The sequence below is a fragment of the Pinus tabuliformis genome, chromosome 1_1 (genome assembly GCF_031772625.1).
Source record: "Pinus tabuliformis cultivar Carrire ecotype Pingquan chromosome 1_1, CPIR1, whole genome shotgun sequence".
Classification (NCBI taxonomy): domain Eukaryota; kingdom Viridiplantae; phylum Streptophyta; class Pinopsida; order Pinales; family Pinaceae; genus Pinus; species Pinus tabuliformis.
Genome location: NC_142297.1, coordinates 10,803,476 through 10,875,564, shown reverse-complemented (window position 1 = coordinate 10,875,564; position 72,089 = coordinate 10,803,476).

The window sequence follows — 72,089 nt, the reverse complement described above, 5'->3', positions numbered from 1 at the left end:
TCCTTTTATTATTAAACGAGTTTTAGAAAAAGGATCGTATGAGTTAATTGATTTCGAGGGAAACAAGCTGGCAGAGCCCCGAAATGGGCTCTACCTAAAGAGGTACTTTGCTTAGTTTTGGCCAAGCAATAGCTTCTTTGTATTTTATGTATATTTGTACATATATCATCAAGAGTTTTCTGATATCAACACTTTTTGGTCTACTTTGGCAGGTGTTGATGGATGATTTGGTTTATTTTGGGTTCGTCGATGGTGCTAGTCGGCACACTCGGAATCTTGCTTCCGCAGCTTGGGTACTCTATTATCCAACTGGTCAATTGATGGCATCAAGAGGCGTGTGCATCGGTCCTGCTTCAAACAATATGGCCGAGTATACTACTGTTATTAATTTATTATCCGAGGCAATCTCTCATGGGATTGACTCGTTGGTAGTTTATCTTGATTCTCAATTGATAGTGTCTCAATTAAATAAGATTTATCAGGTACGGGATCCATCTTTATATCGCCAGTATTTAAGGGTGAGGTTGTTGCAAAGATAATTTACTTATATTAATTATTTGCATATTCCAAGATCTCATAATTGGTTAGCTGATTCTATCGCTAATCAAGCATTAGACTGGCATATTAATCATTCGTCACAATAAAATCAAGCATCAAAAAGTCAAACTGTATATATATATATATATATATATATATATATATATATATATATATATATATATATATATATATATATATATATATATATAGATATAGATATGTCGTAAAGCGTCTCGAGTGTACATATGTGTGTCCAAAAAATATACAAAATTGGGACTCAAATGCCCATAATCATGTCCGGCATATCTAATGCCTCGGCTCGGGATGAGCGTCTAAGTATGTCACTATAGCATTGGCCACGCGCCGAAAGATACGAACCCAGTCACATGGCATGCCAACCACATGACGCTGCATATCCTCAGGAAGGTCCTCTATGATGGCCATTGGTACTTGGCAGCTCAGTCTCGCCAAGTGTCGCTGGACGTTGTTTAGAGTCCGTTCTGTATCAGCAGCCGCCTCTTCGGCTCCTCGACCACGCCGTCCATGCCGCGGGAATCCATCTGGTCGTACAGGCCCAATGTCTGGAACATGATCATCATATCAGTCATTTGAATCTCATCAAAAAATATTTTTCAAAATTCATCATTATATTTGAAAAATCCAAAAAATCAAAAAATCAAAAAATCTCACCAATCTCGCCCCATGCTGCATTCGGTGGTAATACTAAATCAGGATCTCCTCGGAAATCCAGTCCAGCATAGGGGTAATCATCCACGGCGATGATCTGCTGATCCCACCAAGTGAAGAAGTCATTGTCGAAGGCAGTCCTTGGGACCTCTCCAACCCCCAGACATTTCATTAGATCAGCTCACCGGCCCATGCGTGGATCGCGTGGGGTGCTGATGGAAACTGCTACCCTGGGGCGGAGTGTGGGAACCTTCTCGAAAAAGAAATTACACAAGATGCTTCCATATCCAAAGTTTTTAGTCTGACCCCTCCTGATAGAAGTGAGTTGGCTATTCATGTTGCCCAGAAGAGGAGTACACCAGTCAAACACAGTAGTGAGACAGTCAACTGCCACGCTCATGTTTTGCCGTGACGCCTGATGCAGAGAGGATAATCCATTCACCCGAGCCATGGTGAACATGATTATCCTAAGTGACAAACTCGCCACATGTGTGATGGAAATCTGGTTCCCAACCTTCCTGGGATATCCAGGGCAGTATATCTATACATAGTCCTCTATCGAGAGGGCACTCCGTGACCTGCCCCGAGACTGTACTACCTCTCCCCTTCGGGAAAGGCCTATGATAAAATAGATGTCCTCCACTTCTACCCTGAGCGGCATCTGATCTATCATAAAAGCTTCCTCATCGACATCCCAATAATCAATGAGCATCTCAAGCAATCGCGTGTTCGCTTTCATATTTGGCAATTTGAAAAATTTAAGCAAACCACATCCCCGGAGTGCATCTAATGCTTTTGGACTGTTCATAACTTCATTTTCTACCGCTGCATGTTCTCTTTCACGCCATGTGATAGGCATCCTGAGAAAAAATCAAGTTTTAACCGTTAGTTTTTGTTTAAAAATGATCTGCGGCGTATACGCGGGTCCCTATGCACACAGTCGCGTGTAGGGCTCGCGTATACGCGGGTTCAATATTACCAACCCGCGTATACGCCGCGAGCGAATTTTTTGACAAAAGTTTAACGGTGAAACATCAATCATAAATTTTAAAACTGTCACAATCAATTGCAAGCTAAGTGTAAGGGTTACCTGGAGGTATTCGACGAGTTTGAACGGTTGAATCTGGCTGTGGGAAGTTTGCTCCTTTTGCTCCAAATCTTTTGCTCTCAAACTCAAATGGTAAAAATGGTGAGTCCAAAATGCTTTTTATAAGTTTTGAAAATGCAAAATTTTTTCAAAATTTTATTTTGTTTGGCCTCATGTGACTTTTAACTTGGGAGCTTGGAATGTCGAGATTGGTTTGTTTTTTAGGACATTTTGGGCGTTTTTCAACATTTCGAGACGGTTCCATGACTGTTGACCCGTCATGGCAGGTATCGTGTTCTCACTGGCATATAGGTTTGATGCAAGAGCATCTAGACCCAGCCAGCAATGTGATAGAATGGTCACATGTTGTGGCTTCACAGGGTGAATTTCATTACTGTGTGTTAAAATCCAGTTTACTGAGGAAGTCGATTTCACAAATAATTAGTTATTATTGTAATAAGTGTGTCTATCTTATTGATAAGATTTGTTATAACAGGTGTGTGTGGGCACTAATAAATAGGAGAGTTTACTTGTTAGAATCTTTAAAATTAGAAGATTATGTACCGATTTGATTAGAGAGTTAGGGAGAGAAAGTTGTAATAAACAAAGAGATTGTGCTTCGTGGAAGGGGGAGAATTAGTTAGGATAGGTGTGAGTTTTTGGTTTTAGAGCGAAAGCTCAAATGGATGTGTGGATTTTTTTTATGGAGCGAGAGCTCAGAAAACATGTAAAAACTGTATGTTATGTATAATGGAAGTAGTTGGTTAAAAAGGCAGAGATTTTATTTATGAATAAATTTCATATTGTGTGAAGTCAACGTATGAGAATTCGGGAAGAATATGTGTCAATTTTTCTTAGTTATGATAGAAGCGATGGTGATCAGTGTTTTAATTTAGTTGTAAAGATCAATGTGGAGAAAATCTGAAGTAAGAGGCGTTGATTATAATTTTGTCTAACATGATTGCTTCGAAGTCAATATTGTCATAATCGCCTGCGTATGTTTCTGGCTTCAAGCTGTTTTGTATCGGTGCGCTTTCCGCTATTGCGTTAGTAAATAATTTGCCGATGTCTGGTTCGGTATCTCTAACTAAAGACGAAATTAACGCCGATCAGGATCTTTTGGGCCGAAGAAAGGCGCAGAGGATTTCTTGATTCTGCCCCAGTTCGAATCTCAGCATTTACTTTGCGTGGAGAAGAATTTGTGATTCGTTCTGAGTTGCGATAATTGTTTCGACTGGAGATATCATAAATATTTTGAAATTGAATTATAGCAATATCCTATTGCCATTAAATCGCATCGGCGCTGCATAATAGTTAACAGTCGTGGTTTCCAATGAATCAAATCGAAGTTTATCAGTTGACAATCAGTTGGGCAATTGCTGGATGCGATTAAATCGCGTTGGAGCGATTTGGAGCTGTGAAAAGTGAAAACCGGATGACCGGATGACGTGCTCTTGTTCCAGAGCAGGGAATTGATCAGCGAAACGCTGGTAGGGGGTTCTTGACAGAGAGGAGAAAGGAGATCGTAGGTTCTAGCCGGCGAAATCCTAAAGAATAGGAGAAGAGAAGGTCGCAGGTTCAAAGCCGGAGAAATCCCAAAGGAAGTAATCGAAGTCACTAGATTGCAGGAACCAGAGTGCTAGATTTGGATGTTGGACCATTGCACAATTGGATGTGGAGAAAAACCATGTAATTTTTGAGAAATTCTTCTCCTGTCCAACAAATGCAAAAAATACTGCAAGAGTGGTTTAGGTCTTGACTGCTTTGGATTTGCTACACACTGCCATGAATATGCCAAAGTGCTGTATCTTTTTAGTTGGATGTTTCCATTTACGAACGTGGAGCTAATTTCTGTGGCATTCCCTGCATGAAACTAAGGTAGAGGCTAATGTTTTATTCATCACTAATTGTGATGGAACAGGGACTCCCTGCTAGAAGATAAATATTAGCAGGATCAATACTGGAAGGAGATTTTCACACTAATGTGTGGAGGTATACAGTAAGAGACAGGGGCGCAGATCTTATTGAGATTTCTGAGTTGAGCTTTGGGAAAGACTTTTGATGAGTTTTATTTGAATCGATACTAAAATAAAAGTTTGAGGTTGGATCTAAAAGCTTGTAAATATGGATTGATTTGAATGAGTGAGAATTGGGAACTTTTAGAGGTAAAGTTTTGTTTTTAATGAGATGTATGCTTATGTGCATAACCGTTTGTGAAGATTCTGGGCTGCAGGTTTAAGCCTGCATCATTTTTGGTATCAGAGCTTGGCTCTGGTAAATTGAAGAATGTTTGTTTTCTGAATGAAGATAGAAGGTTTTGTTGAAGAGCTGGAATTGCTCTGGGAAAGGATTCAAGTTTTTTTTTATTTAGTTAATTGCATGTGATGAATGAATGTCGAATTGTGAAACTGATAAAGATGGCAGCACAGGTATGCAAATGTAGTTAAGGAAAGAAGCAAGATCTACAGGATCTTGAACGTGAGTTTGTAGTCGATATTTAATTCTAGTTTGAAGAACTATTTGTGGGATTTGGTTGCAGGCATAGTGAAGAAAGTCTCAACAGAAAGAACCAGATGCGTTCTTAAAAGCAGAAGTGGCAGTGAACCTGAAGATTCCAACCAGAGATTGGACAGAGAGGACAATCGAAGTGTCTTCGAAAGAGAGGGTGAGAGATTGCAGAAGCATAGAGAGAGAAAAGGTGTTGCTTAGGAGAAGATTCTAGATAGGGAATCGTGCTTACCAAAAGACTGAGTGAGGAGAGCTTAGTGAGGTAAGATTGCAGTAAGGAGGACTTACTGTTGCAGAGGTGCGAGGATCTCATCGAAAGAGAGGAGCAGGAAATGACTACAGATAGTCATAGCAGAAGTTCACAAGGGAGCCACAGCAAAAAGGAAGATGCCAAAGCAAATGGCATGAGGATGAGTCAAGAAGAGTTTGACCGAGAGAAAGCTGAGATAGATTTCCAGATTGGAGTATTGATGAAGATGCTGCGGAAAAGTGTTTGGACCATGAGGAAAAGAGTAAAGTGGCCAAGGCTACGAGAAAGGAGAAATCAACAAGTGAAGTCAGAGATAGTAGAAGAATTGAGAAAGATTGAGCAGATATTGAGTGCTCAAGAGGAATCAGAGAAACTCAGAGAAGCAGAGGTAGAATTGGAAGTTTCCATTTGTAGACCAGAACAAGGTGAAATGTTGGGAGAAGAGGATAATGAGAAGTCAGCTAGAGATCTCATGGACTACTGGCAGAATTCAGAACAATTCGAAGATATGTTGACAAAGGAAGCAGATGAGGCAATGAAGCCTTGTGATTTTGATGCTTATAGTTTGTGTATGTTTGCAGGATATGCAGAGGATGGTGGACAGCCTGATGAAATTGTCACAACCAGAAATGAAACTCTTGAGGTAAAGTATGATGAAGAATCCTTTTTAGAAGAAGAAGGTGTTGATCATTTGCAACAGAAGGAGTTCATAGATGAAATCCTGTTTGGTATGAAACAGTCAGATGAGGTTGATATAGATCAGCAGTCTAAAGACAATTCCATAGTGGGACTACAAAAAGGTAAACCGATGAATTTGTTTAATGGAATTAATGAAAGATGCTTGCAATATGATGATGTAGAAAACAGGTCAACTCAGGAGGATTGCCAAGAAAAGAATGAAGCTGAGAAGGAAAATTGTGATGATCTACTGGAGAGATTTCACAAGGAGATAGAATTCTTGGAAAGATTACTCGAGGAACCCAAAGGAGAAACAAAGCTTACAGAACCTGATGGAGGAAAAGATGCCGAAGACAGCATTAATAAATATGATGCTGAAATCAGAGAAATTGAGCAGCGATTATATGAAGGTGAGATGAAAGATCAGAAGCGGCAAGGAGGTTATGTCCTCAAAGGCATGAAGGAGACAAAAATCTTAACTCAGCAAGATGGAAGTAATCAGAAATTTGGAAGGAATGATCAGCTACATGAGGATGAATTTGAGGAAAGCATTAAATTGCAGAAGTATGGAAGCTGGCAGCAGAATGAAGAACTAGAAATTGGTCTGGTAGTACAAAGAAAGATAAATGAAGATCGAAGATACAGATGGAGACTGAAGAAAAGGGTGAAGTGGAAGCTATTGCAACGGAGGTGGAATAGCAAGCTGATGAATGAGTTAAGGAAACTAGAACAGATTCATATTGATTTGAAGTCACCGCAAGAAGGATCAGCTGAAATCCGAAAGATCTATGATGAAGGAATGGTGCTTGAAGCATCAAAAGAAAATGGAAGGTATTGTATTTTGAAAACTAAAGGTTGTTGTGTGTTTGCAGGTCCTATCGATTTGAGGAAAGACAAACAATTGTTGAAGACTGTTGAAGAAATGGCTACTCATAGTCATATGCAGAATAAGGAGGATGGCCAAATAATTTTTGAATACACTGAGTCATTGAAGATCATTGATCTTGAAGAAAGCCAGAGTGAAGGAGAATTAAAGACAGCTATTGCGAACAATGCAGTGAGTAAAGATGGTGCAGAACTTTTGAGAAAACTTCCAGATGAGATAGCAGATTTGTATAAGTCGAATCTTTTGATGAGGAAGCCAGCAAGGAATGAAGGATTGCAAATTAAAGTGAGCAAAACAACAACAAGGTATGTGAAAAGGACAGCAACAGATAGTGATGCATTACCACATAATGGACAGAGACTTGAGGGACAAACAACAACAACAATAATCAAGAACAGACTATCAAATCAAGTATGGGATCCAGGAGGACGCAAACCAGAAACGCATGATCAGGAGATCATGGTTAATTTAAACTTTGGGAGTCTGATGCAGGAGCATCTAGACCCAGCCAGCAATGTGATGGAATGGTCACATGTTGTGGCTTCACAGGGTGAATTTCATTACTGTGTGTTAAAATCCAGTTTACTGAGGAAGTCGATTTCACAAATAATTAGTTATTATTGTAATAAGTGTGTCTATCTTATTGATAAGATTTTTTATAACAGGTGTGTGTGAGCACCAATAAATAAGAGAGTTTATTTGTTAGAATCTTTAAAATTAGAAGATTATGTACCGATTTGATTAGAGAGTTAAGAAGAGAAAGTTGTAATAAACAAAGAGATTGTGCTTCGTGGAAGGGGGAGAATTAGTTAGGTTAGATGTGAGTTTTTGGGCGAAAGCTCAAATGGATGTGTGGATTTTTTTTTATGGAGCGAGAGCTCAGAAAACATGAAAAAAACTGTATGTTATGTATAATGGAAGTAGTTGGTTAAAAAGGTAGAGATTTTATTTATGAATAAATTTCATATTGTGTGAAGTCAACCTATGAGAATTCGGGAAGAATATGTGTCAATTTTTCTTAGTTATGATAGAAGCGATGGTGATCAGTGTTTTAATTTAGTTGTAAAGATCAATGTGGAGAAAATCTGAAGTAAGAGGCGTTGATTATAATTTTGTCTAACATGATTGCTTCGAAGTCAATATTGTCATAATCGCCTGCGTGTGTTTCTGGCTTCAAGCTGTTCTGTATTGGTGCGCTTTCCGCTATTGCGTTAGTAGATAAAATAATTTGCCGATGTCTGGTTCGGTATCTCTAACTAAAGACGAAATTAACGTCGATCAGGATCTTTTGGGCCGAAGAAAGGCACAGAGGATTTCTTGATTCTGCCCCGGTTCGAATCTCAGCATTTACTTTGCGTGGAGAAGAATTTGTGATTCGTTCTGAGTTGCGATAATTGTTTCGACTGGAGATATCATAAAGATTTTGAAATTGAATTATAGCAATCTCCTATTGCCATTAAATCGCATCGGCACTGCATAATAGTTAATAGTCGTGGTTTCCAATGAATCAAATCGAAGTTTATCAGTTGACAATCAGTTGGGCGATTGTTGGATGCGATTAAATCGCGTTGGAGCGATTTGGAGCTGTGAAAAGTGAAAACCGGATGACCAGATGACGTGCTCTTGTTCCAAAGCAGGGAATTGATCAGCGAAACGCTGGTATGGGGTTCTTGACAGAGAGGAGAAAGGAGATCGTAGGTTCTAGCCCGCGAAATCCTAAAGAATAGGAGAAGAGAAGGTCGTAGGTTCAAAGCCGGAGAAATCCCAAAGGAAGTAATCGAAGTCGCTAGATTGCAGGAACCAGAGTGCTAGATTTGGATGTTGGACCATTGCACAATTGGATGTGGAAAAAAACCCTGTAATTTTTGAGAAATTCTTCTCCTGTCCAACAGATGCAAAAAATACTGCAAGAGTGGTTTGAGTCTTGACTGCTTTGGATTTGCTACACACTGCCATGAATATGCCAAAGTGCTGTATCTTTTTAGTTGGATGTTTCCATTTACGAAGGTGGTGCTAATTTCTGTGGCATTCCCTGCATGAAACTAAGGCAGAGGCTAATGTTTTATTCATCACTAATTGTGATGGAACAGGGACTCCCTGCTAGAAGATAAATATTAGCAGGATCAATACTGGAAGGAGATTTGTTACACTAAAAAATGTCACCTTGACTACTTACAGTTAGTATGGCTCCAATCAACAAGTCATGCTACCCTCTTAGGCAAGTCTCATGCCTCTGTTATCCATCTCAAACTCAAAGAAGAGAGAAAGTCTTGTAAAAATCATGTTTATCTCTGGGGTCGCAGGTTCTCTCTAGCCTTACCTGCGGGGACGCTAATCATGTTCACAAAATATGCGTCCATGGACGCTCTGTATGTTAAGGGACAGGTGCGTCCCTCTGTAAAAGGCAAAATGCGCGAGTTTTATCTTGAAAAAGTTACTTGTGGTTACTTCTAGAACATTCTAGAGGTCGGTTTGATGAAATGGATGCGCCTCCAGTTGGTTCATGTATCTCTATTAAGGGGGAACCTATCCCATCAATAAGGGAGCTATCCCACCCATAGAGGGGGATGATCCCATTGATAGTGGACCTGAATAACCTCTTTACAGCACTATAAATGAAGGCATTGAGCCAGAAGGAGAGGAGGTTGGAGCTATACATTTTCTTTGGGTAAATGCTGCAGGATTTAGGTCTTCCATTAGAGCCTTTGTGAGGAGAGATTGTCTTCACTTGATTCTACTTGGAAGAGGGTGAGCTTTGTCAAAGTAGAGGAAAACCCTTGATGGACCCTGGGAGGAACTTGCACAACACCAAGGCCAGGTTGTAAGAGTTTCTTTGTTTCGTTATTAATACAAACTGGTTTATTTTTCTCAATAGCTTGTGTTAATGAGTTATTTCATGTGTTCCTTGGTCTGCATGTTGAATATATGTTTTATTATATGAAATGCAAGTGCTTGGTAATTGTTTGATTGTTTGTGGTTGCAGGAATTGACTTGAAGGAGGAGCTCATCCGGATCGTCAAGAACGGACTTCAACAACAGCGTTTTGGAATAAGGTAAGCCTAAACACTTGTAGTTTTCATGTTGTAAAAGGTGTATTTAGAGAAAGATCACTCCATTTTGTCTTGTTTGTCATTAGAATGTCTTAGACTTCTAGGAAGGTCAGTCGTGTCCGCACCCTTGACAGATTCCGTGTGACAAATTGGCGACTCCGCTGGGGAATCCATTAATGAGAGAGTCTTTTCCTTTATATGAACTTTGCTTTGAGAAAATCATTTTTATTTTCTGGTTTTTGACTGTGAGAATTAGTATTTGGGTGGCTTAGCTGTAGCTTTAGTTGGCTTTAGTTTTTCTTCCTTTTTCCAGAAAGACGCAGTCTCTGTGTGCTGCACAGTGCGTCCTTGGACGCGCTGTTGTCGACTGCACAGTGCGGGGTCGCACCTGTGACAACTGCTGGCCTGCGTCTTCCTGTAAAAGTTAAGAAAATTCCATTTTTGCCTTAAATTACTTTTAGATTTTGTTTTTTCTTAGTGTTTTCTGCCCAGATCCTTTAGTACCCTGTCAAGAATTCTTACCTGAACTGGTTTTGTGAGCTTTGAGTGTTTTAGTGGTTTTCAACGAAGTTTAGACCTAGGGTTTGATTTTTGGAAAGGCTTTGTAGTAACTTTGAGCTTAGAAAGTTGTCCAGCCTTAGATATCTCTGGTTAGTCAACCTTCTTAGAAGTTGAGCCTGCCGTAAAGTCTCCTTGTTTGAGCAACTTGTCATTTGAGTTGTTTTGGGTCAAATTTCGAATTGCTTGTTTTTAAAGTATTGATTTCCATTTTCAAAAAGGACAAAAAGATTAGAATTTTGTTTTGACTAGTTTTTGGTTCTGCAATAAGCTAGTCCTTGATTTGATTGTGATCAAGTAAAACACCTTAGAAATAATCATTGTTAGTTTTGGCCTCGTTAAGATTGCTTAGAGTAAATTTGCCTTTAGTTTGCTTATGAGTGCATTTTCATAGATTTTAAGAGTTGTTAAGATTGATTTTTGGTTATATTAGATTTATTTGCTTTATTAAAAGAAAAATACAAAAACATCTTCTTAAAAGTCTTGTTTCAAGTAGCTTTTTGTTTTCAAAAGAAGAAAAGAGTTTTTTCGTGCATGTAAAGAGAAGTTATGTTTTTATGCTTGGAAAAGAAAAACGAATTGTTTCTTTGATTGTCTTCAATTAAGAAGTTGCTTTTATAAGGATTGCATTCTCTCAACTTTTTAGTTAAGCAATTCATCGAAAAAGTAAAGTAGTGGATAAATCATTTTAGGTGCATTTTGTAGTGGTTTCGAGTCGAGTCAACATACCACTAGTTTCACTTCCATCACCTTTTGACTTAAGAAACAACCTTAAAAGTAACGCTTAAATTAAAATCAATCTAGTAATCTTTATTTTTCTAGGGCTCTGAAGCACCAACATAGCTTAGGCTAGGGTCTTGGAGTAGGTGAGTACTTAACTCTCCAAGACTACAAAACCAAACAGATAGTCTATCTTGAGTAGAACAAATCCAATTGTTTCAGTTACATTCTGGGAAAGCTCCTCTTAAAGGAGAAACACGAGCTCGTGTCCGAACCAGTGAGGGGATCATTCCTCCCTCGTTGGGAACGACGCCAGGCAGTACGTATTACAAACGGTAAACCTCGGATTAACCATTGTCGAGGAGCCAGGGGTCACTTATCGGTAAACCTTGGATTGTTGTCAAGGAGCCGGTAAGGGGATTGGAGCTTGCTACTCTGCCCTTGCGTGCTGTCGGAGTTTAGACTGTTCCCCCAGGTGTAATTGTTGTGATTGGTAACCTTAGTGGCCATAATATCTAGGATTCTACCCAAGGTGACGGTGGAGGGAAGGTCCCACTGTACCTGGAGCAGACGTCGGTTATACTCACTTGGATTTTCTGGGGGGTTCGCTTCACTTCGAGACGGTTAAAGTGGAGGAACTTGGTCCAGTCTATTCATTAAGCAGGTTGCCGGGGTAACTGTTCCACCCACTATTTCTGTACTGAATCCTGCGAGGTTGGGCCTAATCACCAACTAGCGCTTTTGGTCCGGAAGACTACTGTTTGTGTGTGGTTTGACGCTCTAGATTATTTAGGCGTGTGCTTCAAATTTGATTGGTTCTTTAGAAGACTTTAGGTGGTTTGATTTGAAATTTTTTACTTTGTTTTCGTGTGTTGTAGTTAAAATCTTTAATTGTGGCGGAATTACCGAGAAGGTCCCGTCGTATTGCGGGCCAGTCTCCTGAAGTTGTATCTGTGGCCGAATTGTTGAGAAGATCCCGTGAACTTAGGGGTTCACCTCCTCGAGACGACCCCAGTTATTTAGAGGGTTTAAAGGTCCTTGTAACTCCTAGTGGCAGTAAAGTAGGTTCACCTGAAGAAGGAGAATCTTCTTTGGTAGTCCATCCAGATTACCAAAGATTAGAAACAGGTTACAATCCCGAAGCTGTTACAGTTTCCGAGCTTGCTGGTAGTTTTTCATCTGCCAGTGAAACAGGCGAAGAACCTGAAATTTCAGAACCTGTTACTCCAACTCCTAGTGTTCCTGATTCACCAAGAATAGAAAGAATTATCACCGAAAATCTTCCTGTTGGATTAATTGCTATAGAAGAACTTGTTCCAGAGGAAGAAATAGGCGTTTCTGATTCTGAAGATCTAATTACCCTTGATCTAAGGGAGCGTGAATCCATCTTTTACAGTCCTCCTAGAAGTGAGTCTTGGTACCTTGCATTAACCAATTTTTTAGACAACTCAGTAGGTTTTTCTACACCTCGTACTCCGGTTCCACCCAGAGGAATTCATTCTCCTGTAAATATGTCTGGTCAGTCGTCTGTGTTTTCGCAAAGTCCTGAATCATTTTTACATGGCGGTCCTTCTGTTCCTACTGGGTATCAGTCACTTTCTGGTACCTTTGCGGGAGCATCTCCTCAACCTGTTGATCATGGGTTATTAGTTGGAAACAGTGGTAATGTACCATTGAGTATAGGTGAAGTTTATATGATGTCAGGTTCAACTCCCATTAACCAACCTCAAGGTGGCCAATTACCGCCTGGGGGGCAACCTTCGTTAATGCCTGGGGGGCAACCTCAAGGTACTTCATTTGTGACTGGGGGGCAACCTCAAGGGTATCAACCCCAAGGGTATCAACCCCAGCCTCAATACGTACCCCAAAGTCAACCTCAGTATCAGTATCAACCTCAAGGATGGCAACCTCAAGGATGGCAACCCCAAGGGTATCAACCCCAAGGGTATCAACCTCAAGGATACCAACCTCAAGGTCAAGGTCAACCCCAGTATTCGTATTTACCTCAAGGTTATCAACCTACGGGTCAATACCCTGGTCAAGGTTATCAACCACCTCAAGGGCAATCATATGGGACTACACCTTACAGTTATCAACCCTATCCTCAATACGGCTATGGATCTCAGTATCCTCAACCTGTTACGAGTCAATACCCTGGAATGTTAACATGGGATCCGTCACAGGGTCAACAGATGTCGCAACCAAGTATACAGTCGGTACCTCAAGCAGGACAACCTGCAGTTCCTGGTCCACCCCAGCAACCGCAACTTGTCCAGTCAAGTGTTCAGACCCCTGTAACTTCTGTAGTTACTCAGCCGCCAATTGCACCGAGTACTCCACCTCACACGGCTGCAGCAACTACCGCTTCATCTACCATGCTTACATCTGGAGTATCGGCAGCTCCGGTTTCTACTGTCCCTGTAACCGTTCCTCAGACATCTGTACCGTTGTCTGGACCCACGATTCAAACCACAGTCCAGATGCCTGCAGGTCAACCTGGTACAAGTACGGTTGTTACTACTCAACCTCAATTTGTTCAACCTCCGTACCAGGGACAGTATCAACCTGGTCAAGCTGCCCAACAACCGGTTTACCAGTATCAACCGTATCCTGGGTACAATTATCAACCACCTCAACAACCCCAGTACGGTCCGGTTAATCCTGGTTTTCCAGGAGGATATAATATCCCCAATGCGAATCCTGTTCCTAGTTATCCTGGATATCCTCCTCCTGGGGCTGGTATTGTGACTCAGAGTTTCCGAGATCCTAACCGGCAGTTACCATTTATTGCGACTTTAGATTTACCCGACTTGACGCGCCTAACGAACGATCCAATTCAATATCTTCCGTTCTGGCCGCCAATGCCAAATAAGTTGCCCAGCGATATACCCAAGTTCGAAGGTAAGTCTGGAGAGGATCCGTCTAATCACGTGATGACTTACCACCTCTGGTGTGCATCAAATTCCATCTCAGATGATTCTATCCGCTTACGTCTTTTCCAGCGTACACTCATTGGTCTCGCAGCCAAGTGGTACATTGAGTTGCCACGGGCTTCTTTTTACAACTTTAGCCAGTTAGCTACTTCATTCTTAACTCATTTTCAGTTACCAGTCAGATACGATAATGGTACGGAATTATTAACTTCGCTAAAACAATCGACATCCACGTACATTTCTGATCACATCCATGAGTGGAGACGTCGAAGGAGATTAGTGAAAGTTTTTATCCCGGACCAAATTTTAGCTGAATGGTTTGTAAAATCATTATTACCAAGAATTACTGAAGATGTAGCTAAGGCCGGCGTAGTTACTGAGGAGCAAGTCATTGCTCAGGCACAATACCTTGACTTAGTTTACACTCAGTCGGGTACGTTACACGAGAAAATTCCGGATCTTCCAAAGTCAAACCAAATCGCTGCTGCTCCTTCGGGATCTCATGCCGCTGATGGTATGATCGGTATCGTGACTACGAAGAGTAAGAAGAAGTCTTCCAAGACCTCCAATACTCCAATTATCACTTTGCCTGATTCTCCGACAGGAGAGTCTTCTCCTCCTGAACTTACCGCCGACATTCACGCTGTAGAGTCATCTACGGCCAAATCCAAAAACGGTGGAAAGAAGAAAGGAAAGAAGAAGGCTAAAGCAGACAAGGCTCCAAAGGAGAAAACGGAAAAGTCGGAAACTAATGACGAAAAGCGCAAACCTCGTTATCCTTGTCTCATTTGTGAAGAAGATCATTTTACGAGAGACTGCCCTCATCGGGCCGAGGTAGTGAAAATAGTTAAAGGTTCTCCGACTCCTGCTGTGTTAAAGAATCCATTCCCGAGCAGGAAAATAAGATGATAGGTTCTTCTTCGAATGCCAGTGAAGAACCCATTTTGATGATGTCTCATGTCAGGATTGCGACTCGATCGCAAGATTATGGTAGTAAGGCTCCTGTTGATGGTAAAGAAGCAGAATCTTCTAACTCTAACCCATCAACCTCAGCTCCTGGTTCCGATCCACTACAGATCGAAAAACCTAACCCAGACTTAGTGATTAAGCCGCCCGCCAAGGGTGTACTTCGAAGGTCTGCTTTCAATCCACATGCGAGAGCAGCCCAGAATTACAACATTGTTGAAGATTTAGCTGTTTCACCTTCAGCAATGTCGGCACTCGAAGTGCTGCAATCATGTCCAGCGCAACGAAAATTGCTTTTGTCGGCTATTGGAGCTGTCGATGTTCAGGACCCGAACCTAATGATCTTTGATCTAGAAAGTAGTACACCGCGTCTCCCCCATCAAATGGCTTTCCAAATTCCAGTGATAGTCAAAAACAGGCCTATTCATCGGACTGTGATTGATGAGGGAGCTTCTACGTGTATTATGTCGATTCAATGTTGGAGATCGCTTGGTTCTCCTTCGTTGAACCAATCCCCCACCATCCTTAAGGCCTTTGATGGCCGTGGGTTCCGTCCGTTTGGTATTCTACAAGAATTGCCTATAGGGGTCGAAGGTAAAACCGTTAGTCTGGATGTGGAAGTGGTTGATGCCCCTCTAGACTACAACCTTCTTTTGGGTCGAAGTTGGTCATATGCTATGACAGCGGTCGTTTCATCGGTCTTCAGAGTCATTAAGTTTCCACATAACGGTAAGATCGTGACTATTGATCAGCTGACATACTTTTCATCCGACCCAACCTCTTCAGAAACTATCCAGCATGTTGGTAAAACGACAATCCCTTATAGGGACATTGGTGTAGGTTTAGTTAAGGATTCCGGTTTACTGGGAACTTTTCCTCTCCCTCCACTCAATGCAGACCCTTCGTTCGCAACAATTCATATGATCACGTCAGAAAACATTATTTATGATGATCCTTGGTATGTTCCCTCTGACTCTGAGCTAGACTCACTCGGTGATGTTATGCCGTTGAGTCCGTATGAGATTGCTTATGAAGCTCTTATGTCTTTTACCGACTTTCATTCAACCGACCAAATGAATGTGGTCAGTGAAGAGTCACTTTTCACCTCACCCTTAGAACGGATAACGTTTCCCGAAGAAGTGTCATCTGACGAACAACTTCGCGAAATCCTAAGTGTAGATGATCTACCATGGGACGATCTCCATCACAGATCTTCGTTTTTACCTAAGGATGATGTCTTTGAAAATGATTTTTCATCTATCTTTACCGCTGAATATGTCAAAGACGCTCAGGATCCAACGAAACATTCTGATTCAGAGCTGAATTTAGGGAATATTTCTCGTACTATTCCCATTGACATTTCAGTGAAGCCCGGAATCAAGGAGAACATTCATATAGGTGCCGCATGTACTGACGAAGAAATTGAAACTTACAAGGCCCTATTCCAAGAATTCCGCGACGTGTTTGCCTGGTCCTACGAAGAAATGCCAGGAATCGATCCTGCCATTGTTGTTCATGAAATCAAAACCTACCCGGATGCTAAACCCATTCGGCAACGGTTGCGTCAGATTCACCCTCGAAAAGCAGCTGCAATCAAAGCCGAAGTCGAAAAGCTGTTGAAAGCAGGTTTCATTTATCCGATCCCGTTAACGGATTGGGTATCGAATATTGTTCCCGTCAATAAAAAACAAGGAACAATAAGAATCTGTATCGATTATAGGGATATCAATCGAGCTTGTCCAAAAGACAACTATCCTACGCCTTATATCGATCAAATTATTGATGATTGTGCCGGAAGTGAGATGTTTTCCTTCATGGATGGTTTCTCGGGTTATAATCAAATCAATATTCTACCTGCCGATCAACCAAAAACGGCATTCATTTGTCCATGGGGGACATTTGCTTATTGCAAATTACCTTTTGGCCTTAAGAATGCCGGTGCTACTTTTCAACGGGCCATGTCTTATGCATTTCATGACATCAAGCACATTGTGCAACCCTATCTCGATGATTTGCCTGCTCATTCTTTACACCGAGCTGATCACCTTGTCCACCTACGAGCAATCTTTATGAGGTGTAGGCATTATCGAATTCGGTTGAATCCCCACAAGTGTGTTTTCTGTATAGAAACAGGTCGATTGCTGGGATTTGTTGTTTCCAAAACCGGCATTCGCGTCGATCCCTCGAAAGTCGAGGCTATCATCCAATTGCCTCCTCCTTCGAGTTTGCGCCAACTCCAAAGCTTGCAAGGGAAAGCAAACTTTTTACGCCGATTCATCCCTAACTACGCCGAGGTCACTAAAGGTTTTACACGGTTGTTGAAACAGAATGTACAATTCTTTTGGGACGAGATTGCTCAACAATCTTTTGATGCACTGAAACACGCGTTGACCCATGCACCGTTATTGCATCCTCCCAACTACAACCAGGACTACTTCTTATACCTCGCAGCTTCGCATTCCACCATTGGAATGGTGTTAGTTCAAGAAGATGAATTCAAGCAGAGCATGTGATATATTACCTTAGCAGAACCTTAAATCCAACTGAGTTAAAATATTCACATGTGGAGAAATTGGCCCTGGCAGCCGTTCAAGCTGTCCAGCGTTTTCGTCACTACATTCTTCTCCGCAAAACTACTGTTATTTCGGATTGCAACCCTATGATTTATATCTTGACAAAACAACTGCTAGGGGGCAAGTACTCTAAATGGATCGTCATCCTGCAAGAGTTCGACTTGGAGTTCGAGAAGTCCAAGTCTAAGAAATCTCTAGTCTTCGCGGAATTGATGTGTGATTTCCCGAGTGCTGACACAGAGACTGTGGCAGAGGAGTCCATTGCGGACGAATCTTTGTTTCTTATTAGCACTGTAGATCCGTGGTATGGGGATATAATCATCTATCTCCAAACCCAAACCTTTCGGCCTGAAACTTCCAAGGAAAACCGTCGAAAAATTCGGTTTCAATCCCAGCAATACAGAATTATTGGAGATACACTTTATCGCCTGGGGGCAGACTTAGTTTTTCGACGTTGTTTAACTCACGATGAGGCTGAGAGAGTTTTGAATGATTGTCACTCTGGAGCATGTGGCGGTCATATGTCTGGGTATGCCACAGCTCAGAAGGTGTTGCGCGCTGGCTATTTCTGGCCGTCTATGTTTAAAGATTGTATCCTTGCCGTCAGAAAATGCCACAACTGTCAAGTGTTTGATCGCAAGATGCGCGCTCCACCTGCTCCTCTCCACCCTATAATTGCCGCTGGTCCATTCGCCAAATGGGGCATTGACTTTATTACTTGTAACCCTCACTCGGCCGGGGGGCATGCGTATATCATCCTTGCGGTTGATTATTTTACTAAGTGGGCCGAGGCGATGCCTACATTCGACGCAAGCGGCAAGACAGCTGCACTTTTCGTATTCAATCATATCATAACTAGGTTTGGTGTCCCACAAGCAATCATTACGGACCATGGAAGCCATTTTCGAAATGTCATGATGACTGAACTTACAAGCCAGCTTGGTTTGCGCCACGATAGCTCTACACCTTATTATCCGCAAGCCAACGGTTTGGTTGAGTCAATCAACAAAGTTCTAGTCGTCATGATTCGACGGATCATTGGTATCCATCGAACGAATTGGCATAACATGTTATTTTCGGCACTATGGGCATATCGAACTTCAGTGAAAAATTCAACAGGTTTCACCCCTTTTCAGCTAGTTTATGGCTTAGAAGCTGTGTTACCTATTGAGTGCGAAATCCCATCACTTCAAATGGCTGTCGAATTACTTCCAGCTACTTCCGAAGAGGAGAAACGGTTGTTATACTTAGCTAAATTAGATGAGACTCGACGTGACGCTACTTTAGCTATCGAGACTCACGCGAAACGAATGAAAGCTCAGTACGATAAAAATGTAACCCCTCGAAGTTTTTCGGAAGGAGACCTAGTACTATTATATGATCAAGCAAACGATAAGCTAGGTGCTGGAAAATTCGTTCCCATGTGGCATGGGCCCTACATTGTAAAGCGAAAGCTAGCAAAAGGGGCTTATGAGTTAGTTGATTTTGATGGGGACTCTTTGGGCAAACCCAGAAATGGACTTTACCTAAAGAGGTATTATGCTTAAAATGGTGGATGGAGAAATTTTTAGATAGGTTAGATTTCCTTTCTAGCTAGCAAGTGTGTTAGTTTAGTCAGTGTGCTTAGCTTAGCAAGTGTGGTTTTTCGTCATTATTTTGGCTCATCTTGGTTTTACTCTTGATATTGTAGATGTCGACGCCTCTCCAAACATACATTGGATTTGCTGATGGTGCTTGTCGTAGTACACGGAATATCTCTTCCGCAGCTTGGGTTATCTATTCGCCCTCTGACGAGTTAGTTTCTATGCATGGGGTAAGCCTCGGTCAAACAACGAATAACATTGCAGAATACAGTGCAGTGGTTGAATTATTATCCGAATCTATTTCATTTGGAATTCGACGTTTGATAGTGAGGTTAGATTCTGAACTTGTTGTATTACAGCTTAATAGAGTTTATGCCATTAGAAATCCTGTGTTATTAAGGTTGTTTTTGAGAGTGCGTCTCTTGGAACGTGAATTTGATTACATTGAATATCAACATATTCCAAGGTCTTTGAATACATTAGCAGATGCAATTGCTTCTCAAGTGTTGGACAGACATTTATAATAATCATGCAAGTAAATTTAAAGACATTTCATCATACATGTTAAACAAGATAAGCCGATAATAGTGATATATAGATATAGATAGAAGTGTGTCCAAAAATATATACATCGTCTTCGATCATAGGTTTAACACACCTTATGATCGGCAAAATGATAGTGCAAAAAGTCAAAAATGTCACATGTGACTACAAAAGTGACTAGTCAATCACTGGTGGTGCTCTCTGTACGACACCACTGCGCGGGCTATCTTGCGCAGAAATCTCCTAAACGGTCCAGGGACTGCAACCACGAAGCGCTGAAGCCTCATTGGAATGTCATCCATAGTAGTCTCAGGTATATCTGCCGTGAGACGCTCTAGATCATGCTCCAAATCGGCTAGTACTTCTGCTGTCGCATCCTGTAAGGCCGGTGCCGGTGCAGCTGGATGTCGTCTGTCGTAAGGCCGGAGATTGGCTGGACGCTGTGGTCCAACATCTGCATTTTTAAAATTTTACTGTTACTTTGAGACGATATATATGAAAAATAAAAAAATACATAATTAAAAAACTTGTGAAAATGAAAGTACCTCTGTCATCCCATTGTTCTCCCTGTGGAAGAACCATGTCCGGATCACCTCTGAAATCCATTCCGGCATATGGAAAGTCTTGTATCACAAAAAGCTGGCCCTCTAGCCAGTCGAAGTAACTGTCTGAGAATCGAACCACTGCAGCACCCTCGTCAGGATGCCGGGCCATCACCGCTACCCATCGAACAAGCTTTGGCTCCCGAGGACCCAAGACATCAACAGTGAGTTGCTGAGGGATCAGCATAGGAACTCTCTCCAAGGCAAAGCTCACGACTAGAGGCCCATATCCAAAAGTCTTTAGTCGTCCGTTCTTTGCCTTGGTTAGTTGGCTCTTCATATGAGCCGACACAGCTTCGCACCAGTTGAAGATGGTGCCTTGGTAACAGTCAACTGCCATCCGCATTTGGGATCCGGAAGCAATGTGCAAGGCGGCCGCGCCACAAATCCTAGTGACCGTAAATGCAATAACTCTAAGTTCCGCCAGAGCGATGTGCTTTATCTCTACACCTTTTTTATGGTGAGTCCCTGGTCTGCACCACTCCTCGCGGAGATCATCAAGGGATTGGCCACCCGGCCTGGTCCCCGCAAGGTTGAGTTGCTCACCTCTGTTTGGCAAGCCAGTGAGAAAGTATACATCCGAGGGCTCTATCTCGAGCTGGTGCCCTCCAATGTAAAAACATTGATCTTGAACGTTCCATCGCTCAACTAGCCATTCCAAAAATCTTACCTGGCCCCTCATGCCCGGTATGGTCCAATATTTGTACAATCCACATGTTCTTAAGGCATCCAGAGAGGGTTGGTGGTTAATCGCAGCTTCATCGTCTTCTACGTGCTCTCTCTCTCTCCAGTCTAACATGTTTTGGCCCTGCACATCAAAAGAGTCAATTAGAAATTAATTTGAGAAAATTTGGTGGTTTTTTGAGAGAGTTAGGGTTTTGAAAATGCGCCCTTTGCGGAAGACGCACCCCGGCTTTTTAGCACAGGGCGTCCGGACGCAGCTCGCCTGAAGGCGGACTGCGTCCCCAGACCTTTTTCCCGTGTGAGAAAAAGTCGGGGGACGCGGCCCACCCGAAGGGCACCTGCGTCCGCCGAGGGGCGCATTTTGAACCCAAAACCCCCCCAAAAAATGAAACAGAGACCAAAAACAAAAAACTAAACGGATAAAAATGAAGAGTGGGATGTGTAAAATACCTCGGTGAAGCGGCGTTCGATTCCGACGGTCAGATTTTCCGCAGCAACCACGGGAAGTTTCTTGTCAAAAGCTCCTTTTTCAACCTCAACAGTGAAACGGTAAAAATGACATGGTAAAAGGTCTTTTTATAGGTTTTTTGGATGAATTAGTTCATTTTTTACCATGAAAAGATGTTTTCAAATGTATTTTTGCCTATTTTAAACAGGTATGAGTAATGTGTCGCTTTTGTGCAGGACGAAGGGATTTCAAGGGAAATTGTAATTTTTCACAAACAAAATTTCAGAGTCATCTTTTAAGCCCTTTTCTGACTCCTAAAACATGAAAAGATCGCCGAGTGTTTCTTTTTCACTCGTTAAAACGGAATTAAAAGACGGTCCCCTTTTAGCTCTTTTCTGACCGTAAAATCAGGAAAAGATTGCCGGGTTTTTGTCGTTTCAAACTCGATAAGGAAATAAAACGACGTGTCTTTGATCGCTTTTTACTTTTCAGGTCAACGATACTATTATGAAAGTACTCCTTGGTCGCAAGATCAAGCGGTTCCCCCAGGTATTATTTTATACTTTTTCGGGCTTGAGGGACACAAATATACGAAAAAGTTCAACGTGGAGTTTCCTTAAGTTTTTCAGACTCTCTAAAAATGAAAAACGCCGAGTTTCTCCTATACTGGGCTCGTTAAACTTTTACAGTAAAGGACCTGTTCAATTACAAACAGGAACGAACCACTCCTTCCTAGGGTTCGCATTTAAACTAGGTTGGACTCGTCCGAAGGATGAGCTTATAATCAAGCATATGTTATCCTCCTCAAGCTTGTTAAAAATAAAGAGGTACTTGCCAGAAATGGTGGGGGAAAAGAGAGAAGAATGAACCTATTTGTCACCTTTTGCCTCAGAAGAAACTTTATTACCGCTCTTGAACACGACACTTTTCATTCACCTGGGTTGGGAAATCTTTTACCTCACAGTTGACTAAATCACTTTGAAAATCTTTAACCGGGTTCAGGGATCAACTTTGAGTTATTCGTCACCAAACCATCTGTTGTGTCGTTATGTGTTCAAGAGGTCTGCAAGCAAAACTTTCATCTGCAAAATACTTGTCATCCATTGACCATCCCTGAGTCAGTCCTTACAGCAACATTTCTTCAACTTGAACAATGATTTCGTGTTGCAGGCTTGCCTGCAACGGGTCGCTTTCTATCGACATCGACACATTATCTAGAAAGATGACTTAGGAATCGACAGTACCTTGAAGTCTGCATGCATCAATGGCAGGTTTCTCGCCTTTGACGTCAGTTTACATCATTGACTTTCGATCAAAGGATTCCGTGAAGTGTTCGACATCAAAACATCTATTCACATTTCACGGGTTGTGCTTGGTACTTTGAGGACCATTGACATTACTGGTGGTTTCTCTCACGCTTGTTAACAGTTTACATCATTGACTGGTAATCAAGTGGTTTCTACCATGTTCGACATCGAATCATTTAATCACATGGCTAGAATCGTACCAATTCGGGAAGTAGAAGTGAAGACCCTGGATCTAGTTTCTACCATCCAGGCTGCGAGGAGTTTTGTATTCATTATCTATGTAGACTAATCATAAACAGATGGCTGCGTCCATACTGTGTCTACAAAAGTCTATAAAAATGATGTACTGCAAGATCATTCCTGTATCAGAATAGTTAGTCCATTAGTTAAAGTTTTGAATCTGAGTATGGGAATGCCTACCTCAGTGATGATATAATCTTATCCATGTATTTTGTGTTGAAAATTGCAGGTTCCAACCAGGCCATCCACAAGGCAATCCTTGAAATGATAAAGCGCTTCACCCTTCCTAGAATTACAAAACCCTATTCTATTCCAGGCTTCGCACTTTAGGGGGCAATCTGTTACACTAAAAAATGTCACCTTGACTACTTACAGTTAGTATGGCTCCAATCAACAAGTCATGCTACCCTCTTAGGCAAGTCTCATGCCTCTGTTATCCATCTCAAACTCAAAGAAGAGAGAAAGTCTTGTAAAAATCATGTTTATCTCTGGGGTCGCAGGTTCTCTCTAGCCTTACCTGCGGGGACGCTGACCATGTTCACAAAATATGCGTCCATGGACGCTCTGTATGTTAAGGGACAGGTGCGTCCCTCTGTAAAAGGCAAAATGCGCGAGTTTTATCTTGAAAAAGTTACTTGTGGTTACTTCTAGAACATTCTAGAGGTCGGTTTGATGAAATGGATGCGCCTCCAGTTGGTTCATGTATCTCTATTAAGGGGGAACCTATCCCATCAATAAGGGAGCTATCCCACCCATAGAGGGGGATGATCCCATTGATAGTGGACCTGAATAACCTCTTTACAGCACTATAAATGAAGGCATTGAGCCAGAAGGAGAGGAGGTTGGAGCTATACATTTTCTTTGGGTAAATGCTGCAGGATTTAGGTCTTCCATTAGAGCCTTTGTGAGGAGAGATTGTCTTCACTTGATTCTACTTGGAAGAGGGTGAGCTTTGTCAAAGTAGAGGAAAACCCTTGATGGACCCTGGGAGGAACTTGCACAACACCAAGGCCAGGTTGTAAGAGTTTCTTTGTTTCGTTATTAATACAAACTGGTTTATTTTTCTCAATAGCTTGTGTTAATGAGTTATTTCATGTGTTCCTTGGTCTGCATGTTGAATATATGTTTTATTATATGAAATGCAAGTGCTTGGTAATTGTTTGATTGTTTGTGGTTGCAGGAATTGACTTGAAGGAGGAGCTCATCCTGATCGTCAAGAACGGACTTCAACAACAGCGTTTTGGAATAAGGTAAGCCTAAACACTTGTAGTTTTCATGTTGTAAAAGGTGTATTTAGAGAAAGATCACTCCATTTTGTCTTGTTTGTCATTAGAATGTCTTAGACTTCTAGGAAGGTCAGTCGTGTCCGCACCCTTGACAGATTCCGTGTGACAAGATTTTCACACTATGTGTGGAGGTATACAGTAAGAGACAGGGGCGCAGATCTTATTGAGATTTCTGAGTTGAGCTTTGGGAAAGACTTTTGATGAGTTTTATTTGAATCGATACTAAAATAAAAGTTTGAGGTTGGATCTAAAAGCTTGTAAATATGGATTGATTTGAATGAGTGAGAATTGGGAACTTTTAGAGGTAAAGTTTTGTTTTTAATGAGATGTATGCTTATGTGCATAACCGTTTGTGAAGATTCTGGGCTGTAGGTTTAAGCCTGCGTCAAGGTTAGGGACACCATTTCTCCGTTGCATTATGCATATTGGCCTCCATTTGACTGATACATCTGCCATAGGGTCGATCCCATCGTGTTATGGTTCGCAAGCCATCTTCACTCACCGATTCTTTAAATCATGACACGATGGTAGAGCCATCCTTTACATGGGCATCCTAGTTAGCACCTCACTAACATTTGTTGCCCATGCTGCTCTGATTTGAGTAGGCTCGGGAGTCCTCTATAGTCCCGCCATGACTTAAGCGTTGAAGACTCATTCCTCTTAGCTTCTCCGCTTTGTTCTGGTGTTTACCCTAGAGGCTCCTTCGTGTTGAGTTGTACTACTGCATTGCATGTTGACCACTTGCACCTTTTGGCCTGGAGCTGGCTTCACTTGGACTCGTGTTTAAGCCAACTTTTGACCATGATGTCTGCAAAATCAACCTTGCATACCTTTGACTTCTGCAGCTTGACACACCTTGATCCGTGGAAGGAACATACCTTTGAGTGTCACTGACCAGTTTTCACCTCCCTGCATTGAGCATAGGAACGTTCCTTTCCCGGGAACTAGATCATCTGTTTCACCGACACTCGTTCTTTCCACTGTACCATAGCATTCTTTTATTCGTTTTCCGGCTTAACATAAAAAGACAAAAAAAAAAATTAAATATTCCAAAAAGAGCGGGAACGGGACATTATTTCCACTTATTATTGGCAGCTAGAGTTAGTTGTGTCGCCCTTGAACAAAGCACTCAAAACAAAGTCTCCTCCACATAGGTGGGATTTAGTTTGACCTAGGTACGCCATAACCTTGTTATTGAGTCAGTTCTCCCCCGATTGGTTATCTCTTCCAATCATATGGAGGGTTCGTTCGTGCCTCCTGCATGGCGAACTTATACAGAGTCATCATATGCTACCACACAGTCATATTGAGTCGTGCTTTTGTTCAAGGGAAGTTAGCCTAAGTCGGCCTCTCTGCAGTGTCTCTTGACTCATTTTTCAGTCGGCCATCCCTGGTTGTCAGTGTCATGTCTATCATCACATCAGTTATATTGGTCCTTTACTGGTGCCGGTTTGAGAAGGTCCCCATTGACTTCTTGCTAGCGGGTCTTGTCCTTATCGACGACGACACCTTGCTCTGAGGGCAGGCCTAGAGTCGCACCCTGGCCCTATTTTCATTATTGATAGGTCACCTTGTGCTTAGCATCGATCAGTATCATGGGTCTTTGACTGAGTGGTTTCCCTTGTGTTCGACATCAGCTTACATTATCACACATTGGGATTCGTGCAGTACCTTGGTTTCCATTTGACCCTATTGGTGGATACCTCGCCTCTGTGTCAGCTTTCATTATTGGTTGGTTCAGAGGGTTTCTGCCGTGCGCTAGCCACATCTTGTGTACGCCGGAAATGTACTTCGATTGGGTTACTGCATCTTTTTCGTCCGATTCCTTCCACATTATTGGCCTACGGGTTACACTCGCGCTAGATTGATGAAGGATGCCTTAATGCCTTCCTTCTAGCGGATCTTTCCCTATCGACTCCGACTCATTGCTTTGGGGCAAAGATCTAGAGTCCATTTGGCAGTACCTTGGGGTTTGCAGTCATTAGTGGCAGATCCTTTGCTATCGACAGTGGGAAACCATCATTATCTCCTGATCGATAGATTCTTACAGGTGTTCGACTCCAGCTCATCTATTCACACTTGTTAGATTGTACTGGGTACCTTGACGCTCATTATCATTATTGGTGAGTAGTCTCGCGTTTGTTAACGGTATACATCAATGACCGGTAATCAAACGATTTCTCACATGGTCGACTTCAGATCATTTATTCCCATAATGTAGATATGTACCATGGGCGTCGGTGAACACCTCAAGTTGTATCAGCATTCATTGGTTCAATTGACAGTTGCTCATGTTGCTGCTAGTTGATACCACTCCACCTTGTATGTTGCAGTCAGTCACGGCGACATTCTATATGCTGGCACCTGAGTTTGCAGTGTAGTACCATCCTATTCAGTCATGTTCAGTTGGTACCTTTTGGGGATCAGTCTTTGATATCAGTGATCCGTTGCTCTTTCAGCATCATTGATAGTCTTATATGTGATATTCAGACATGTACTTGTTCATTATGATCAGATGATCCATTATGTATCTTTAAGTTCTTTATACTTGTATACTTAGTGGATCCGCTTGTACTTGATATGAGGACATTCTTTACTTTTTCTGAGCATGGGTATGCCCGCCTCAGACAGTGTTTCTTTCTGATCTCCTTTGGTGGCTTGGCAGGCTGAATTCTGGTGAAGTCCTCCTCGGTTTTTGACAAACTTCCTTTCCATGTACTCGCATAATATATTTCGGCCATCATGTACCCCTTCTGACCTCATATATTAGGGGGCATCTGTTATAGCTCCAAATCTCACTCTTATGGTTTGTGATGCTGTACTCATGGCCTAGGGCAACCCCTCCTTCCAGACCTGGTCCTAAAATTTAAAAAAAACAGTGTTTTATCCCTTATACGCGACATTGCCCTGAGTTAAACGCGTGTATACGCGGGTCTGTGTATACCCAACCCACGTGTATGTATTAAAACACTTAAAAAAATATAAAATTCCTTCTTTTCGGGCGGAGATCGCGGGTTTTACCTGCTGATCACCTGTTAGTGCCCGTGGCCCAACTGTTCCTAACCAACTCCTAACTAAAAAACTACTTTGGAGATGGTATAAAAAGACCTCAAAGGGAAGGCCTAGGAGGAGAGAATAGAGAGAAAGGTTATTATGCTGAGATTTTTCCCTTGACCAGGTCTGAAGTCCCTTGTGCCTTCTGCACTTCCCCCATTTTGTACAAGAAAACTTGGTTTCCTTATGTGTTGATGTTCATCCACCATTTATGACATCATGGAGAGAGTCATGGAAGGAGTTTTGTTAGAGGCTTGAGGCTGGAACGGATCCGGAAGGAAGCTTTGCTTGGAGCCTGCTGAAGGTGACTCAGGTGAACATATTCCTTTTTATGTACTTTATTTGTCTATAATAAAAGAAACACGTGTCTTGGTTCCTGAAACGAATCTTCTTTATGTTAATGATATTCATGTTTTGAATTCATGTGTAAATGGTTGTTTGGATTTCATAACTAACTTCCTTTCTTTATAACATGAAGATAGTTTCTTTATAAGTTTTTGTCCATGTAATGTTGTGTTCTTGGAATTGGTTGTTTTGCAGGACAAAAGAGAAGAAGGGAACTCCAAGAAGGGTTTGGACCCTAAAGGCCTTCTCAAACGTAGGACCAAAGGTATGTACCCTTATCATAGAATTTGCTTACAATAGCATAATGGCTGTATGAATGCATGTTTCTTTGAATAGACAACTTTCAGTCTGCTAGGGTTTCACCCAAAAAGCCCTAGGGGAGTAATTCCCTCTACCAGTAATGCTCGTAGTACAGCTACTTGAAGGCTACAAAAGTAAATGGCTGCATGTCTACAACTTAACTACTTCAAAAGGCTAAATCACACCAAGCATTGCATTAGTCGAAGGTTCGGTAGCAATAACCCATCCTTTTCATAACTGACGAGAACAAATCCGAGGTCTGGGAGCTAGATAGCAGATGTTGGGGCTCACTACAGCCTGAGAGCATCCTTGATGAGTATAAATGAAACGACAAGTAAAGGAAATAATGATGAAATGGAACAACACATCAACCAAGGGTTTGGTGGCAATAACCTATCCCTTTCATAACTGATGGGAGCAGATCAGAGGTCTGGGAGCCAAATAGCAGAAGCTGACACTCACTACAGCCTGAGTCTATCCTTAAGAAATGGCAAGTAAATGAAACAACAAATCAGCAATCTTTTAATAGACCAACAATTGAAATGGAACAGCAATTCAAAAATGGAACAGCAACTAAATGGAACAACAATTCAGAAATGGAACAACAACTAGAATAAACAATAACCAAGTTCATCAAGTTGTGATTCTATCTAACTACTCCAATCAAAACATCAATCCCGCAGTCTCAAAGGAATTACAATCCTAGAAACACAACGTGCTCAATCTGCTTCTGTTATTGATCTGAATAAATGCCTGTGATTGCATTTCAAGATATAAACAGTAACATTCAATAATCATCTGAAATCAGATTTCCCAAGATAACTTGTCATAATGCTAAAACACAATCACCATGAACTCTGTACTAGAGTGATACGATCCTGTAGAGATTAATCAACACTTTAATAAATTGGTAACAGAATGCAGTGTCAATATAAGACTTCAATTTGCAGGAACATTAAACAAGTTAAACATAACAGAGCATGTAATATAATGTTCATAAAACACAACAGATTACCAGATCACGCCTATTATCAAACCACACAGAAACCACGCGTAATGGTACAAGAGCAAGTGTCCTCCAGGGCTGGGCCCTTAGCCTCCAGGGGTACACTGCTTAAAGTTGATCCAGGATCAAAGATAAAAGAGTAACCAAGTCTGTATTAATGCATGAAATAAACTTACAGCAGAGCAAGTCTTAACAGGATATAAAGATCATAGTCTTGATCTGTTAAAAAGGAATTACAACAGAACCTCCCCTATAGCCAACGATGCTATCTCTTATATAAGGATGATGACGGAGATATCTAGATACAAAAAATAGATAAAATAGCGATCCCTCAGGATCTAAGATCCTGAGGGATTCGCAGAATCATTAACCCTGAGTCACTTCTTTCCTTTTCTGCTCCGAACTGGTATCTCCGCTTCCTTTTCTGGGTTGGTCCGTTTTGATCTGGTCTTTTTACGGTTCCCTGTCAAAGGGACAGCAGTTAGCTCCTTTTTGTCTTTTCCTTTGAGATGGCTAATTTCTGCTTTTCCTCCTTCCTGCACGTAAGAACGACAATTATCAGTTTTGCCTATTAACCTCACGTGTTTCATCATTATCTAAGTTTAAAATGCAGAAAGGTTTGTATATCCTAATGAAAAAGATACTGAAATAACCATCAAAACATACCTTCTTTGAGACTCTACACACCCCCCAGCTTACCCTTTTTCATGACCTCATGAAAACATTGTAGTTGATATGCAATGTAGTGAGTGAGTAAGCTGGAGATGGAATCTCATGTGAGGGTCTACAGCCGTGATGCGAAACTAAATAATCAAAGAAGTGGCCTGTCTAACCCTCAGGCATCTCATATAGGGCTTGGTATCCGGGTGCTGGATGCCAAATGATTGGACTTCGGAACCTATATCCTAACCAGGATGGCCCGGCTCTCAAAAAAATTTCACCATAGAGGGGAAAACGACTAGCAGCAAGTCTAAAGTTCTCGTATTTAAATGGTTCTCTGAACTGAATATTCAGATTAGATACTTGATATCGAAATTTAGCTGCATTGATGGCAGGGTCCTTAATAGAGGAAAAGTATTCAAGTCCCTGCCGAATGATTGCCTCATGTATGGGTCCTAGCAATTCAATCACTCTTGGAGCCCTCTTGGATCCCTCATAAGGCTTTTATGACTCCTCCATAATTGCGCTGGATCCCTAGGCTCGGCTCTTACCCAAAGATCTAATCCGTTCTCTTGTTTTTGAAAAGCGTTATAAGCTTTGAGCCATTTAATTTGATTAACTGCAAATGAGATAAATGCTTGCAACTGAATGTCCCCAACAAAAGGGCATGGGTTCAATTCAGTCTCTTGTTCTAGTATAAGGTTATGCAAGTAAAATTCACATAATAATCTCTGCACTTTCACCCCATAATGTTTACAGTAGTTTATGAAATCATCCATAGTATTAATCTGTATAGGAGCGCCTGCTTTGAGAGCCTTTATTTTTAATTTTAAATACCTCTCCATTAAAAATAGGGCATAATTTTTGGCAGGGGCTCTACATGCTAGAACGTCATTATATAAAGAACACAAGGTATCCATTTGTTTGATAACTACATCTAATCTACGGGTTACCTTGGCAGCTTTCTCCTGTTCCCTTTGCCATCCTTCGAAAGCTTGGCTTGCAGATAAGTTGACGTTCCTTAGCTGCTGCTGTAATTCTTCATATTTTTCTCGGGGAACCATTTGCTCCCTGAGCTTTTCTTCTTCTTGCTGGGCCTGCTGGTGGAGGGTTCTTGTTTTCGGGTCTCTCTTCCATGCATCCGTGGAGGCCGGGAGCTTTACTTGAACTTTCTTATTACGTTGTTCTGAGTTCAGAGCCCTTATTACTCCCAATGGTGATGCTTCCGTCTGAACCATCTTATCATCCTTTTCAATTTTAACATGAACTCCAGCCCACTGTTGTTCCTGTTTAAATGGAACATCAGTTTGTTTTTCAGCTTTATTTGGAACAACAGTTTGGCTTCTATCAGGGTTTTGAACAATGGGACGGCTTCTGGTCCTTCGCCTCCTGCCCTTAAGGGGCCTTACTGGTATAGTCAGACCTTTTCTTCTTGAAGTTCCCTTCACCCTTTGCCTTGCTTTTAGAATCCTAATCTACTGGTGAAGCTGGGCTATTATGTTCAACAATGTCCACTTTTCCCTTCATAATTCCCTTATTTCCATCATCTCTTCCAAAGGAACAGCAGGCTGTTCGCTACGGTTTGGATTGTGGTTGGCTTCCTGATTTTCTTCCTGAGGTAACTGTTCCGGGGTAAGAACCTTACTTGGCTCCGTTATTTCTTGGGCTGATCCCTCTTCTGCCCTTATTTCCTCCGGACTTTCTTCTGGTGGCTTCTGACTAGGAACGGGTTGTTCCTGCTCAGCATTTTCTAATATCTTCTCATTATGAACGGGCAAGTTTTCTATTTCTGCCTCTTCTTCATGCAATTCCTCAGGTGCATCTTTCTCCTGGGTTTTCTCTTCGGCATGGAGGTTTGATGGACTCAGGGGTCGGACATATTTGCCCATATTGGCCAAAATGTCGGCCAATTCATCTTCCCTTAACAGGTCTTGTAATGGGCTCCCTTCCTGCTGTTCCATTCCTTCCTCTTGCTCGAACTGCTCAACTTCTTCCTTCTCGTCTCCTTTTTCTTCAGTCTGCTCATCTTGTTCTTCTTCTTCTCTCCCTGCAGATTGCTCTGGATCCTCCTTTCCTTCTTCTGTTTCTGCCTCTGCAGACTGCTCTTCTCCTTCGACGTCTCCTTCTTTCGTTTCTATTTCTGCAGATTGTTCTTCTTCCTCGGCATCTTCTTCTTCCGTTTCTGTTTCTGCAGACTGTTCTTCTTCCTCCGCATCTTCTTCTTCCGTTTCTGTTTCTGCAGACTGTTCATCTTCGATTTCTATTGCTTGGCTTGTGCTTGCCTGGGGCTTCTTCAGCCCTCCTTGCAACCCTGCGAGCCTTACTGACTCTCTACGCTTTTCTGGTTGTTCGGGTGTACTAGCATCATGTTTCCACTTTTCGGGTCGTTTTTCAGATTTTTTTTCACGCTGCACCTCTGTGCAAGTTTCCTGCTTTCATTTCTTTGGACATTGGGGTGTGTTATCAACTCGTTTTCGTTTTTTCGGACGTCCAGATGTGGCTGTCCCTTTATTGATAATAGCAATTAGTTCTTCCCAGCTGCTCTGCTGCTGGGTGAGACTATAATTTACTATCAAGCGAATTAATCCATGGTGGCTAATAACTGATTCTACGTGTTGTGCCTTCTTCATACTTCGTGCGACATCATGCAATAGAGAATTCAACAATGCAGTCAAATTCACAGAACATTTTTGTTTTAAGATAGCTAGGAGTTTAAGATTTCGTGGTCTTACCACGTCTTTTCTGCCTTCGCAAGTGATGTAGCTTTGGATGATTTTTGCCAATTCCGCCCATGGCTCTCCTAGCGTTGCTGGTAGCACCCCCTTTCCTCGGATTGTCAACTTCTGACCCTCGTCCTGAAAGATTTCCAAAATCTTCTACAGCCTTTCCTTCTTTATTGTCCATACTAGTCCCGTGGCCGGTAGTCTCGTGACTCTTGCTATTGTGTCGTTGGTGACTTCAATTCGCCTTCCTCTTACTGTGGAGTATTCATCCTGTAAGTTCTGTAAAAATTCTCTTGCTACTGTTTCATTAGACTCCTTCAGGCGGTTGAAATAGGTCAACCATCCTGCTCTTTTCAGGATTCTTCGGGCTGCAGCGGAAACAGTTAATGTTTGCAGTTCTCGGCGGACTGACCTTCCTCCCATAGTTTCACTGCCAATTTTTAAAGGAACAACAACTGTTTGTTGAAGCGCAGAGAAGCTGGTAGCGTATTCCTCGTTCAAATTTAAATGCAATAGCGTATGCAATGGAAATAGCTTTGAACGTCAGTTCATGCAGAGGAAAACAAAAATAGCAAAAGATCATACCGTTGAGCCATGCCATGCTTCAGTACAAAATTTTCAAATAACGGACTGACACGTACTCTGGGGAAGGATGAGGTTACCTCCCCCCTCGCAAAGTGATAGGTTGTCCCAGTCGTCAAATAAAGGAGCAACGTCTGTTCTGCCGCGAGGTCTTTATGGAACAGCTTATGGATGTATGACATGTTCGCCAAAAACAGCGTAATACTGAAATCGAGGTAAAAAGTTAGATCGCTTTTAATATTATGGGGCAGCAGTGATTTGATGGAAGTTCGGGGATAAGACATTTGCCATAAATAGAAGGTCTCATGCGGTCACTGTCAGTGGCTTCGTAATGATTGGCGATGATATATAGTCATGCGCTATATGGTTGGGTAATATTATATAATTTAATTATCACGGCATAGGAAGCAAAAGGATGTAATCTTCTTACCTATTGGTGTAAACATACGACTTCAATACCATTAACAGTGCTCTGCTGCCGACAGGTGTCCATAACCTTGGCAGAGTTGTTTGTTTCACCCCTGGAACCATAGTCCTTTGTGTATGCGAGGAAGCGTTTGAGCAATGCCAAAATGTAGGCCACTATGCTGGCTTGGTGACCAGTTAGTCATAATGCCATTCATGAGGAAGGAGTGAATAGTGGGCAGGCCGGCTCGTGGTGAGACCTCCTGTTCCAAGGGTTATTTGTTTGATATAACTTTTGGACCATTTCCCAGGTGTGGTAGCCCTAATGGGAATGCCACTTCGCTTCCATCCTGATGATCATGGTAGGTCAGCTCGTAATGAGACTTCCTATCCTGCAATTTGACAATCTTTAGAAATTCTGTTTTGCTTCTTTTTAATAGAGAGCCTCTCCTGTTTATGCACAAAGGGTGGTTCATCACTCCTTAAGAGTAGGAATGGCGGAAGAAGTCTTAATATCCCAATAGAAAGGTATAGATCTTTTGATCCTATTGCCATATGATAATTAAAGAAAAAGAACCATCATTATACAGATAACCAATCAAAACGAAGTTAGTAGAAAAATGGTAGCAAAAGCTGATAAGTGAGCATGTCTTTCTCCACATCCTTTCACCAAGTCAGGGCAGTTTCTTATAAAGATAGCGATTTATGATTTAGTGATTTCAGTATGCTGCGTTTTCACTTTAATCTCATAAATGTATAGCTATATTCCAAAAGACGTGAAAGAACATGAGCAAAAAACATCCTTATTTTGGGGTAGAGGGAGCAAGCTGTTTCAAAATCGTATGAGTAATGTTCCTTTCAAGGAAGGTCATAACAATAGTTCACAGATGCTGTTCATTTGGAGAAAGGAACAGTAATTTCAAGGAAATGCCATTCCCCCTTTAAAAAAAAAAAAAAAAAAAAAAAAAAAGATCGGCATAAATCAAAAGTGTTGTTCCTTTTGGAAGCAGCAAAAACACACAAGTGTTGTTCCTTTTGGAAAAGGGAAAGCAGAAATCAAAAGTGCTTGTGCCTTTTGGAAAAGGAACAACAGAAATCAAAAGTGTTGTTCCTTTTGGAAAAGGAACAACGGAAATCAAAAGTTCTGTTCCTTTTGGAAAAGGAACAACAGAAATCAAAAGTGATGTTCCTTTTGGAAAAGGAACAACAGAAATCAAAAGTGTTGTTCCTTTTGGAAAAGGAACAGCAGAAACCAAAAGCGCTGTTCCTTTTGGAAAAGGAACAACAGAAATCAAAAGTGTTGTTCCTTTTGGAAAAGGAACAGCAGAAATCACAAGTGTTATTTCTTTTGGAAAAAGGAACAACAAAAATCACCAGTGCTGTTCCTTTTTGGAAAAGGAACAACAAAAATCACAAGTGTTGTTCCTTTTGGAAAAGGAACAACGAACATCACAAGTGTTGTTCCTTTGGAAAAGGAACAACAAAAATCAAAAGTGATGTTCCTTTTGGAAAAGGAACAGCAGAAATAACAAAACATACTGCAAAAAATATGTACAAAAATAATTCGATAAGTTATATACAAATTATGAAGAAAAGTAGATTTTTTAGTGAGTTACAGGCAGGGAAGACTTGTCTTCCTCCCCTAAGATCTCCATATCTGAATCCTGGCGTAATTGTTGGCAGAAGGACTCCCGAGTAAGTGGTTTGCGATAGAGACGGACTCGATGGCCGTTTGCCTTGAAGGTATATCCAGAACCATCGATAGTAGTCAAGGTAAGGGTCCCATTGTCATGCACTTTCTGAATTTCATATGGTCCCAACCAACGAGTCTGGAGTTTCCCGGGGAAGTCCTGAAATCTAGAGTCATACAAAAGAGCCCAGTCTCCCTCATGGAAGACTCTGTTTTTAATGAGAGCATAATGCCATTTAGCTCTCTGCTGCTGTATCAGAGCAGTGTGTTGAAGTGCAGAGAGCCTAATTTCATCCAGCTCATTAATCTGTTGTTGTCGATTAGTCTGTGCCTCAGTTAAATCTAAACCAACTTGTTGTGTTGTTCGTAATGTCTGGATTTCAAATTCTATAGGAAAGATAGGTTGTTTTCCAAACATTAGATGATAAGGTGAGTGACCAGTAGTGCTTCTCCATGTTTTTCTATAAGCCCACAGTGCTTCTGGTAGTTTGGATGCCCAGTCACGTCTATGTGATGCAATTGTTTTTGTTAGAATCGTCTCTATTATTTTGTTACTTCTTTCTACTTGTCCATTTGCCTGCGGGTGATATGGGGTGGTAACTTTATGTTGAACATGATAATTATTGAGTGTTGCCGCTATTCTGTTCCCAGCAAACTATGGTCCTCCATCTGTAATTATCTCTCTAGGGAGGCCATAACGCACAAATAGATGGAGCAGGAACTGTATAACAAATTCTTCTGTAGCTCTAGGCAAGGTCTCTGCTTCAACCCACTTGGTGTCGTACTCTGTTGCCACCAAAATGTATGTTTTTTGGTTTGATGGTGGGTTGATTGGTCCCACGAAATCAAGAGCCCAACGCTCAAATGGTTCGATGACTAATTGTGGTTTCAAAGGCATCTCATCTGAGTGACTAGGGCGTCCCGCTCTCTTGCAACTGTCACATGCTTGGACGAATTTCTTTGCATCTTTAAAAATTGTGGGCCAATAATACTCTGTTTGTAATACTTTATGTGCAGTCCTACGATCAGCGAAATGTCCACCACATGGTTGGTCATGGAATGCTTTCAATATATCAAAAATTTCATCTTGTGTAACGCATCTTCTGATTTGCATGTCTGCCCCTGTATGAAACAAATAACCCCCAATCCAGGAAAATCTGGTACTTTGTTGGACAATCTGTTTTCGCTCATTAGGGGTTAGATGCTTTGGTAACTTACCTACTGCTAGGTAATTGGCGACATGTGTATACCAGGGTGTTTGAACAGCAACAACAAAGAGATGCTCATCTAGAAACTGATCTTCAACTGCTGCTCCATTGACTGGTTCTGGCACTCTTGAGAGGAAATCAGCTACCGGGTTTTCTTTCCCCGGTCGATCCTTGACTGTAATATCGAATTCCTGCAATAAAATCAGCCATCTAGTTATTCTGCCATTTGTGACAGGCTTATTTGCTAAATATTTTATAGCAGAATGATCTGTGTACAGAATAACAGGATATCCAGTAATGTAATGTCTGAATTTATTGATAGCATGTATAACAACTAAAAATTCTTTTTCAGTGACAGTATAATTCAATTCAGCAGGGGATAGATTTTTGCTAATGTAATAAATTGCATATGGTTTTCTATCCTCCTGTGTCCAAGGACAGCTCCAATGGCTGTATCTGAGGCATCAGATGATATCTAGAATGGCAAATCCCAATTTGGTCCCCGAACAATTGGGGCTATAGATACGAGCTTCTTCAGATCGTTGAAGGCACGTTCACATTTTTCTGTCCAACAGAAATCAATATTACCAGTTAATGCATACAATGGTGCAGCAATACGTGAATAATGTTCTATAAATCTTCTGTAATAACCAGAGAATCCAAGAAAGCTACGTACCTCTGTTTGAGTAGTAGGAGTAGGAATAAGCAAAAGTATTTGGATTTTGGCTGGGTCTACCTGAATGCCAGCTGCTGAAATGTAATGTCCTAAAATAATTCCTTCTGTCATCATCATGTAACATTTTTCATGGCTTAAACAAAGCCTGGTAGCTATGCAACGTTGTAGGACTTTTTCTAGTGTCTCCAATGCTGGATCAAACTCATCTCCGTATGGAGTAAAGTCATCCATATATACTTCCAGTCCTTCATTTATTAGATCTGCAAAAATGCTAAGGATAGCCCTTTGGAATGTGGCAGGGGCATTACATAAGCCAAAAGGTAAAACTCGGTAGGCGAATGTTCCCTAAGGACAAGTAAAAGTAGTTTTTTCCTGATCTTCAGGGGCAATCTGTATTTGGTTATACCCACTGAAGCCGTTGAGAAAAGAAAAGAATTTCTTCCCTGCCAAAGTTTCCAATACTTGATCGATGAACGGGAGAGGAAAGTGATCTTTTTGTGTTGCCTTATTCAACTGCTTGTAGTCCACGCAGATCCTCCACTTCCCATTCTTTTTTGGTACCACCACAAGCGGGGAGACCCATTTACTATCAAAGATAGGGTAGATGAAGTTAACATCTAAAATTTTTTGAAGCTCGGCTTTTACTACTTCTTTTAGGTGAGGGTTTAGTCTTCTTTGAGGCTGCCTAACAGGTCTTGCATCATTTTCTATATAGATGTGGTGTGTACATAACTGCGGGTCAATTCCTTTCATATCAGGGTAATCCCATGCAAATGCTTCTTTATATTTTCTTAAAATATAGATGAGTTTTGTTTCTTGTTCGGGTGTAAGGTTAGTGTTAATGTTTAAGGTCTTTCCAGGTTCAATTTCCACAATTTTGCTATGTGCAACTGAAGTGATAGGGATTGTATGATCGTGTGCATCTTTCAGAGTTTCCTCTTCTACTTCGTTATCAAATGCTGCTTTTATCATATGACACTGGGTACGAGATGTGAGTTCAGTTTGACTAATGAAATTACTGATGGCATCATCTTCTGTTCGATCTTTGAACTCTAGTGCTTGTTGTATAGTCAATGGAGATCTGATGTTGTCTGTCAGGTATGATACAGGGTGCCTATTAGTTTTAACTATAATAATACTTGGCTGCGCTGGGAGATATAGTACTAAATTCTTGATATCCGCCCCCTTGGTTATAATCATGTTCCCTTGCCGACAGTCGATGTAGGCATCAGCGGTAGCGAGCCAAGGTCTTCCTAAGATCAGTGGATGTCCATCAAGTCGGGTTTTAGGGTTTATTATCAGAAAATCAGTTGGGTATTCCCAGGAGTCAACTGAGACCATGACATCATGCAATATGCCTTCCGGTCTAACCACAGACCGATCGGCCAATTCTAGTAGAGTTGAGGTAGGTTCTGTAGATGTAATGCCTAGCTTTTGGCAAGTAGCAGTTGTCAATATATTGATTGCGGCTCCAAGATCAACTAAGGCATTGGTTAGGGTTTGCCCATAAATTTGAACAGTTACTATTGGGTTTCCTGGGTCCTCATACTTAATAGGTGTTTCCTTTCCTGACAATAGGTCAGATAAAGTACCGACTACTTGAACTCTTGGGTTATCCATTATATTCCTCCTTGGCCTTTTTATGCACAATTCTTTAATAGTTCTTGCGTATATCGGGATGTCTTGAATAGCCTGAAGGAATCGAATTTATATATACAAATTTTGTAATTCTCCCAGAATGTCAAAATTAGATTGTTGTATCGGTTGAGGTATGACTAAACGTTTTGGGAACGGGGGAGAGGATGTGGTTGCTTGATTATGAGTTTGCTTTCTATTCATATCCTCTTCTTGTGATAGATGTTCTCTAGGTAACTGTTCTTCAATCTGAACTGTTTTATTTCCCTCTGTTTGGATAATACGCCCAGATCTTAGCTGAAGATCATTGCACTCCCTCAGATCGGGTCCTTCTTCTGGTGTTTCTAAAATTTGGAGTGCTTGGACCGGTCTGTTATTTGGATTGGGATTGGGCTGGGCTGGGAGTTGCGGTCTCAGATTAGCCTGGGGATTCTGTTGTAAAGCTGGCAGTGTAGGTTGAGGGAGAGGGACATTTCCTACTGGCTGATTTGTTGGTCTCTGCCAGTTATTCTGCCAGGCTGAACTTTGTGAAGTAGGGGGAGTCCATTGTGGAGGATATGGGCTGTTTTGCCAATATGGTGGGGGATAAGGAGGATTCGACCAACCGGATTGGCTTGTCTGATTTAGCCATGGATTAACAGAAGGATGTGACTGTGGTGACCAGTTTGGAAATGGGGGCTGAAATTGGCTTTGCCATGTATTATACTATTGAGCGTTATACTAGGGATACTGAAAAGAAGAAGTTGGATCTGAAAACATACCAGTTTGTCGCGGCTACCACTGACTGTTGGGGGTGGAGCCTCATTATCTTCTATAGTACCGGCATATTGGACCCCAGTTCAAAATGAGGCGGCAACGCCGCCCGTAAAATAATCGCTGCCGTGGGGGGTCTAGGGGGGGGGGGCGTTCATTAGGCGGATGATCTGGGCCGTTCATTAGGCGGATGATCTGACGGTAGAACTTATGTTTAGTAATTTCTAGTCAATTTCTAGAAAGTATAGTAATTTCTAGTCAATTTGTAGAAAGTATAGTAATTTCTAGTCAATCTGGGCCGTTCATTAGGCGGATGATCTGACGGTAGAACTTATGTTTAGTTTAGGGTTTTTTTGCCCTAGAAGGCAACCCCTCTCTATATATGAGGGCATTGTATTTGAGGCTGTGAGATAGATGTGTATTTGGTGAGCGAGAAACATAGAGGTGAGACTGTGAGAGAAAACAGAGGATATTACAGCAGTTTTGTTGTAGGTTGTATCTCTTCATTTTGCTGGATAATAGAAAGGAAGGACTGGCTGTTCGGGGTGGATGTAGCCCAAACTGGGTGAACCACGTATATCTGTGTCTTTCATGTTTTGTGCGTTTTCTGTGTTTATATTTCTGCAATATTTTATGTGTTCCATTGCTCCGTAATATATAATTTTCTAACAACTGGTATCAGAGCCGAAGGTCTATTTGGCTGATAAACTCGCAGGAAAGAAGGGTTCCTGGTTCGAGTGGGAACAATGACAGAAGATGGTAAGTTTAGGGTCGAGAAATTTAACGGCCAAAACTTCTCGCTGTGGAAGATGCAGATGGAAGATTATCTGTATCAGAAAGATCTATACCTACCATTGGGCGGAAAAACAAAGATGCCGACGGGTATGAAAGATGAAGAATGGAACCTTCTCGATAGAAAGGCACTCGGAACAATACGGCTGTGCCTTGCTGCGTCAGTTGCTTTCAACATTTCGAAGGAAACCACAACAGCAGGTTTGATGGAGGCGTTGTCGAAACTATATGAAAAACCCTCGGCCTCGAACAAGGTATTTCTTATGAAACGGTTATTTAATATGAAGATGTCGGAAGGTGGATCTGTTGCAGACCATTTAAATGATTTTAATACAGTTACAAGTCAGTTAAGTTCTGTAGGGGTAAACATTGATGATGAAATTAGAGCTCTGTTATTCTTATGCTCGTTACCAGAAAGCTGGAATGGTTTGGTAATGGCCATCAGTAACTTTGTTTCTGGATCTAGTACTTTAAAGTTTGATGATGTTGTCGGTGCTATCCTTAGCGAGGAAATGCGACAGAAAAGCTCCGGTGAGACATCGGGAAATGCTTTGAGTGCAGAGTCTAGAGGAAGAAAAATGGAAAGAGGAAAGAGCTTAGGATATCGCAGTAAATCAAGGAAAGGCAGATCCAAGTCCAAATTGGGGATAGTGTGCTGGAAATGTGGAAAGAAAGGACACCTAAAGAAAGACTGTAGATCTCGGAAGGGAAAAGAAGGAGATGCACAACAAGAAAACAATCATGAAGCAAATGTGACAGGTGAGGTGTTACAAGATGCTTTGATTCTTTCTTTCGAAAATATTACTGATTCCTGGGTGGTAGATTCAGGGGCTTCATTTCATGCCACACCTGATAAGAAATACTTTCATGACTATGTTCAAGGAGATTTTGGACAAGTTCGTCTAGGTGATGATAAACCCTGTAAAATCGTTGGAATGGGTAAGGTTCTTGTAAAACAGTAGAATGGAAACCAATGGCTACTAAAGGAGGTAAGGCATGTTCCAGATCTAAAGAAAAATCTGATTTCAACAGGGCAGTTAGGCAGTGAAGGTTGTGTGACAACTTTCACAGATAAAGCTTGGAAGGTCACTAAAGGAGCCCTGGTAATAGCAAAAGGTGAAAAGGTTGGTACATTGTATTTATGCAATGGTATTTCTAACTCTGTTAATGCTTTAACTTCCAGAGGAGCAGATGCAGCATTATGGCATCATAGGCTCGGACACATGAGTGAAAAAGGGATGAAGATTCTTCACTCAAGGAATTTGTCGCCAGGTTTGAAGAATGTTGATTTGGATTTCTGTGAGAACTGTATTTATGGAAAACAGAAGAGAGTCAGATTTCTCAGAGTTGGGAAAGAAAAGAAGAACGAAAAATTAGAGCTTGTGCATACAGACGTATGGGGACCTGCTCAGGTATCATCTCTCGGTGGCTCTCGTTATTATGTTACTTTTATTGATGATGCAACTAGAAAAACTTGGATTTATTGTATTAAGAATAAATCTGATGTATTTGATACTTTCAAGAAATGGAAAGCTTTGGTTGAGATTGAGATAGGAAAGAAATTGAAGTGTCTTAGATCAAACAATGGAGGTGAATATTGCAGCAAAGAGTTTGATAGGTACTGTTCAGAGCATGGAATTCGCCGAGAGAAGACAGTTCCAAGAACACCACAAGAAAATGGTGTGTCAGAAAGGATGAACAGAACAATCATGGAGCGTGCAAGGTGCATGAGATTGCATGTAGGATTGCCTTTACAGTTTTGGGCAGATGCTGTAGATACTGATGTTTATTTAATAAACAGAGGACCTTCAAGTTCCTTGGATGGTGGTGTTCCAGAGGAAGCATGGACAGGGAAAAAGGTAAACTACTCTATTTTAAAACCTTTTGGTTGTGAGGCCTTTGTCCATATTGATAAAGAAAATAGAACAAAGCTTGAGGCAAAGTCAAAGAAATGTACTTTTATTGGATATGGTGTTAATGATTTTGGTTATCGCTTATATGATTATGAAAATCACAAAATCATTAGGAGCAGAGATGTAATTTTCAATGAAAAGGTCTTGTATAAGAATCAATTGCAGGAAAAGAAACAAGAAAAAGAAAACAAGGAATACGCAGTTCTTGATGAAATTACTGAAAAAGTAAAGGTGCCTTAAAATAATAATAATCAACAACCACAACAACAGCAACCATCACAACAACAACAGGCACCCCAAACACCTGAAAGTGGTGTTAGAAGATCTACCAGGACAAGTAGACCTCCTGAACGATACTCTCCTTCATTATATTATTTATTGTTGACTAATTCCGGTGAACCTGAATGTTATGAAGAAGCAATGCAGGTTGAAAGCAAGAAGAAGTGGGAGGTAGCCATGGAAGAAGAGATGGACTCCTTAATGCATAACCAAACTTGGGATTTAGTCAGGTTGCCTGCAGGAAAAACTACATTGAAGAATAAATGGGTTTACAGGCTGAAGGAAGAAGATGGAGGAAAGCAAAGGTACAAAGCTAGACTTGTGGTGAAGGGGTTTGCACAGAAGAAAGGTATTGATTTTGATGAAATATTTTCTCCTGTTGTTAAAATGACTTCAATCATAACTATTTTAAGTCTTGTAGCAGCTGAAGATTTGCATCTTGAGCAGTTAGATGTAAAGACAACCTTTCTCCATGGGGATTTGGAGGAAGAGATATATATGCAGCAGCCACAAGGATATGAGGTGAAAGGGAAGGAGAAACTTGTGTGCAGGTTGAAGAAGAGCTTGTATGGTTTAAAACAGGCTCCAAGGTAGTGGTATCTAAAATTTGACAAGTTTATGTCTGAACAAGGTTATACTAGATGTCACTCTGATCATTGTGTTTATCTGAAAAAGCAAAATGATGGCAGCTATATTATATTGTTATTGTATGTGGATGACATGCTTGTTGCAGGATCTAACATGCAGGAAATAAATGTGCTCAAAAGAAAATTGGCAAATTCATTTGCAATGAAGGATTTGGGTGCTGCAAAACAAATCCTTGGTATGAGAATAACTAGAGACAGGAAAAATAGAAAATTAACATTGTCTCAGAATGAGTACATACAAAAGGTGTTGAAAAGATTTAACATGTAAAATGCAAAACCAGTTAGTACACCTTTTGCTAGCCATTTCAAACTTAGCAAATAAATGTGCCCAAAGACACAAGAAGACATGGATTATATGTCTAAAGTTCCATATGCATCAGCAGTTGGAAGTTTAATGTATGCAATGGTCTGCACAAGGCCTGATATTGCACATGCAGTGGGAGTTGTAAGCAGGTACATGAACAATCCAGGGAAGGAACATTGGATGGCAGTGAAATGGATTCTCAGATATTTGAGAGGTACCACAAATCAGGCATTATGCTTTGGTGGTTCAAACATATCCCTACAAGGATATGTTGATGCAGATATGGCAGGTGTCAGAGATAATAGGAGGAGCACTATAGGATATGTATTTACTGTCGGAGGAACAACTGTCAGTTGGGTTTCAAAAATCCAAAGTGTTGTTGCACTCTCAACAACAGAAGCAGAGTATGTTGCTGCTACAGAGGCTAGTAAAGAAATGATTTGATTACAAAGGTTTATGGGTGAATTGGGTAAGGAGCATGATATGGGCACGTTATACAGTGATAGTCAAAGTGCCATTCATCTTGCAAAGAACTCAGCATTTCATTCCAGGACAAAACACATACAACTCAAGTACCATTTCATACGATCAGTGTTGGAAGATGGAGAGTTGAAGCTGGAAAAGATACACACTAGCCAGAACCCTGCAGATATGCTAACAAAAGTTGTAACCAGGGAGAAACTGAGAATATGCTCAGTTTCAGTTGGTCTTCAAGGATGACGATGAAGATGAGAAACAGCCAGGTCCAAAGAGGAGTCATTGTCCAGCAAATGGAGCAGCGGTGGAGTTGCTACAATCAGTCTCCAAGTGGGAGATTGTTGGGTGTGGAGTTTGATTATCTTCTATAGTACCGGCATATTATACCCCAGTTCAAAATGAGGCGGCAACGCCGCCCGTAAAATAATTGCTGCCGTGGGGGGTGGGAGCCCCCCCCTGGCGGGGGGTTTCGGGGGCAGCGCCCCCGAAGCTAAAAACAACTGTAAAATTGCCTTGTAAAAGTATAGTAATTTCTAGTCAATCTGGGTCGTTCATTAGGCGGATGATCTGACGGTAGAACTTATGTTTAGTTTAGGGTTTTTTTGCCCTAGAAGGCAACCCCTCTCTTTATATGAGGGCATTGTATTTGAGGCTGTGAGATAGATGTGTATTCGGTGAGCGAGAAACATAGAGGTGAGACTGTGAGAGAAAACAGAGGATATTATAGCAGTTTTGCTGTAGGTTGTATCTCTTCATTTTGCTGGATAATAGAAAGGAAGGACTGGCTGTTCGGGGTGGACGTAGCCCAAACTGGGTGAACCACGTATATTTGTGTCTTTCTTGTTTTGTGCGTTTTCTGTGTTTATATTTCTGCAATATTTTATGTGTTCCATTGCTCCGTAATATATAATTTTCTAACACTGACGACGCTGGTTGAGCATGTACACCATTTCTAGTTCTTCTTTTTCCTCCTTATATACTGCTTTTAGTCCAGGTAGTGAGGGACAACTTTCTGTCGAGTGATCCTTTGCACAAATGGCGCATGCTTGGACTACAGCTAGTGGGCATTCCTTATGGCTATGCTTCTTCCTACATCTGGGGCAGAAGATAGCTAAATTTTGTTCTGCCTCCATTTGCTTTTGCTTGGCCTGCAAAACGTCCAATTGTGTAGTCAGTGTTCCTAATATATCAGTTTTAAAGCTTTCCAATAAATTTCCAATTTCAGCCCGTGTTACTGCTTCTGATGAAATTTTGTTTTCTCTTGCAAACCGATCATGTTCTGCTAGTTTGATCCGTGTACTGCCTCTCGAACTCCTGATGCATAGATCAATTATGTCAGCAAAATTTTCCTGATAAATATCCCCTTTTCCCATAATGTTTAATGTTTCAATCCATTGTTCTTTCATGCCTCTTATTAATTTTGATTTCAACACATTATCGGGTAAGGGTGATGATGCATAGGGCGATCTTTGCAAATTATACTGAAAACACTCCACATATTCTTCTAATGTTTTGCTTGGTCTAGCCACCATCTGGAATATTTCATCTTTTAGTTCTCTATACCTGCAGTAATCTTGATATTTTTTTAGAAAAGATTCCTTCATTTGATCCCAATTATTTATAACCCCACCACCTAATCCCATAAACCATCTTAAAGCAGCCCCTTTCAGGGTCGAGGGAAACAGTTTTAGTTTCTGGGGGTCAGTGATGTAGTCATATCCCCTGCATAGTACATCAAATTCAAATAAAAATGCATTCGGGTCTTCTGATGTAAGTCCGTGAAATGCAGGGATATGTTGAAGGGGAATTGCTTTCATGGGGGCATTTGCTGCAAAATCCACTATGGGGTATTGTAATGTAGAGGTTTGGGTGTTTGGTGGATTTTGAGCCATTGGGTCAAATATATGCCAATAACCTTCCAGAATATCTAGAAGAGTGTTCCTTGGTTGAGCGGGAAAGGTTTTGATAGGATTAGTTTTAATAGCACTTCCTCTATCTGGAATTCCTATTTGAGGGGATTGGATCTTTTCAATAATAATTTTTACCGCACTTCCTTTGTTTAGGCTATTCAATGGCTGAGTTATCCTAGGAGGAGATCTTGGCTCTTCCCCTGTTTCCCCTTCTCCTTCACAAAGATTACTAAAATTCCCTTCTTGCAATCGCTTTGGAATAGAATTTTCAATTTCTTGAAAGTCTTGTTCGTCAGTTTGAATATGCACTTCAGCAAAGGCTACAGATGGTGAACCTGTGGCCTGAAGGGAGCTAGTAGGCTGTCTGGAAATAACTTTCCTAGGTCCTACTGAAGGCTGAGATTCAGCTTTCTTATAGATTTCGTCTATGAATGTTGTTCGACCAAGGGTCACCGGCCCCTTAGCTTTTTCTGGCTTCGGCAAAGGTTTGGGATTTTTCTCCGGCTTTTTCTGCTTAGTCATGCACTCAATTTAACTACTAAATCTTTCTTAAGCAGATATCAACAATCCTGCAGGAAAGCGAGCAAAGGAGCAGGGCTTTTACATGCTCCGTACGTAGGTTCTTACCTTCTGTTTTCAAAACCCAATTCTTCCCTAGCAGGTTCGTACACTCCCTTGAAAAAGATAAATGGCTACACTCTTTCCCCGGCAACGACGCCAAAATGTAGAGCTATAAAAAGGGTCTCTTTCACCTCTAGTTACCTCACATTAGAATGTCAATCTGGGAACGTCTTGCTATTTCAAAAGAGTGTCTTAGTATGAGGCTTAGCACTTGTCAGAGTAATGCTCGTAGTACAGCTACTTGAAGGCTACAAAAGTAAATGGATGCATGTCTACAACTTAACTACTTCAAAAGGCTAAATCACACCAAGCATTGCATCAGTCGAAGGTTCGGTAGCAATAACACATCCTTTTCATAACTGACGAGAACAAATCCGAGGTCTGGGAGCTAGATAGCAGATGCTGGGGCTCACTACAGCCTGAGAGTGTCCTTGATGAATATAAATGAAACAACAAGTAAAGGAAATAACGATGAAATGGAACAACACATCAGCCAAGGGTTTGGTGGCAATAATCTATCCCTTTCATAACTGATGGGAGCAGATCAGAGGTCTGGGAGCCAAATAGCAGAAGCTGACACTCACTACAGCCTGAGTCTGTCCTTAAGAAATGGCAAGTAAATGAAACAACAAATCAACAATCTTGAAATAGACCAGCAATTGAAATGGAACAACAATTCAAAAATGGAACAACAACTAAATGGAACAGAAATTCAGAAATGGAACAGCAACTAAATGGAACAGCAACTGGAATAAACAATAACCAAGTTCATCAAGCTGTGATTCTATCTAACTACTCCAATCAAAACATCAATCCCGCAGTCTCAAAGGAATTACAATCCTAGAAACACAACGTGCTCAATCTGCTTCTGTTATTGATCTGAATAAACGCCTGTGATTGTATTTCAAGATAGAAACAATAACATTCAATAATCATCTGAAATCATATTTCCCAAGATAACTTATCATAATGCTAAAGCACAATCACCATGAACTCTGTACTAGAGTGATACGATCCTGTAGAGATTAATCAGCACTTTAATAAATTGGTAACAGAATGCAGTGTCAATATAAGACTTCAATTTGCAGGAACATTAAACAAGTTAAACATAACAGATCATGTAATATAATGTTCATAAAACACAACAGATTACCAGATCACGCCTATTATCAAACCACACAGAAACCACGCGTAGTGGTATAAGAGCAAGTGTCCTCCAGGGCCGGGCCCTTAGCCTCCAAGGGTTCACCGCTTAAATTTGATCCAGGATCAAAAGTAAAAGAGTAACCAACTCTGTATTAATGCATGGAATAAACTTACAGCAGAGCAAGTCTTAACAGGATATAAAGATCATAGTCTTTATCTGTTAAAAAGGAATTACAACAGAACCTCCCCTATAGCCAACGATGCTATCTCTTATATAAGGATGATGACGGAGATATCTAGATACAAAAAATAGATAAAATAGCGATCCCTCAGGATCTAAGATCCCGAGGGATTCGCAGAATCATTAACCCTGAGTCACTTCTTTCCTTTTATGGTCCGAACTGGTATCTCCGCTTCCTTTTCTGGGTTGGTCCGTTTTGATCTGGTCTGTTTGCGGTTCCCCGTCAAAGGGACAGCAGTTAGCTCCTCTTTTTCTTTTCCTTTGAGATGGATAATTTATGCTTTTCCTCCTTCCTGCACGTAAGAACGACAATTATCAGTTTTGCCTATTAACCTCACGTGTTTCGTCATTATCTAAGCTTAAAATGCAGAAAGGTTTGTATATCCTAATGAAAAAGATACTGAAATAACCATCAAAACATACCTTCTTTGAGACTCTACACACCCCCCAGCTTACCCTTTTTCATGACCTCATGAAAACATTGTAGTTGATATGCAATGCAGTGAGTGAGTAAGCTGGAGATGGAATCTCATGTGAGGGTCTACAGCCGTGATGCGAAACTAAATAATCAAAGAAGTGGCCTGTCTGACCCTCAGGCATCTCATATAGGGCTTGGTATCTGGGTGCTGGATGCCAAATGATTGGACTCCGGAACCTATATCCTAACCAGGATGGCCCGACTCTCAAAACAATTTCACCATTGAGGGGAAAACGACTAGCAGCAAGTCTAAAATTCTCGTATTTAAATGGTTCTATGAACTGAATATTCAGATTAGATACTTGATATCGAAATTTAGCTGCATTGATGGCATGGTCCTTAATAGAGGAAAAGTATTCAAGTCCCTGCCGAATGATTGCCTCATGTATGGGTCCTAGCGCTTCAATCACTCCTGGAGCCCTCATAAGGCTTTTATGACTCCTCCATAACTGCGCTGAATCCCTAGGCTCGGCTCTTACCCAAAGATCTAATCCGTTCTCTTGTTTTTGATAATATTTTCTAATGAAAGAATCAAAGCATCTTGCAACGCATCACTTGTCACATTCACTTCATGATTATTTTCTTGTTGCGCGTCTCCTTCTTTTCCCTTCTGAGACTTGCAGTCTTTCTTCAGGTGTCCTTTCTTCCCATATTTCTAGCACACTATCCTCGATCTGGACATGGATTTTCCTTTCCTTGACTTACTTTGATATCCTGGGCTCTTTCCTCTTTCCATTTTTCTTGCCCTAGTCTCTGCAGTCAAAGCATTACATGATGTCTCACTAGAGCTTTTCTATCACATTTCCTCACTAAGGATTTCATCTACAACATTATCAAATTTTAAATTACTAGATCCAGAGACATAGTTAATAATGGCCATAACTAAACCATTCCAACTTTCTGAAAATGAGCATAGAAATAACATAGTCCTAACTTCATCATCAAAAGTTACCCCTACAGAACTTAATTGACTGGTAACTGTATTAAATTCATTTAAATTATCAGCAACATATCCACCTTCTGACATCTTCATATTAAATAAACATTTCATAAGAAATACATTATTTGAGGCCGAGGGATTTTCATATTGTTTGGAAAATTTCGACATTAAACCCTTCATTGTCGTTTCCTTTGAAATATTAAAGGTTGCTGACACTGCTAGACACAGTTGTATTGTTCCAAGTGCCTTTATGTCAAGAATATCCCATTTTGTGTCTGTCATACTTGTCGGCTTCTTTGTCTTTCCGCTCAATGGTAGGTACAGATATGTCTGATACAGATAATCTTCCATCTGCATCTTCCACATTTGGTAGTTTTGGCCGTTAAATTTTTCGACCATAAACCTACCATTTTCCGTCATTGCTCCCGCTCGAACTAGGAACCCTTCTCTCCTGCGACTTTATCAGCCAAATAGACCTTCGGCTCTGATACTAGTTGTTAGAAAAATTATATATTACAAAGCAATGGAACACATAAAATATATTTCAAAAATATAAACACATAAAACACATAAAACAAGATAGACACAGATATACGTGGTTCACCCAATTTGGGCTACGTCCACAAAGAAAAAACCAGTCCTTCCTTTTATATTATCCAGCAAAATGAAGAGATACAACCTACAGCAGATCCTCTGTAAATCCCTCTTTGCTCTCACATAATCTCCTATCTCTTTCTTGCTCAGAATACAGATCTACATAGACGCAATATAATTCCCTCATATATAGCAAGGGGTTTCCTTCTAGGGAAAAAAACCCTAAATTAAACATAACGTCTACCGTTAGATCTCCTCATAATGAACGACCCAGATTGACTACGAAAGTACAACATTTTAAAAGGAAATTTTACATCTATTTTTAGCTTTTGGGGTGCTGCCCCTGATCGCTCGCCAGGGGGGGGCTCCCAAAGATCGCAGCCACCCCACCTTGACCCCCCTTGCAGCATACATTTTACGGGCGACATTTCCGCCACATTACGAACTGGGGTCCAATGCAACGATACCTCTAAAAAAAGAAGATAATCAGGCTCCACAACCAACATCGATTTATTGTGTTCTCTACTAGATTCGTGGGATAGTATGGTTGTTTCTATAGATAGAAATACAACTACCTTGAAATTTGATGAAATAGACTTATCCTTGTTGTCAGAAGAGATGAGATGGAAAAATATGGAGAACTAAAATGGAGATGCCTTATTTGTAAGAGGATGATCCCAGAACATAAAGAAAAATAAGTCCTCAAGTGGGACATCTAAATCTAGAGGGACATCTAAATCTCTAGGAAAACTTGTAAAGGTATGCTAGAAATGTGGAAAGGAAGGGAACTACAAAATGGATTGTAAAGCTAAAAATCTTGAGAAAGGAAATGGATCTAATGATGCTCCTTCTGCAGAGGCAAAAACCACCTCATATGAAGGTGGGGATATGTACATGGATTCTTCTTCGAGTACACATGTAGATCATTATAACACCCTCCTCCCACATCTACCCAAGCAACTGGCCAGTAGGGGTAAACAATCAACGAGAGGCCACTATGATATGATTCAACCTCCCAGGTAACCTTAAGTAAATGTATTCGACAAAACAAGACCCAATAAACCTCCCTCAGGTGCTTCAGGACCCCCACGAGTTAATCTACCACTCCAGGTGCCCAACCCCTGAGTTAACCTAACATTTCAATGAATTAAACCCCCAGTCACTCCCATGACAAGGCATGCATGTGAGTGGAACCCTAAAATTTCTCCCACAATGCTTGCAAGGGAGATACTGCAGTATTTTACAACCAATTATGTGCCAGAGACTATGGGATTTAAACCTCTTTTTCAGAGCTAGTGTCCAAACCAATGCCTAGAACTTGATGAGACTTTCCAAGATAATAAATGACACCAAGGAAAATCCTCTAACATAATACTTGATCATGGGCTTGGCCTAACCAAGTCTAACCATGATAGATATTTTATCAAATACTTAGTAAATATGCAACCTACAGGTGTAAATGACAGATTTGAGTATAGGGGCCTCATACTTATTTGATATTCGCCATGAAGCATTGTTTCCTTATCACTTTAACTCCAATTCCATCCATTAGGTCATAGATACATTAATCATTCAATTACAAGTAAAAACATGGTGAGATCCATACATAGTTGTTGTCATAAAACCCATACATAACCAGCATATTAGGGACACAAATACCAATGAAATCATAGCCATATAAACCATATATAATCCAATATAATACTCATAAGGATAGAAGGAGAATTAACCTCATATTGATGATGCAAAATCCAAACCTAAGATGGGACTTCCATGTTCCGCCTGACCGTAGAATGGCTGAGCCATATCTCTCTTCAGCCATTCACCCTCGTGCCATATTTCAAGCATGAATTTGGGACCTCGTAGAACACATCAATCAAAACTCATCCAAGGATTCCAGAGGCTATCCACCTCAACCCATCAAATAGTGATTCCACCTCATGGTCAGAAATCACAAGACCATCATCATATCAGTCTTTATCCCAACCTTCAAGGGCTCTAGAGCATTTTTTTCCAAACTATCTTCTAGGACTAGCAACTCAACCCACAGTTTCCACCAGGCTCCAGAGCGTTTGTCTAACCAAGGCTTCCAGGAGTAGTAACTCAACCCACAATTGTTGTTGGGCTCCAGAGTGTTTGTCCAACCAAGCCTTCCAGGACTAGTAATTCAATCCACCAAGGGCTTCGAGAGCCTTTCTCCAACCAAGGCTACGAGACTAGTAACTCAACCCAAGTTGTTACAGGGCTTCCAGAGTGTTTGTCCAACCAAGGTTCCATGACTAGTAACTCAACCAAACTTGTTACAGGGTTTCCAGAGCATTTTTCCAACCAGGGATTCTAGGAACTAATAACTCAACCCTAGCTAAGGAAACATGAGAGCCAACCAAACAAAACAAAGAAATAAACCCAAAAACTCCATGGCTATCCAGGAAATGGAATGGCTAAGAGAATCCATTGTCAATCCATGAAATCCTCCATGCCAATGACAAATCATGACCAAGAAACCACATGCATGTGTCATGCATGTCAAAACTAGTGAGGAAAACATACATGCAACTTGGTACCTGCAAGAAAAATTACTGTAGTTATTGATCCCGATGCCCTCTTGCACTTTCCTACTCTTCCTTTGCCTTCTTGCTCCATGAATCCAATTATGCCACACCCTCTAAGAGTGCTCCAGGAAAACTCTAAGTGTCCAATAATATGAAATAGAGAGAATAGAAGAGAGCTCCACCAAAACCTGTCAAAAAGTCTTACCAAATGATCCTCAGAAACCTTTTTATTGACGAGGCCTCTATTTTCTTCATTTTCCATTATTTCCCCTCATTTTCCTCCTCACATGTAACCTGTGACCTTTCACCTTCCTTTTCTCCTAATTTCCTTTATTTTCATAAATAAAATGCTAATAAATGCCTCATGCCTTTCCAAAGCCTTAGCCATTTCCTTTGCCAATTTCCTTAGCCATAATAAATCGAATCAGCACCCACTAGGATGTTTCCACCACCATTCAACTTGGAATACGTGTCCCATCATTGTGGCCTTATATATTTTTTACATGTTTTTTTAACCATAGCTGTTATAAAACCCTCCCCCTTGGGGGAACTCCATCCTTAGTGTTCAATGACACCTATAACCAACAAAATTGTCGAAAACAAAACATATTTCCCATGGAGATTTATAACACAACTCATTGTAGTATTTACAACGACCATTATTGAAACAGACAATCATACTATTTGTTGGAGCTTTATAACATAGATCATTACTGTATTTACAATAACCACATATACACATACACATTTTCTTCAACCAAAAAATAACCATACTGTCTATGGATCTTTATATATCCAGCTCAATACAATATTTACAATAGCATACACATATGCACATTTTCTCAACCAAAAAATAAAAGGATACGATGTCTGCATCTGGAACAAGGGAATCTAGAGGTTCACACCTCCACCCTCAAAAGTAGTACTAGGATTCACCACCTTCCTAGGAAGTCCAAAATCCATTGTCAAAGTCAAATATGCATCCAATGTCCAACGCTATAATTCTACACCATTTGTCCTCTCAGTGAACAATTATCAGCTCATTGTTCTAGGGCGCACTCCCAATGTGAATTTGATTTCATCTAGCAATGTTAATGGCCACAACAAATCCATCCTCGGTCTTCCCTTCTCTTGTTAGGTAAAATTGACTCGAGATAAATTGACCCTAAGAAACTGGTTAGTCAGGGTAAACATGAGATGTTAGGCCACTATGATATGATTCAACCTCCTAGGTAACCTTAAGGAAATGGATTCGAAAAAACAAGACCTTACAAACCTTCCTTAGGTGCTTCATGACCCCCAGGAGCTAATCCACCACTCTAGGTGCCCAACCCCTCAATTAACCTAGTATTTCAATGAATTAAACCCCTAGTCACTCCCATGACAAAGCATGCATGCGACTGGAACCCTATAGTCGCTCCCACAATTTCTGCAAGGGAGAGATTGCAATATTTTTCAGCCAGTTCTGTGCTAGATACTGTGAGATTTAAGCCACTTTTTCAGGGTTAGTCTCCAAACCAATACCTAGAACTTGATGAGACTTCCCAAGGCAATCAATCACCATGAAATCCTATAAATTATAGGACCCTAACAGTGGCTCTAGCTGGGGATGGAACTCTCCACATGAGGTGCCAAGAACATCGTAGACTGGTATCCTCATCCATTGGGTTGTTCCCAAGTTTGTAACCTATTCTGTCATAAAAATCATTGTGACTGAAAATCTTCAAATTGAAATCAAAACCATTATGCACAATGAAATCTAAAATATACACTGAACTCAAAGTTGTACTACAATCTGAAACTGAAACTAGAAAGAATTCTTTAAAAAGATGCTTAGAGTGCTAAGATTATTTGTAGACTGCTACCTACTCTACACTACTAAAAATTATGCTGAATCAAATAATACAAAAATTCCAATGAATCCAGTCAAGTAGCTATTGAAATAAGTGGGCTGCTTGACTATTTCTTAGAACAATCAAAAGGACAGCTTGACTTTTTGTCCATAAAATCAAAGCTTTAGAGTGCAATGGCAACTATTGTTGGATATGGTCATGAAAACATGATTAAACACTTGAGATGAAAAGAAACACCATGTAGTTTGCTATAGGATCAGTAAATGCATGATTAATTAGTTTACCTTGCAGGCCTTCTTTGATTGATTGAGAATGGAAGATTTCATTAGTTGTATTCTCAAGGTTAAACCCTCATTCCCACTGTTCAGTTTCAATCTTGTACTCGAAAACATAATTTTCATCAATCTGGGAATCAAAAGGAAATACAATCTCCTATTGTTTTGGAGAAGGAATATTTTCCAACAATTTTTTAGGATCTTGAAAATTTTAGGACTGAATTTGATAATCCAAAAGTTCAATATCCTTCTCGAATCTTTCAGCAATTAACTCAAGAAAACAAATTTTACCTTAAGGATAATTTTTTCTCATTTTCAAAGAACGAAACATGACCATTGAAAAATATTTATCAATTTAAAAATCAGCTAATTTATCCCCGAATTCTTTTAAAACTTCACAAGACAGAATATTTGCCACATAACCTGTCATCTTGTTTAGCAAGAAATCTGATCAACTTGCAGTGGAGTCACCATGAGTTTTCTACAAATATGGATTCTTTGACAGTGGAGTCACACTAAAAACTTTGAAGCTCTGGATACTTTGAACGTGGGGTCACTAGGTGAATGATACAACCTTCTTGTGTATGATCACTATCCACCGTAAGTATTCAGATCTAGAACTTGATACGCTTTTCTAGGGAATCTGAAAGGTTAGATCCCCAATATAGTTGCCACTATGTTGTTGTTCTATATTTTTGAGGTTGAGGGAGTAAACACATAGGACAACATCAAAACCACTTTGGAAGCTGGGATCTAGCCCTGCCAGCTTTAGAGAGGGTTCTCTCTATAAAATTTGGCTATGTTTTATGTGAATTTTAGGCTAGTTCTTACTCTACTGATTGTTTTTTATTGGATTTCTTGGTTGATTAAATTTATATAATTCCATTGGGCTATGGAGTCTAAACATTAATTGTATCTACATCAAACTTTGAAGGATTTTCATAGGGCGAGCTAGGTTGCACTAGTTGGATCTTTGATAATTTTAAATGGATTATGAAACAGAAGAAATGTAAGATTCAGTAGAAACTAAGGAGCAAAGAAGAATTCCTTAATTTGACTTCAACAGAAAACATATAAATTACTAACAACCAGAATAGGGTGTTCTATATAACATATCCTATTCATCACATTTTTTTAAGTAATTAATCTTTTCATAAATGACAGAGAAAAGAAGCAATGTTTAATCACATGAAGAGAAGAAAAACATCACCAAATCATACACCACATGAATCTTGTGAAGAATGTCCTTGTATTATTTATGCTTCCAGCAACTTGGAAATTACAATTCGCAGAGGAAACTATATTCAACAATCAACATCTATTACTTCAAACTATGAAGTATTTATACAAACTCTAAACTAAAATATCTTGAAAACATATCAAGATTAATTTACAAATATCTCAAACAGTATTACACAAATAGAACTAAAATATAGGACATTCAAAACTAATGAATCTACTTGGCAATATCATTGTGGATTTTTGGTGACAAAGAAGAGCAATTCAAATTTGATAGCAACTCTTATTTGATGAGGTGGCATCCAATTCACTAACTGTCTTTTGTAGGTTTTAACCCCGTACAGAAATTACCTGCATACGAATTCTAAATCACAGAAAAATAAACAATGCGAGAGCATAACACATAAAACACATATACACAGAGATTTTCCCCTGGATCCCAAAACTGGGACTACCAGCTTGATTTTTCATTATATTCCTTTCAATGTTACAATACATATTTATACATTCCGAAGCATCCAATACCATGGACCGAAAACCATTGCGTCCAAAACCAAGGACCGAAAACCATAGGTAGGTTTGCCCAACCTAATATAGGGTCCAAAAAAAAAAATTCCCGGGGCATTGCCCCGGACCCCATAGAGGGGGGCTACCCGCCCCTCTCAAACCCCCCAGACAGGGGGGGTTGCCGCCCCCCCTGTGACCCCCCCGCTGCGCAATCGACGCAACGAAGGGGGGGCTCTGCCCCCCCTCTAACCCCCTGGCTCACTACGTCGGTTAGTCGTGGAAAGAATATAACACAACCCAACAATCTCCCACTTGTTGTTTTCTTTCCACAAGGGGCCACATGAGAGCTTAGTCATTTTTCCAGCCCTGAAATGCCCATTGTTTCTCTACACCAAGAGAACTTCTCAGAGCTCACAGATTTTGTCAATGCATCTGCAGTATTCTTCAAAATTTCCACCTTTACCAACAACACCTTTTTGTCTTCTATCATATCCCTCACAAAGTGATACTGAACATCAATGTGCTTTGTCTTTGAATGATAAGCAGGGTTCTTTGCCAAGAAAATTGCACTTTGGCTGTCACAGTCTATTCTTATAGCTCCCTGTACTAACCCCATACTTGAACACAATCTTTGCAACCAAACTGCTTCCTTGCTTGCATGAGTGGATGCCATGTATTCTGCCTCTGTAGTTGATAGTGCCACTACAGATTGTTTCTTACTCATCCAACTGACTGCACCTCCAAATAGGTTAAACACATACCCACTTGTAGATCTTCTCTGATCCAGATCTCTAGCCCAATCTGCATCAACAAAGCCACGAATATCCAACACTCTGTCCAATCCTGGTCTTCCTTGGTAGCACAAACCATAATCACTAGTGCCACACAAATACCTGAAAACCTGCTTCACTGCTGTCCAGTGCTCCTTCCCTGGTTTTGACATAAACCTGCTCAATACTCTCACTGCATGTGCAATGTCTGGTCTAGTACAGACCATTGCATACATCAGGCTACCGACTACACTTTCATATGGAACACGGGACATGTCCTCTTCCTCTTCTTGTGTCTTGGGACACTGTTCAACAGATAATCTCACACCTACAGGAATAGGAACCTTCATCGCTTTACTATCCTGCATATTAAACCTATGCAATATTGTCTCGACATACATCCTCTGGTTTAACCAAAGCTTCCTCTTTGCCTGATCTCTTTTAATTTCCATGCCCAAAATATAGTTTGCAGCACCAAGATCTTTCATGTCGAATTTGGAGGACAATTGGGTCTTCAAATCCTGGATCATTTCTTTGTCATTTCCAACCAGCAACATATCATCCACATACAAGACCAGAGAAATAACATGGTCACCAATTAATTTAAAATACACACAATGATCTGCTTTGCTTCTGGTGAAGCCAAGTCCCGGTATAAATGTATCAAATTTCTGATACCACATCCTTGGTGATTGTTTTGAACCCATACAGAGACTTCTTTAACTTGCGTACCAGTTCTTTCTTACCCTTCACCGCAAAGCCTTCAGGTTGCTTCATGTAGATTTCCTCTTCCAAATCCCCGTGAAGAAATGTTGTCTTCACATCCATCTGTTCTACCTCAAAATCAAAAGCAGCAGCAACAGATAAAAATAATCTAATAGAAGTTACCTTGGCAATAGGAGAAAAAATGTCACCAAAATCAATTCCCGACACTTGGGAATATCCTTTTTCTACCAACCGAGCTTTGTATTTCTCCACCTTCCCTTCTGCATTTTTCTTCTTTTTAAACACCCATTTGCTGCCAATGGGTTTCCTTCCAGCCGGAAACTCCACCAAATCCCAAGCCTCATTTTTGTGCAAAGATGCCATTTCATCAACCATGGCCTCTTTCCAGAGTTTTCCATCCTCTGAATGTACTGCTTCCTTCACAGTTCTGGGATCATCATCAGTAATAGACAAAGAAAAATTTGAACAGAAAGCAGAAGGACTATACCTTTCTGGCTGCCTTCTTTCTCGAACTGATCTTCTCACAGCCGGAGTTTGTGGTTCTTCATCTTCTGATTCCTCCTCTGCTACAGAGTCTGATTCTTCCTCCTTTAGCTCAAACTCTATCTTCTTAGGTTCGTTTGGTTGGACTTCATGTTTAATAACATCTTTTACCTCTCTGACACCACATCTCGGCTGTACACAACCTTCCGTGTGACTGGGTTCCAAAGCTTATAACCTTTTAAACCATCCTTATACCCAATAAAGATGCACTTTTCAAATTTACTATCCAACTTTGTTCGTTTCTCCTTTGGAACATGTACATATGCATCACATCCAAATACCCTTAGATGTGAAAGAGAGGGTTTCTTACCAATCGATACTTCTTGTGGAGTCTTATCCTCTAACGCTGATGAAGGTGACCTGTTGACCAAGTAACATGCAGTATCCACCGCCTCTACCCAGAATTCCTGTCCTAACCCAACACCACTGAGCATGCTTCTTGCCCTTTCCATCAACGTCTTTTTCATTCTTTCTACGACTCCATTTTGCTGAGGTGTATATGGAGTAGTCTTCTGTCATGCTATACCACACTTCTTACAGAATTCTTCAAATTCCTTCCTACAAAACTCTCCACCATTATCTGTCCTCAGCACCTTTATCTTCTTCTCTGTCTTATTTTCCACCAGAGCCTTAAATTCTTTAAACCTGTCAAAGACTTCAGATTTCTTCTTAAGGAAATATATCCATGTATTCCTTGAGAAGTCATCTATAAATGATACATAGTACATAGACTTACCTAGTGATGGAACTTTCACAGGTCCAAACACATAACTGTGCACAAGCTCTAATATCTGTTTCGCCCTCTTAGCACCAGAGGGGAAACTCACCCGATTCTGCTTCCCATATACACAATTTTCACAGAAATCAAAATCCAGAGAGCTATTGCTCATACCTTATACCATACCTTTACCATGAAGTATTCGAAGGCCCTTCTCTCCAATATGTCCAAGCCTTTGATGCCACAGCATGGTCTTCTCTCTAGAGACCACTAGATTTTCAGCTCCACTTTTAGGAACCATAGAACTGTTGCACCCATCAACAACAGTGCTACCTTGCAGCTTGTACAGAGTTCCATTCTGAACTCCCCGCATCAATACCAGTGCTCCCCGAACCATCTTGCAGGTATCCTTCTCAAACATTGTTTTTACACCTGCATCATCCAACTTGCTTAGAGAAAATTAGATTTCTGGCCAATGCAGGAATATGCAGAACACCCAGAAGTGTTCTAACCCTTCCACCTTGCAACTTCAACTTTACTTTTCCGCAACCAATGATTCTATCCTTCCTATCATCTCCTAAGAAGACATCACCACCATCGTATTTCTCATACTCGTAGACCACTCTCTATGGGGAGTGAAGTGAAAGGATGCACCTGAGTCAATCAACCATGCCTCATGATCTACATGTGTACTTGAAGAAGCCAAGTACACATCCCCACCTTCATCTGAGGTGGTTTTCGCCTCTATAGAAGGAGCATCATCAGATCCCTTTCCTTTATCAGGAGCTTTAGATTTACAGTCCCATTTGAAGTGCCCTTCCTTTCTGCATTTCCAGCACACCACCTTTACAGGTTTTCCTGGAGATTTAGATCTCCCACTCGATGACTTATTTTTGTTTCTATTCTGGGCTCGTCCTCGTACAGACAAGGCATCACCATTCTGGCTCTCCATATTTTTCTGTCTCATCTCCTTCGTCAGCAAGGCTGCGACTATTTCATCAAACTGCAAAGCAGTTGCATTGCTACCTATTGCAATAACCAGACTATCCCACGAATCTGGTAGAGAACACAACAAACTGAGGCACTTATCTTCATCTGAAATTTTAATATCAACAGACGCTGACTGACTTAACACAGTATTAAATGCGTTTAGATGCTCTGTCACTGAGTCTCCATCTTTCATCCTCAGGTTATACAGCTTTTTCCGACGGAACAGTTTATTCACCAGAGACTTAGATTGGTACAAAGTCCCTAACTTGTCCCACAAAGCCTTCGCCATAGCTTGCCCTAATACATTCAGCAAAACTGAATCTGAGACACACAATCGTATTGTGCTCTTTGCCTTCCGATCCAACTTCTTCCATTCTTCATCAGTCACTCCCGTTGGTTTAGTACCTAGATCTATCGTTATCCACTGATCTTTATCCACCAACAGATCCTCCATCTTGAGTTTCCACAACTCAAAAATCTGACCATTGAAATTCTCGATCTCTATCTTTCCGCTGCTCACCATCTTCTTTCACCACCAGAATCGATCCCGCAGATCTCCCACTGAATGAGGTCTACCACAGGCCCGAGCGAAACCCCTCAGCAACAAATGCGTCCCCTTGAAGCCAAAACAGCTCTGATACCAAATGTAGGTTTTAACCCCATACAGAAATTACCTGCATATGAATTCTAAATCACAGAAAAATAAACAATGTGAGAGCATAACACATAAAACACATGTACACAGAGATTTTCCCCTGGATCCCAAAACCGGGACTACCAGCTTGATTTTTCATTATATTCCTTTCAATGTTACAATACATATTTATACATGCCGAAGCATCCAATACCATGGACCGAAAACCATCGCGTCCAAAACCAAGGACCGAAAACCATAGGTAAGTTCACCCAACCTAATATAGGGTCCAAAAAAAAAAATTCCCGGGGCGCTGCCCTCTACCCTCCCCCCTCTAACCCCCCATTTCACTATGTGGGTTAGTCGTGGAAAGAATATTACACAACCCAACATCTTTGAGCTTTTTCCTCTCAAAATTCTGGAAAATAAGGTCCTGTAATAACTTCGAATATCACAAACCATAATAGCGGTTAGAATATTGAGAGAGGTTTTTGTAAATGATGATGTTGGACACAAAAACCTCTTTCATGTTTTGAAAATTAATTTCTAATTATCCACAATATGCTTTGCAAAAATGTGACTAAAACAGGACATTGCGCAGTCGAAAAAAATAGGCTAAAATGATGAGAGTGAATCTCCCAATCCCCGATAGCTGTGTGAAAAGTGAGATAAGATTTTTTATTTTGGCATATTAGGAACAAAAATATCATCCATTTTCCCCAAGATTCATCTCTGATTATCCACAATATTCCCTGCGAAAAGGTGACTGAACCATGAAATTTCTGGAAAATATGCCTTCAAAGAATTATTAGCATCTCCCAAACCATAACAGCTGTTAGAAAAATGAGAGATATTTTTGTACAAGAGGATTTTAGAAACAAAAACCACTTTCAGTATTTGAAAATATGTTTTGAGTTGTTTTCAAACCATGTTTGAGAATAATTTTTTGTATAGGGAAAAAACATAGTTTTACTTGGCCATGAAAAGGACATATGACGTGGAGGTGGGAGGTGGAGGATAATGTGGAGGCACATGGTTGGCGGAAATATGATTAGGTGGTAGAATAGGAGTGGAAGATGAGGAGGGACATGGTGGGTGGATGTTGGTGCTTGAGTAATAGGTGGAGGATAAGTGGCGTTAGTGAAGTGGTGGTTGAGTGGAAGTGGGGGTGACGCAACCGGGAAGACGGTTTGCGACAAGGAGCGGATACCACTTTCGGAGGGGGGTAGAGGTGGATTGTGGTATTAGTGAAGGGGGGTCCGAAATGTTGAGGAGCGGACATGTAGCAGCAGGGATTGGGGGTAAAACCACTAATTTCAAACTCCCCCCCCCCCCCCCCCCCAACCGATAAAGGGAGATAAGGCGAGGGGGTCCGAATTAGATCAGGTGCCATCGGATCAAATGTGAGCTAAAAATCGGGCGCGGAAGATGTGCGCAGTTTAACCATATATGACAAATCTCCTTTTGTCGTTATCAATTTTACAACAAAATCATAGCTATAGTACCAAGACCTTATTACAACTTATTTAATCATATTTAAATGATGTGATTAATTTAATCTAAACACACTTAATTATTCTCTAATGCTGCATTTCGACTTGCAAGCATATTTTTTTATTTTCTCAAGGTTTTAACCTTTTTTGGAAATAATTTACAACATGGAATATTATTTACAATGTGATATTTCTAAGATAAAATAATCAATCACCTTGAGATCATATAAACTATGGGACCCTAACATATAGAATTAAAATCCTTGATTTTTTCATTGGGACCTGCTTTAAGATTGGAGAGATCATTAATCAAGGTAGAAGTAGTGTGATCATCACCAAACTTACTTAAAAATTGTTCTTCAAATATGTCCCAGCTAGTAATGGACCCTGGTGGTAATGAAAAATACCATGAACCTACATATCCTTCAAAAGTGTATGGAAATAATCTTGCTACTCCATTCAGATTAATGGCTAACATATAATTGTCGAGATGCTCTTGAATAGGTAGTCCATCATCAGAAATAAATTTTGGTAGCCATATTTTAGGATGTTTAGGTAGAGTATGAAGAGGTGTTGGCATTTGTACAACTCTAGGATTTTTCCATGGTGTAAATGGTGGGGGTGGAGGGGGTAGATTTTGAAGAATTCCTACCATTATTGGAGTTTGGGTAAAGGTGGATGTAGAAGATGATTATGGAAGAAGAGGAAAATTGTGTATTAGTGCTAGATGAGCCGACACCAGTTCTTTGAGAAGAAGGGTTATGAATAGGAGGATTTATTGGAGGGAATGTGTGGAATGAAGTTGTTTGCAGAGGTCAGTTTGACAAAAGCTCACTAGTGGATGTTTGTGAGTCATATTTTTTAGTCTTCTTTCGGAAAGAAGGAAGAGGAAACTCAAATGGAGTAACTCCAAGATTTTCACTTTGGAACGAGTTAAAGTACGAGTAGGCTAGAAATATGAGGATACACTACATTCATATACTTCGAATCGTTGAGGTTTTTCTTCAGAAATATAAATACTTTCCAATTTTTCAATTAAGGTTTCAACCTCTAGTACCTAATAAGAGGAAGGTGGATTGGAAGATTGAGGTAGTGATCTAGGCGATTTTGTAGATGTTTGTTCAACTTCTGATCTAAAATAGGAGTTTTAGATGAAGATCTAGATGTTGGAGGTGATCTTGAGGGGGAGTGACTCTTAGAATGGCCTCTAGATTTAGGATAAGCTATTTTTCCATTCATAGGCGGGGCCCTCCTTCTAGCACCAAAAATGTTGAAGGCTCGAAATGTCCTTGCCTCAACACCGGGGAGACCACTCAGTCGAGAACTTGAATATCATTCCTTTTCTATTTGGGATAAAGATTTCGACTGGGGATATAGGGACTAGTTTCCCATTCAAATATATGATGGAGTTTGAGGTGTGATATAGATGGGGTGAAATCGTTTTGATAGAATAAATATGAATACAAATAAATATATATATATCAATCTACTTTCTCTTTAACCAGTTGTTGAACCTCAGTAGCTTTGAAATGGTGGTCATAGCATATACTCCTTCATATTGTGATAAATTAGCTAAATCATCAGATGAATTAGGTTGACAATCTTTCCACACCACATCTAATGGGACACTTCTAGGAAGAAGTTCGTGAGAATGTTTCATTCTTCTTTTCTTCTTTTGTCGACTAATGACAACACGATATTTAGGAATATATAAAATATTAAGAGGTGGCATCTCTTCTACTCTAGGAGCAATCTTGGAGGTGGGGACTGTTGGGATAACTTATTTATCCATTACTTGACTTTAAGACTCATTCACAGGAAATTTTGTCTTGATAGCTACTGTTATCACCCCAAGAAACTCTCCTAGGTTGTATCTAAGAGATGCTCGGGAACATTACAAACTCAACAAAATTTTGGAAATGGATGAATGGAAGGAATGATACATATTCAAGCCAAATAACCACTTCTACTATGCCTAACTCCAGACATGGGTGAACACCCCCAGACTACAAGGCTTTAGACCACCAATTACTCACAGTTTGAGGATTAGGTGAACATGGAGAATACTGACCACACTAGTAGATGCACAAGACCATGTGATGGCTAGCTGCAACCAGTAAAGAGGTCTGCAAATCTATTTCCTAATGCACAGACAGGATGATAGCTCTCTGGCATTAAGTAAACGGAAACATGCATAACAGATTTCAATAATACATGCAATACTTCAACACAGAGGTGGGATGACAGCCCCTCTAATGCTGAATATCAAGAGCACATGAACAAATGCATAACATGCAAAACCTAGAACAGAGTAGAAATGGAAAGTGAGCAATTAACAGCAAAAGAAGCTTGTATTAACTGAAAATGAAGACCAGACGCTGCAAGTATCAAAGTAGTTACAGTCTCCAGAAGTTGAACCTTACATCAAAAGTACAACCATCAACCCTCATCCCATTTGTGTTATGGGTATATATAGAGTTTGATTACAAAAATGCTCTGCTGATCTATGTGTGGAGGGGTCAGAATTGACCACCAACTATTTTAACTATCTAGTATGGGTCTCTGCTGCAATCTGACTGCTTCAATGAATTAATTTGACATTTTCCGGTGCTCTGTAGTCCTCTCAGGTAATTGCAGTGTCGTATGGGATGACATTCCATAACTGTTGATTGTGTTTACCTGCTCGAGGTTGATCTTTTCCTTTCTTGGCCATTCTATCTCTTGAAAGTGGTGTTGAGGAGTAAATGTGCCAAACACTGATAGATGGCTGCTTTCGTCCTTTGGGAGCATGGTACAGGTCGAGGACACGAAGACTGCATGGCGGATGCATGGGCAGGACGGGAATAGACATCGGCTGTTGGATCAAACAAATGAACGACGGAGATCTCTTGGCGGGAGGTATCGGACGGAAACAGGAGGCGGACAGTAATGAGCCATCAGATCTTAGGTGGAAAGATCTGATAGTGATCAGGCGGAAAAGATGCACAGGAGATAGCGAGCGGGAGGGAAGTTTTGAGCGGTGAGTGGTATTTATTGCACTGCCTTTGGTGGATGGGCAGTAAACGTACAACGAGCGCGCGATCACAATCATCGCGCGACACATGGCGGATGTGATGAGGCCAAAACCGCTTTCCCCACGAGTTAATGCGTGGTTAAGTTATGGCAGTGGTGGAAGCGGATGCCGTTGGATCGTGCGGCAGATGATCGAACGGCGAGAACAAGCGAGCGGGTTATTCAGTGAGAAACCATTGGAGAAGGTGCGTGGTCACGTTATCGCGGTTACGTGACATTTAAACTCAGCGCCCGGGGCTAAGGAAATATAGGTTTATGGTGAAATATAGGTTCATGCTAATTTTTGGAGGAAAACAGGGATAGCGGGGGGGGGGGGGGTTATGGGAGTGTGAATGGAGTGAGGGGGTAGGAGGAGAATGACAAATGTGAGTCCTCTTTGAACAACAGCAACACAGCCAGGCTTGCTTATGACCTTCAAATGTTGAAGAATGTAGCAGAGCTAACAGCTACAGGAGTCTTATCTATCTTCATTGAAGCTAAATGATGCACTTCCTTATCTTGTGTGCTCTCTAGCTCTTTGTTGAATTGATCCCACACTTTATCGAGCTTGCTAGTAGAAAGGAGCTAGTCTATTTGTTTCTTTGAAAGTGCATTAGTGGTTACATTTTCTAGTTCCTTTATATACAATGATAAAGACTTTCCTAGAGGCAACTCCGATTGTAAAGCAATTAGGAATTCAGAAGGAAGTTTATGTAGCCTTTTATTTCTATATTATTGGAATATGAAAAAATCGTCGGGTCCCTGTCGAATTTGTGCTAAATGTTCTACCTATCTGTATGACTCACACATCTCAAACAAATCATCAAAGTCATCAGGTTCATGAACAAATTGCCTTATTTTAACCTAAATGGTGAAATCATGAATGACCTTTTTAGGGTCGTATTATCTAGGAGGAATAGTGGGGAGCTACAAGCCCTCGATTTGTTTGATTTCTAGGACAATATGATTGTAATTGTTAAGAGCATAGAATCCACATTGAATAGGAAATTGTGGCCAAATAGCCTTTTTGGAGTCTTTCAAGACTTTAGCCACGCCATGACCTACGATCTCATAGGTAATTTCCTAGGCCAAAATCTTATCGGGAACATAAATATGAAGAACATGTGGGGCTGCAAGACTCCCAAATACTTTGGCATAAGTAAAATACTCTTTAGTAAACTAGCTGCGAACAACATTGAAGTCTGTCTTGGCTTCTTGAGACAACCTGGGGGAATTTCGATCAAAAATTTCCTTGTATAAAGGCAACATTCCTTTATTGAAAATTATGTAAAAATGAGGCTGGCACTTAAATTCCCATAGGATATCATGAGATAAGTGAATTGGTGTAAGATCTTCGAGTGTCCATTTCCATCCCATTGAAGGAAAATCAAAAGAGAAACAAATGGCATCCATAATATAGGCACACATATAAAAAGATGGCGTGATTCTCTCTAAAACATTGTGCTTTTGCCTGTATTATAAGATTGTGGACGCAATATTGTTGGAAAAGATAGTAGCCCAATCCATAACTTCAAAATTAGAATCATATTGAATCAAGGGAACCCATTCAACTATAAATTTGTGTGTGTTCATAGAATCGAATAGTCTACATATTGTAGCAATAGCATAACAAAACAAATTGATAAGAGAAGCTAAAGAATACATACCTTTACTATCATGCTTATGGTTTCTTGGGTCTTATCTCCATTGTCTAATGGGTTCTGACTCTATTTTGTTCTTCTGTAAACCTTTTAAGACACTACTTGTCGTAAATCTTCTAGGGTTCTAGAAAATGATACGTTCTCTTCAAATTTGTACCTTTGAACGATCCTACTATCGTTTTCCTTGATGTCAAGAATGTCTTGTCTTCGATATTCACATTATCAATCATCCACTTAATCATATCTGCATAGGGTAAGATTTTAGGTCGCGCAGCAATTCGATGAAGAAAGGAATTAGTGACACCAAAGAAGGTAGCCTCAGATGATGATGGGGTGTCCATTGTCAATTGCTTGGCTGCTACTACCTTAGGGATTTCTTCTTCAAATAGATTATACATCATTTCCCAGGAGGAGGTGCCAAAATCTGGTGTGCATGTAATGTCTGTGAATAATGGAGCCATCTTTGTTACTTCTGGCTTCGACTAAGTTACTTTTGTTTGAATAAATGACCATTTTCCTTTCTTTTCTGCTTTGGAAATTTCAGTGGAATGTCGTTTATTAGTATTAGCCTGCAGAAAGGAAACACAGAGGAATTTTTTAGATCTCCAAGGATGAAAGGACACATGGGATAAATACATACATTTCAAATAACAACCTGCCAATTAAATCAATTTCATCAAACGAGGGACATTAAAACCATTAGATTTCAAATTTAATGAAAATCTAAGTACACACGGATCCCCATTAAGTGGAGCTTAGACAACAATTTCACATCGAAAATATTCTTTGGAAGTATTTCATTTGAAGTGACGTTCCGATTTGCAATGTGTGATTTGTGATATGCAATATCAAATACATCGCATCGGATATCGGGCAATGTTTCTTTTCTATTGCAATCACAACATAGATATGTATGAGCTAATAAAGATTCAGTAGGGATGTGTGATTCGCGATCTGCGATGACATGTTTGTGTGGTGGGCCAGATGATGCTTTATGTGCAGGAGAGCATTTTCCTTTGTTTTTTTCATTTTATCGAGAGAATTCTTATTTGCGATGCTTTATTTTATCTAAAAAGTAAATCCTAGTTATTCAAGTAGGGCTTAAACCTAAAAGATAATCGAAAATGACATATTTTGGGTTTTTTTGGAATTTTTTGAAATATAAGTCTATTATGATTAATTTATTTATTTTAAAACCTAAAGAAAAAATTAAAAGGGTCCCCATTATTTAAATGTTTTAACTATAAATAATAGGGTATTGGTGGGTACCACAACATAACCCTCTTGAGTTTCAATTAACTACTAGAAGACTATACACTCCTCTCCTTGTGGCGAAACTTTAGTCTTGAAGGAACCCTTGGGCTATCAAGTTCCTCTATGATTCCTCTCTAATTTTGATTCAACCAATGTTGGATCATTAGGAATGGAATCAAAAAATCCTTCTTCCAAAAGGCAATAGAAAAAATTATTTTCCAATAACGTGCAAAAAAATCTTCATTGTGTCACAAACCATTACTATGAAATTCAAATCCTATAGATCCAGGACTCTAGATATTCCTTCTTTATCTGTCTTTCCCCTTCATGGTTTCTAGATCCTGAGATCTCCCAATCTCCTTCAGGGATTCCCGGTCCAACAAATTTAATTATCAGGCAATACTCGATGATGCATCCTAAATTTTTTTTCTTTTGGGTTTCCCCAACATCTACAGAAACAACCTCCAATATATATTAAATTTCATGTTTAGGCCCAATTGCAGTGTTGGATACTTCTTCATCCTCATCCATTTTCCTTTGGATCCAAATTATTTGATGACTGCACACTTTGGTGATTCTCCTTATGAACCTTCTTAAGTTTCAATGAACTACTAGAAGATGTTGCACTCATCTCCTTGTGGCGAATCTTCAGTCTCAAAATAATCCTTGGATTATCAAGTTCCTCTACGTTGCCTCTCAGAGGTTGATTCAACCAATGTCGGATAACTGGCATTGGAATCCAAACTTCTTAGGGAAATCCTTCTTCCAAAAGGAAGTAGCAGAAATTATTTTCCTCTAAGGTGTAGAAGAAAGCTTCATTGGGTCACAAGCCACAAATGCTAAGTTACCATGAATGTCAAATCTTGCAGATCCATGACTCAAAATATTCCTTCTATTTCTAGCTTTCACCTTGATGGTTTCTAGATCTTGAGCTATCCCAATCCCCTTTAGGCATTCTCGATCTATTTTTTTTAAATGATCAAGCACTATTGGTGGATGCATCCACAAGTTATTGTTCTTTTCCTCTTGGGTTTCTTCGATACCTACAAAAAATCCCCTGATATATTCTCCTTATGTACCCTCTCTTGTTTCAATGAATTACTGGAAGATTTTGCACTCCTCTACTTATGGAAAAAATTCAGTCTCGAAGGAATCCTTGGCCTGTCAAGTTCCTCTATGATGCCTCTCGAATGTTGATTCAACCAATGACAGATCACTGGGACTAGAATCCCAAACCGCTTAGGGAAATCCGTATTCCAAAAGATAGTAGCATACATTCAAGAAGGGGAGGAGAAAAAATTTGCATGCATAGTGGTTGAACGACCTCTACCTCAGTTGGATCACATGCCACAATAGTGAGATCCAAAACTGAAATGGTAAAGAACTGAATATCTAGAATATAAAATTACTTCCATAAAACATTTTTGTCATTATACTTTGTAAATTGGAGACATTAAGTTCCTACGATATTCCCGTTGATAAAAATCAGTTTTGTTCAAACTAACTAAAATAAAAATTATTTGAGGTTTGAAAGCATCAACTTCACATTCAAAATCAATAATAATGGTAACTTGAAAATATATTTTTTTGGTAAGTCGGGCCTCCTTTAGAAACAGATGGCCTTCAACTATGGCAGTAGAATTTTCTGATTACAACTCTCTTAGTAAGCATGCACATTGTTACAATGTACTTTGGATCATCTTTTACAGAGTTGGGCACAATGATGAACAAATCTTGGCGCTTCAATAGGGGAGTGAGGGTACACTTTTTCTTTGGAAGTTTGGTGGATTAATTATGGGGGAGCAAGATTGGACTATTATTTTATCTTCAACAATCTATTGTCAGTGGTTTGCACACTTTTTTCATTTGTTAGATAGTTTCATTTCACTATTAATTAAAAGGGGGTGCAAAAAGCATGACATTGTCTTCATTGAGAGAATGCAAACATCGTTAGGTAAAACTAACTCGGGGTTAGAGTCAAGTTTGATTGAGTTAAAAAATGGTGATTTTGGGGCACTTGGTATTGTGTACCCATGGTTTTTTCCCATGGTATTACATGTAATGGAGCCTATAAAAGGCAGAGAGGACTTCATTGTAATGAGGGTCAAGAAGGTGAGTGGTGAAGGGTCACTTGGTCAGATTGACCGGGTTTTGGCCAAGGCTAATGAAATTTCATTGGGATGGGATTTTCCCCAGATTTGGGGTTTTCCAAGATAAACATTTGTGTTTATGTTTTATTATTTTTGTTGTGTTAATGTTTTTCTCTTAGTAATTTTATCTCTGTAGTAAATATTTTAATTCTCTCTGATTGAATTTTCTTCAATTGGTATCAGAACCAAAGGTTGTGTTTTGGCTTCGAAAGGATGCTTTTGTTGCCAAGGGTTATTTGGCTTGGTAAATGGAGAGATTTGATTACAGTTTTGGAAACAACATGGATTTTATGAAGCATGGATGTATTTGTGGCGGCTTATCTGACTAGAATACTAGATATGCAAACCATGTATTCATATCAATTTCTTAAATGGATTCACTCGCTGGGAAGAAGATCCACACACTCTAGGGTTGTGGATCATTAAACATAATTAAATTTTTGGTTGAGATCAAATGTAAACAACTTCCAATCGATATATTTCCATGTGAAGGGGGTTGCACATAAGGCACATGAGATAGAGATAGTAGCGGACTAACGTGAGATCATTTTACTTGTCGATCATACGACAACCATAGAAGAAGCTATGCGCATATTGGTTATGTTGTGTGGATGGGTCCTGAGTGCTGGAAGAACAAGAATTCTATATGGGTGTCCACAATATCCTCGCATTACCATCAAGTGTTTTTTATGGTCTATTGTTGGGTGTGGAGCCTGATTATCTTCTATAGTACCGGCATATTGGACCCAGTTCAAAATGGGCCGCCCGTAAAATAATCGCTGCCGTGGGGGGTCCAGGGGGGGCGGCAGCGCCCCCGAAGCTAAAAACAGCTGCAAAATTGCCTTGTAAAAGTATAGTAATTTCTAGTCAATCTGGGCCGTTCATTAGGCGGATGATCTGACGGTAGAACTTATGTTTAGTTTAGGGTTTTTTGCCCTAGAAGGCAACCCCTCTCTTTATATGAGGGCATTGTATTTGAGGCTGAGATATAGATGTGTATTCGGTGAGCGAGAAACATAGAGGTGAGACTGTGAGAGAAAACAGAGGATATTACAGCGGTTTTGCTGTAGGTTGTATCTCCTCATTTTGCTGGATAATAGAAAGGAAGGACTGGCTGTTCGGGGTGGACGTAGCCCAAACTGGGTGAACCACGTATATCTGTGTCTTTCTTGTTTTGTGCGTTTTCTGTGTTTATATTTCTGCAATATTTTATGTGTTCCATTGCTCCGTAATATATAATTTTCTAACAACTGGTATCAGAGCCGAAGGTCTATTTGGCTGATAAACTCGCAGGAAAGAAGGGTTCCTGGTTCGAGTGGGAGCAATGGCGGAAGATGGTAAGTTTAGGGTCGAGAAATTTAACGGCCAAAACTTCTCGCTGTGGAAGATGCAGATGGAAGATTATCTGTATCAGAAAGATCTATACCTACCATTGGGCGGAAAAACAAAGATGCTGACGGGTATGAAAGACGAAGAATGGATCCTTCTCGATAGAAAGGCACTCAGAACAATACGGTTGTGCCTTGCTGCGTCAGTCGCTTTCAACATTTCGAAGGAAACCACGACAGCAGGTTTGATGGAGGCGTTGTCGAAACTATATGAAAAACCCTCGGCCTCGAACAAGGTATTTCTTATGAAACGGTTATTTAATATGAAGATGTCGGAAGGTGGATCTGTTGCAGACCATTTAAATGATTTTAATACAGTTACAAGTCAGTTAAGTTCTATAGGGGTAAACTTTGATGATGAAATTAGAGCTCTATTATTCTTATGCTCGTTACCAGAAAGCTGGAATGGTTTGGTAATGGCCATCAGTAACTCTGTTTCTGGATCTAGTACTTTAAAGTTTGATGATGTTGTCGGTGCTATCCTTAGCGAGGAAATGCGACGGAAAAGCTCCGGTGAGACATCGGGAAATGCTTTGAGTGCAGAGTCTAGAGGAAGAAAAATGGAAAGAGGAAAGAGCTCAGGATATCGCAGTAAATCAAGGAAAGGCAGATCCAAGTCCAGATCGGGGATAGTGTGCTGGAAATGTGGAAAGAAAGGACACCTAAAGAAAGACTGTAGATCTCGGAAGGGAAAAGAAGGAGATGCACAGCAAGAAAACAATCATGAAGCAAATGTGACAGGTGAGGTGTTACAAGATGCTTTGATTCTTTCTTTCG